This window comes from Nannobrachium achirus, assembly GCF_963921795.1.
Source record: "Nannobrachium achirus genome assembly, chromosome: 4".
NCBI classification, from domain to species: domain Eukaryota; kingdom Metazoa; phylum Chordata; class Actinopteri; order Myctophiformes; family Myctophidae; genus Nannobrachium; species Nannobrachium achirus.
This window is the reverse complement of record NC_137813.1, coordinates 14,544,692-14,616,780: the sequence shown is the minus strand read 5'-3', so window position 1 is coordinate 14,616,780 and position 72,089 is coordinate 14,544,692. Positions and strand designations below refer to the sequence as shown.

Below are 72,089 nucleotides of genomic sequence, written 5' to 3'. Positions count from 1 at the left end.
TTGAGCTTGAAGCCTCTCTCCAAAGCTTGGAGAATGAACTGATAACAGCCGTAACGGCTAAGATAGACGATGAGGAAATGAAACAGTTGTTTCTAGGTGCCCCACAATTGCACCATTTTTGCCCATATGGAGAAAGGAATTCAGATATGATGACTCTCTCCCACATCAACATATCGTCTGAAGAAAGACGAAATGGAGGCGGCCAGGGTTGGCTCTGGCACAGCGTTCCACACCAGGGACCGGACACAGACAGTTTCTCTCACAGAGACTTGAGAGGCGGGCTTCATTCTCACACACTGTCCTAATTCAACAGAACCCAGGTCATACGTTTATACCTGCTGTCTTAAGAGTCTAGCTAGCTCTTAACACAGCTGCGTTTTTAATGTTTAATGTTTTTAGTCTATTGTTTTTGTCGCTTTTTGTTACATGTTTTGAGGACATAGCAGCCGTTTGGCCACGGAGATTGCTTGTCTAAGGTTGGGTTTGTATCAGTACGAGACTTCAATATAGATTTCATTTTATGCTCTAGAACGGCTGTTTCAAGAAGTTCTTGAGAAGAAATCTTTTTATTTGGGGCCAGAACATATTTTGTTCTGAAGGAATGTCTCTTCGGCCAGTACGATAACCCAATACGGCTGATTAGAGCCACTTAATCACATAAGAAATAGCGTGGTTATTTTAATTAGGAGATTTCACTTTATGCTCTAGAACCGAACGTTCTGACGGAAATCTTCATGCTTTAAGCTTCGTTTTCGTCTTATCTTATTTTATTTTTAATTTCCGTCTCAGGCCACTCTGAGATGTTGAATACAGGAGCTTTTTATCTCAGTGCTCCCAAGAACATTTTTAAAGAAACATGACCATTCAAGCTAAAGAAGCCCCTGCTCCGAGAAGCAGTGTTTTTATCGTGTAAAACCTGGAACCACACGGATGAGATGTTACAATCTACTCTGGAACCAACAATACCTAAAACTTTTCCTGGAACATGTCAATGGATATGTGCGGAGCTGTGGAGAAATCGGACATTATTTGCCACTGGATGTTCGAACCTCATCAGGAAGGAACAGAGGACGCAAGCAATGTTTTCAAGATGCTGAAGGGCTTGACAGAGCCCCCCCCAGCCGAACCTGGCTGGCCTTTCACTCACAACGCGATGGGGCGCGTTGTGAGCTTGTCGATCTGCTACGTGACTTTCATGGATTACAATGTCCTGAAAAGAACAAACACTCTTGACCCTTGGGACGCCCCGAGATAATGGTACTATATATTTTGTTTACTTTTGACTAAGAACGACTTCTGGAAAGAAAAAAAAAAAAGAAAAATCAAGTTCTGACTGACAAACCTGTGTGTTAAATGTTTTTGATAATCTATCTCTGTCTAATCATCTCTAATCCAATTTTCCTCCCCTGGTTACATTTCGGTTTGTCTATTATGAAAGCAAGAAAATCAAACCAAGTATAAAGTGAGCGGTGCTACTTCTGTGTACAATATGGTACAATATGTGCTTGGCTTATGCTGCTTGCTTGCTGCTTGCCCGCGCTCGCTTGACCGATGCTTACATTTTGGTTTATTATTGTTTTATTTTGGAAAAAAACTATGAGGGGATTGCTGGAATTGTTTTTTATTTTCATTTTTCTTATTTTTACCTTGAGAGGCCACGAGCCGATTCAGTTTCTGTGTGACCTTGCTCTCTCTTTCTCTCTCAAAAATGGGTTTCATTCGCTCTTGTTCTGTATAATCTACTGTTTACATTCTAATACAGGGCTTGATAACAATGTGCTGGGGTTATATTTGAATCTGTCTTATTTGAATCTGTCTTGGGTTTTTCTCCCTCTGTTGGTGTTCTAACTCACTTGCCTGGTTTGCAAAACTAGGAATTATTTACACATATGACTGTCTCTCTCTCTCTCTCTCTAAAAAGGGATCTCATTCACTCTTGTTATGACTACACTCGTACTGATAACAACCAACGCTTGGGTTTATTTGAATGTTGCTATGTGATGCCCCTAACGTCTTAATAATTTTTTTTCCCATCAATGACAGGTGGGCTTTATTTTATTTTAGGGGACAGGACGGACTAATGACATGGCAGAACAGGTATAGTGGAACTAACTCCACTAACTCGCTACCAACTTAACTGACTGATTATCAGTGACTGACTGACTGACTGACTGTTTTATTTCAATTTTATTTTAACCAGTTTTCTCCTGTCCTCCTGTTTTGTCGTGAAAAACACTATTTCCTGTGTAACAACTGAACCTTGTTCTTTCAAACCACACCTTATGGACATGAACCAAAAACATTTACTTTTACCATTCTTAACACATAAACTGCAGTATGGGTTAAGGATGGAAGAGGCCTAGCCCTGCTTTACTCAACCTTTAATTTCTCATGTTGGTTTATTTTTGGTAATACTTTATCCTCTTTACTTGAGTAAAAGCAGGCTGAGACGGTTCCAAAAACAATTTAGATGGCTGGGCTCCATTCAAACCCGTTCAGTCAAATTCCACAATTATTACAACCCTACTGGGCTTATACGGGATTACACATTATGGAAAAAAAAAATGACATTATGATTATGTTATGTATTTTTATTATTATTATTTTACTTCTTTAAAGTCTCTCTCTCTGGGACACTTTCAGTAGAGAGCCTTTCAGCAGGCCTCGCTAACTATTGTTTTGGGAAAACCTTATCTTGTTATGATACACTTCCCCCCTCACAGGCCTGGAAGCTCACTAACTCTGACAGTGAGCAGAATCACTGTCCATCCACAAGGTTTACTGTACCTCTGGACCATCTGTTTCTCATTTAACCATATTGCCTCCAAACATCAACAAAACAATTTTTGTCACACCCAATATTTTTGGCTGTGGCAAACGGGAGGGAATGTGTTTGGAGATTTGGAGAATTAATATTTAGAATTAATATTTTTTCATTTAATTTTATTTCTTTCATATTTTCATTTTCTGAATTCATATTTCATTTTCTGATTTCATATTTTCATATTTCATTTTGTTTTCATTTCATCCCATTTAAATATATTTCACCTTATTGAAGTTGATTCCAATCCTCAACAGGGTTAATCTGTTTCCCCTAACAGAACAAACTGACACAACTTGTGTCCTCTTTTGGTGATGTATCTAAACATTTCAATTTAATTTCTATATATAAATACCTTATTGCCTTACATTATGGATTGATTTGTCCCTGTCTTTTCCCTTGTCTTACAGATAAAGATATTTTGAGATGATAATTGAGAATGAGTTGACAGACACATACTTCACTGCATGTCTGTCCAAAGTGGAAATGTCAAAAAGGATGATTGAAAAATCCATATGTATTTCGTGAGTATGAAACTGCATCACACACGTTTTCCCGCTGTAAAGTTTTCTTTAAGACCTTGACTCGGACAAAAGCCAGTAAGGAGGAATAGACAGTTGGCTTTAAGGCGGCTCCGGTTTGACACCTCACTATAAATGTCCCCAACCTGCAGGGACAATTAAGACCACTGATTACCTAAAGGTAACCTCGGAGGTGTACGAATTATGACCGCCAAACGGCTGATTTTCGGATGCTGTCTAAATACATTTTGAATGCTTTTGTCTTTAACCTAAATTATGGTAAAGAGTCAAGTTCGTCTTGTTTTGACTAAAATCGGCCCCAAATTGTAATAACCACCCGGGAGCGTGATGCTGATGTGTTTTTATCTTGCTTGACATGGATAATTTCCAATCAATCTTCGACACATTGAACCTTTGTAAAATACTTATATATAATAATTAATAATTAAGACAATAAAAATCTTTTACCTCTACTTAAAAAACAAAAACAAAGTTCAATTATGATATTCTGATTTAAATACCTTTGGAAATATACAGTTCTTTTGACTCTACTCTTCAAAAACTATCGAAATGTTTTTGACTTAAATTGTTCAATTATTATGTTCTGTTTCTAATACCTTAAAAAAAAAAGTTTAACCCATGTTTTCTTCCCTTGTTGTTTATGCTGCCTTGACATTTAACACTTCAAATGCTATCTCAGGAGGGAATTGATAGTACAATATGTTATTGTTGTTTAACATGGTATAGATATCATTCTCAGTGTTAAAAGTCAATGCCATGATGTTTTGATCTGATAACTAATGCACGAGACGAGAATCTGCCCCACTCCAGGGACAGAAAGATTGACCGGCGAAATGTCAAAGTGTCCCGGACACTGGATAATGAGAAACCAAAACATTCTACATCCTTGCTTCTGAGTTCACGAGACTCAGTCACAACACCATCTCATGATCCATTGTTATGTTTAATCGTCCAATCATAATGTGACTAATGTATTTTATGCTGTACACATTCAACTATATATGTGGAATCATTATGCTTTGTACTCAGAGAAACTATGGGTGAGAAAATGCTCTATACTGTACTTGTACAGTACTTTGAACTCTGACTAAACTTCAACACAAAAACGCATATTCTCCGGTGTGGTCTCATTCATTGTGTGGAGTATTTTATTATGATTGGGGAAAACTGTTTATCCATATGGAATATGATCCAAAATTCCATCAAGTACTTTCTACTATTGGTACTTTAAAGCCATACTGTGTAAGATGCCCAACTAGTGGTCATTAGCCCTATAGCAAACCGCGGTCGCGTCCGCGTCTTTCGGACGTTTTTCGTACCTTCAGACCCCCGCGTCTGCCTCCACCTCGCTGAGATCTATCTTTTAAGGGGTCCCTTGTTCCTGTGCGTTCAGTAATTCCAGAGATACGGACTCCTTCACCCTGCCTGGTAGGCGAAATTACCTAGAGAAGGGATGGTACAAACGGGCGACAACAAATATGGCTGCCATAGCGACCCCACTTCAAGATGCGCTGTGATTGGCCGGCAGTTGTATAACCCTCGCTGTGATTGGCCGGTAGTGTGATGACGCAATTTTGGCGCGAGATCCGGTCCACGGCAAGGATCTCAGTTTACATACAGAGAAGGCTTTACAGGCTGAAATTCACGGCGCGGATCTTCTAAAACTTTTGTGATTTAATAGTTAGGAGAATTTTAAGATTTGTTTTATAAAAAAAGTTACATAGTACAACTTTAAGTGCATTTTGATACCAATACTTTTGTACTTTTACTCAAGTACCTATTAATTCCAACCTTCTACTTGTGGCAGAGTATTTCTACATTGCAGTGTTGATACCTTTACACAAGTAAAGAATGTTTGTACTTTTTCCACAACTGTTAATTTAGAAAGGAATGTCTCCCTATACTGCGAACCGGATCCCACCGTTCATTTCAAAGAGCCGCTCAAAAGACTCGATTTGTTCACGAGCGTCCCACCTCTAACACAAACATACAGGGACGTGCTGGCCATTGGGAAAAGCGGGACAACTCCCAAACGGCCGGTTCATTCCCGGCCGGTCCAGGCCGGCCATTAGGAAAAAAATAAAAATAAAATGTCTGCCTTCGTTCCATTTTGGGGGCTGGGCGGCCAACAAAGTAAATCGTCACTGTCGGGCAGAAACCTCACATCTCCAAGTTTCAAATTTGTAATTTGTTTTGCAAAGCAAAGCCCTGCTTCATCACACAAGGCCGTCGCACAAAAGTAGTGAAAACAGCAGATCTACAAGCACACAACGCCTCGTGGCGCGAGGCGTTGTGTGCTTGTAGATCGGCTGTTTTCACTAGTTTAAATCATTTTTAAAATGATAAATACAAAACTAACGGTTTTGGACATACAAGGTTTCCACCTTGTCACTTGTCATGATCTGAAATGGCAAATCTTTGAGTAGCAGCAGCGCTATGGAGAGATCTCTCTCTATAGTGCGCAATGAGGGCCTCTCCAACTCTTTTTCCCAGGCTGAATCAGGGGCCCAGCACGTCCCTGCAAACATATATATAGCCTCGATTTTGTTCTGTTGACTCATGTTATGAGCTCCGCTTCGGCCTGTGTGTGGTTAGACAGGCTGGGCTGAGTGCTGCTATACGTATAAGCGGAACCTTTGCAGAACGGCTTAAACTGGTCAAACAAGGTTGCTCAGAGAGGCATTTCCATGACATAATTGCTGAGCACGGTGACACCATCAGTCATGTATGTCAAACGGCTGTCACGCTAAATATGAAGGATTGGCCCAAAAAATGTCTGACTGACACTGTGTTTAGCAGCCTATACTGTCGGCATCCTAGGATGTATTGATAACGATGAAGTGATGAAGTGATGAAAAAGTCTTTGAAGTTCTGGATTTGTAGTGTGCCCCCCATCCAGTTATTACGCACTGGCCCGGGGCGCAGTCCGAAGAAAGAGAGAGGAAAAAAAACAGGACAAGACAAAGAAGACTAGACTAGGACAACAAGTAATCAGTCACACTGTCAATCAGTCACAACATAGGGAGTAGAAACTAAACACACACATACACACGCGCGCACGCACACACACACACACACACACACACACACACACACATACGCACACGCACACTAACACAAACACAAACACCAGTAGACATTCAACACAAGATCAAAATGTCGTGAGCTTGTAGCGCTAATATTTCAACACGCATGATTATGAAACCAAATGGAGCCATAGGCCTACGGCGGTTTCATTTTACGCCCTCAAGAAGATTAATAGGGTCCATTTGGTTACCATCTCCATAAGCTGGGGAATGTGTGGAAAGGGAGAGGACGCGTCGTTCGCTTCACGCTGTTGGTTACAACAATATATTCATTATTTATTTATTTTGGTCGGCAAAGCCCATGCCTGCAAAGCCCAATGTCTGGCTGGTTGCCGTTAAAATGCTGGTTGATGCTATATGCCACATTATTATTCATATAGCCTAATGTCATCATACTCAAAGTCAGAGAGACATACATTCCTTGGGATTTTTTTTTCTTTTTTACTACGTCTTTTTTCTTGTTTTGTTTGGTGTTGTATGACCACAACTCATTAACACCACGCAATTTAGGCTATTGTTCAAAAAGGTATAGACCTATCATTCCCACAAAGGTATATCATTCCCACGTAATATTACAGTGCACACAGGATTATTTGGTCATCAAAATGCGCAGCATGGTTAGGCTATGTTCCCAAAATAACAGATCTGTTCTCTGTAGACGCAGCTATGGCACAGTGCATTGTGAGCTTGTATCTGCTTTTGGCTATCAACGAACGCGAAGATGGATAGGCCTATTACATGAAAAAGGTTCACGACTCAGCCTAATATATTAATAAATTAAAAGGGGTCTAAATCGACCTATACAAGTGCTACTCTGACAGTGTTGGTTGAAGGCGCTTAAGGTGGGACAGTCACAGACTGAGTTCAAGTTTAAACCTCTCTTTTTTTGTGCGGAGAAAGGCTCACTTTGATGTAATGGGCAATTTCCTATATTGAACATGCACACCTGCAAGCATTCTCAATGATGAGAAGAAGCTTGGCCACTTTTGAGAGCGGACCACCACCTGGAACTGATGCGCTAATTATTTATCTAGCCTAGTTTCGCGCAATGATGTAATGATTAATTTGAGCTCCATATAAGTGAGTTCCAACCTGCATCTTCGAGGTGGCTTTTGATGGCGTTTCACCTCGCTGAAAAACCTCCATGATTTTCACCTTCAACAGATTGGCAGCACTGCAGGACTCATTGCATATGCAAACAGAAGGTAATAAATGGATTTGGGAGCATTGTCTCATAAAAAACAATATATATTTTATAGTTGAAGGGCAAATAGACGTTATACACAGTAGTATGGTCGTCAATGTGCGCGCCCATGGCACCTTCCGCGACCCCACGTTGGGTCGGGACACATAGTTTGAGAACCGAGGCTGGAGCCTTGTTTCTTTATTCAATCAACTGCCAGAAAAAATAAAATAAAACTTTTTCCCCAATCAACTCTGGCCCGAGATCGCTAGGGGTGGTCATCCAGGATATCTGGCTCATTTGTAATGGTCTCAGATATTTCACTTGGCACAGCGGGATATACCGGGCCCGAATTCAAGACCGAGGATTACTGTCGTTTGAAATGAACACCGATAAACCCCCGGGCACGAGATCTGATCCGACCCAACATCGCGTTTCGTCTGTGGGGCCTTTAAGACTCCCTAAATCGGAAGATAAGCAACCGTCAGGTTGCATACATAAACTTTGGACGGCAATGGTATCCAATCAGGAGGGAATATGGCAAATGGGACAGATCCATGTTGATGACATGACTGTAGAGATACTGTGTACCGCTTTGTGTGATTTTAGGGCAAAATCTGTAGGAGCAGTGTAAAAAATGTGTTTTTAAAAAATCGGCCAGATGGTGGCGCTAGATGGGACAGATGCATTTTGATGACATGACTGTAGAGATACTGTGTACCGGTTTGCGTGATTTTAGGGCAAAATATGTAAGAGCAGTGTCCCAAAATGTGTTTTGAAAGAATCGGCCCCATGGTGGCACTAGAAGAGAGGTTTGGCAGCCAAGGAGTGTGTGTGCAAAGTTTGGCATGGATCGGGGCAAAGGTGGCGGAGATATGAGTAGGGGAAAAGTGTGACGTGGCGGATAGACTGACTGACAGGACAGACTGACTGACTGACAGCCGATGGAGGTTTTGTAACACAAACACAAAGCAAGTGGTGGGGGAGAAATCCATGCCTCAGCTTGTCAGAATATAATCTCATAATTATCTTAATTGGACCGTACTGACAAATTACTTCCTTTCTCAATAAACCCAATTGTGTAACATTGATTTATTTTAGATCCTATCGTTTCCTATCATAATGTAAACAGTAGTAGGCTTTGCGGCAGCCAATCGTAAACTCCATTATGCGCATCAATCTCGACATCCATTCCACTCCACTGACAACCACTTAAAAAGGTGTCAAACAAGTCCGTTTTGTGAAGGAATCAGGTTTTGTCAAGACAATGCAATGGTCACCTTGTTGGCTTGCGGTTGTGGATTGAATACCAGTCCTACCAGCTGTGTTCTTCCAACAAGAGAAATAAAGGCACCTTGCGAGAAGCTTTCCTATCTCTCTCTGTCACTTGTTCACACTCGTATCGTCAAGTCAGCAGCAACCCTCCTGCTCTCGTCCTGCTGAGGTTCTGCTCGCGGCCATCATGGACCGGTTGGAGCCCAAAGACAGGAAACGCTGTGCTTTCTTAATGGCGGTGGCGCTGATCTTCGACTTGGTCGGCTTCATCATTTTCCTGTTGGGGATCTTCGTGCCGTTCAGTTTCTGGGACTTCTTTGTGCTGTCGGGACCACTACTCATATTCCTCAGCCTATTTTTCTGGGTCTTCTGGTACATGGGGAGCCTCACCGTGCCTCTGGAGGAGCTGGCAATTTATTAGGACTAAGCAAAAAGCAAAGGCCCCCCAACACTATGGGTCACGTACTGGAGTGCCTCGCAGCAAGCAGGCCAACATCAGGAGGGTTTCGGCAGGACAGGAAGCTTGACCTTTTGCTTTCTTCATTTTATTGTGTGAGGGGGGATTTGAGGATTTATTTCCCCCTTATTACATCTTATAAAGCTGAGACCTCCCACACATGCACGTGGGCACACACTCTATGGACTCATAGTATATATAGCAAGCGATCTTGCAAGCTCACAAAAAACAACAACAATGTGAATACTGAAAGTTCTAACTAAAACATGAACAAGTAAACAACATGTCTGCATAGGACAGAAATGAGCAGGCTGTGAGCGCGTAGATCGGCTATTCTAACTAGTTTAAAAGAAACATCTAAGAAATGTTGAGTATTTTTGCCTATTTTTGGACATTACAATGACTGCCCTAAATTGGGATGGTTTCGTTGGACCACCCTCTGTGACCTTTGCCACAGGCTTGGAAACAGTGCTTTATTTGACTGAGAGATGGCAAACAGTGTATAGCAAACGGTCCGGCCAGCCAGGAATCGAACCGGGGGGCCTCGCTGGTCAGCCAGTAGAGCCCATGGGTGATACGTCTGTACGGGAGGGCGTCTATACCAACTGTACCAGAGAAGATATAGTGGCCAGGAGGATGAGACTAGCGGGATGCGGTCGCTGCCATCATCGACACAGAGGACTCCCCTGCCTAAGAGCTTGTGCTGCATGGGAACCATCGATCAAGAGGAGGACGTCCCACAACTACCTTGTCTTCAGGGGCTGTTTGAGATCAAATGAACCAAATATGACCTTAGAAATAAAGGTATGTTCGAAACAAAATGGGCAAGAACCAATACCAAAAAACATTGTATATCTGTTAAAGGGGAAAGTTTGTGGCAAGGATGTGAAAAGGAACTAAGGATGTGTACTTCAAAATATAGGGTTAAAAAAAGAATATATAAATATAAGACTATAAAGAATATATATATATATTTGCAGTAATATATTAGGTAAATAATGGAAGATAATATATTATTATTGGTGTTTTTGTGGCTGTATATATGTGTATATAATATGTACATATAAGTATACATTACTATTTTTGTAAAGTTAAAGATGTTCAGAGCTTAGTTTTTATTTTATTTTTTCTGTTTTTGTTTTCTTTAAGAGTTTACTTCCTCTGCGGTTATCCTACCTAGAGTGATTATGACAGGGTTAGGCAATATAAGCCATGGGCTTCAGCCTATACCTTTTTGGTAAAATTACGGGTAATTCATGTGAAAATGAAATGGATGTATTTTTTTCAAATATTGACCAAATAAACTACTACTACCTATGTGGATGTGCTAAAGCAGGGGTCTTCAATGTTTCTCAGACAGCAGAGAGAGAGAGAGAGAGAGATAGAGAGAGAGAGAGAGAGAGAGAGAGAGATCTGTGAGAGAGAGAAGCAGGGACCCTCCCCAACTACAATATTGCATAAAACTGTGTTGCAGATGCAACTTTTTCATAGATTTCATAGATGGCTGTGATAGACTTGTTTGACATACCGTACATTATCTTTTCTGTTACAGTAAACCCTCACTATTGTTTTTGGCACGTTCGCTCCGTACTTAGTCCGCTCTTTTCCCCTCTCCCCCTTAACTCTTATTTGAATGATAATGTAACATGAATATAAATCAAAGCGAAAATTAATGCCATGACATTTATGGCTTCTCTGATCTGGTAAAGTTGACACACACACACACACACACACACACACACACACACACACACACACACACACACACACACACACACACACACACACACACACACAAAGCAAGTGATGGGGGAGAAATCCATGCCTCAGCTTTTGATACCATCACCAATCCCTCATTAGTTTTCGCTGGGGATAATGTTTTATCATTGCTTCTGACCAGACTCAATTAAAATACTTACGTATATGCATTTCCTTTTGGGAATTAAAGACTGTTTGAGATGTGTTTTTGATAATATCACAGTTAACAATGCATGTTAACCACATATAATTGGCTTCCATATTTTGTGCAAATTCATGCAATGTGACGTATAAGTCAAAATAAATAGGGCTTAATTGGTTCAGAATATAATCTCATCATTTTCTAAATTGGACCATACTGACAAATAACCCTTATAATGACTTCCTTTCTCAATAAACCCAATTGTGTAGCCTTGGTTTATTTTAGATCCTATCGTTTCCTATCATAATGTAAACAGCGATTGTAAACTCCATTCTGCGCATCAATCTTGACATCCATTCCACACCGCTGACACAACCACATAAAAAGGTGTCGAACAAGTCAGCTTTGTGAAGGAATGAGGTTTTGTCAGCCAGACACCAAGAAGGCAAGGGTTGCCTCATGGCTTGAGGTTGTGGATTGAATACCAGTCCTACCAGCTGTGTTCTTCCAACAAGAGAAATGCTAGGCGTTGCTCTGCTGCTAAGTCCAAAAGAATGTTCCCCACTTCAAAGCCACCTTGCGAGAAGCTTCTCTCTCTCTCTCTCTCTCTCTCCCTCTGTGTCACTTGTTCACATTCGCATCGTCAAGTCAGCAGCAACCCTCCTGCTCTCGTCCTGCTGAGGTTCTGCTCGCGGCCATCATGAACCGTTTGGATCCCAAAGACAGGAAACGCTGCGCTTTCTTCATGGCGGTGGCGTTGATCTTCGACGTGGCCGGCCTCATCCTCTTCCTGTTGGGGATCTTAGTGCCGTTGAGTTTCTGGGACTTCTTCGTGCTGTCGGGACCGCTGCTCATATTCCTCAGCCTCATATTCTGGATCTTCTGGTACCTGGGGAGCCTCACCGTGCCTCTGGAGGAGCTGGGCTTGCTCTTGCCAAAGTGATCATTCTATTAGGACTATGCAAAGTAAAGGCCCCCCAACACTATGGGTCACGTACTGGAGTGCCTCACAGCAGGCCAACATCAGGAGGGTATCGGCAGGACAGAAAGGAGCTTGATGTGCTTTCTTCATTTTATTGGGGGAGGGGGGGTTTGAAACTTTATTCCCCCCCCCCCCCCCCCCCCCCTTATCACATCTGATAAAGCTGAGACCTCCCACACACTGTATGCACTCCTAGTATGATGTTTTATATCAAAAATAGCCGATCTTACAAGCGTACAAAAAAAACACGAATGCTAAAACATGGACAAGTAATGGGCAGGCTGTGAGCTTGTAGATCGGATATTTTAGATAGTTGTTTTTTTTTTTTTTAACTGAAACACAAGTTGAATATTTTTGGACAGTATAATGACATTTCGTTGGGATGATTCCGTTGGACCACCGCTAAACAGACTGGGCCTCTGTGACCTTTGCCACAGGTTGGGAAACAGTGCTTTGTTTGACGGAGAGACAGAAAACAGTGTAGCAAACCGTCCGACCAGCCAGGAATCCAACCGGGGGGCTCGCTGGTCAGCCAGTAGGGCGTCTATACCAACTGTACCAGAGAGGAAATAGTGTCCCAAGAGGATGAGACTAGCGGGATGCGGTCGCTGCCATCATCGACACAGAGGAGAGGACTCCCCTGCCTAAGAGCTTGTGCGGTGGGAACCATCGATGAAGAGGACGTCCCACACCTGCCTACATGGATGTGCTAAAGCAGGCGTCTTCAATGTTTTTCAGACAGCAGAGAGAGACAAAGAGAGTGAGAGAGATGAAGCAGGGACCCTCCCCAACTACATATTGCATAGAACTGTGTTGCAGATGCAACATTTTCATAGATTTCATAGATGGCTGTGATAGACTTGTTTGACATGTTTATCTTTTCTATTAATAATGTTGGATTCATGTTAATGTGTACTTTCAGGAAGTTAACCTTTTAAACCCTCACTATTTTTTGCCTCCGTACTTGGTCCGCTCTTTTCCCCTCCCGTCTACACACACTCCCCGAAAATAGCCGATAGACAGGCTCACACCGCCTCTGCCGTGGGAGGCGTTGTGCTTCGATCGCCCATGCCTGGACTTTCTTTTATATCTCAGATCATCTCTCTGACTGTCGTCCCACTGTGAGGTGGTAGACTGCATCATTCAATAATGAGACTGCATCTTTCAATAATGATGCATCCAGAGCACGTGCAGGTCCCCGAAAGCAGTGTTGTAGTGCTACATTTGGAAGTGTGGGCACTCCCCGCGCGTGCACGCACGTGCGTCCGTGCGCGTGCACATAACGTTTTCGCTGGCTTAAAACGGGTCTGCGCGGCAGCAGAAATAGCCTTAGACCAGTGGTTCTCAACCAATAATTTGATGACCGGATCATCAGCCAAACTTCCCATGCAAAGTAGCTCCACAACTGATATTTCCAATTAATTAATCCATTAATGGCGAGCCTATTTCAACCAATTGCTGGGTCAGAACAACCTGAAAATATAATATCAACTGACTTGACTTGAGAGAAGTGTGGGCACTCCGTACCCCCACGTTCCCCCCCCCCCCCCCCCCCCACTACATCCCTGCCCGAAAGGCACTATATTCTATAACAGTGATTCTCGACCTTTTGGGCCTGCAAATAATTGCCAGAACACAAGATTGTAATGATAATGTAACATGAATATAAATGAATGCCATGGCATTTTTATGGCTTCTCTGATCTGGTACAGTGGGTACACAATCGATTGACTGATCATTAAAATGCTCTGAAAATGCACAACGGCCCACCCATCTGACCACTAAGCCAAAGGCTGCCAAAGGTTGTGAACCGCTGTGCTAGAAAACTCAGTCGATGGGGGAAAAAAAGCAACTTTATTCCATGCATTTGATAGATGCTGCACCCACAAGTGATGATATGATGACATTGTTACGTAGATTGCAGCAGTGGCTGATTCATCAGTGCCACACTGGCTGCTGGGGTGCGGAAAGCATTCCTGTCTCCGAGCACTTTTTACAAGGATAAAGGGTTTAAAAGCTACAGTGTTCCATGTTTAATTTATTGCATTGGATCGTCTTTGTGTGAAAGGCCAATAAATATTCATCGTTCATCCTGTGCTTTGCCCAGAGGAGTGCGTTTATGGTGTCTAGAATGTTTAGTGACGAATTTGAATGCACTTGAAAAGTGGCTCGAGGGCCTCTTGTGAGCAGTGTTGATTTTGTCGACTAAAACTATGACGAAAGATTTTTGTCGACTGCGTTTTTTCACTGACGAAAACCAAATAAAAACTAAATAAAAACTAAGCTGTGATGACTAAAATTAAGTCTAAATATATTGACAATTTCGTCAAAAAGATAAAAACTAGACTAAAACGTTAGGGAGGGACTAGTGGAGAAGAGTCATTTTATGTTTGGTTGCTCTCAGGTGTTGCGTGCTGAAAATAGCCGATCTACAACGCGTCGCAGCGCGATCAGTCATTACGATGCCATCAAGGCCTGCCAAAATACATTTTAGTTGACTAAATCAACTGTAGATTTAGTCGCTCAAACTCAAAAACTTGACATGATATTTAGTCGACTAAAATTAGACTAAAACTAAAACTTTTCAGGTGACTAAATTATGACTAAAACTAAATGAGATTTTATTCAAAAGACTATGACTAAAACTAAATCAAAATGTGCTGTCAAAAACAACACTGCTTGTGAGATTGTCTCTTCCTGGGAACCGGCCAAACAGGCAGGCATGCAGGCGGTGTCCACTTTGCTAAGGGATATTTGAGTGAGATCCACCCACTCAAAGCAGTCGGTAAATAAACATCTCTCCCATTTTTACGCACAGAGAAAAAGAATAAACAATGACGGGCGGATTTCACACAGTGCCGTGCCAAACCAGTCTAGCCGGGGGCATATTTGCCCCACCAGAACACTGTCATCTTAGAGACACCCTTCGGATGAAGAGGCATTTTTTGGATGATTAGCTGTTTGGCCTCCAACAATGCCATGTGGCTTGGTTTCCTGTGCACAGTTAAAATTGTGTCCGGTGGAAAAGGTATTCACATGTTACTTAAGTATAAGCAATGTAGAAATACTCTGTTACAAGTAAAGGTCTGGCATTCAAAATTTACTTGAGTGAAATCAGCTTGTAGATCGGCTATTTTCAAATGTTTAATGTTTGTTTTGTAATAACAATCAAGCAGGGGCTGAAATTCTAAAAAGGCCTTTTGGTGGAAATATCAAAAATAGCAGTGTGTGATACCACACTGAACTAAGCATAATCAAGTCAATACTGGAGATGTGGCGTAACAGATTTCTACAGAGGCCAATTCTTTCAACATAAGATGCTGCATTCAAGTTCAGGAGAGTTTGGACAAGGTAATTCTCTTGGGAAAAAAATGGAAAGAGGGCATTTGCATTTCTTTCACCATACTAAAAATTGCATTCATGTTCTGGAGAGGGCACACTTTTTACAAATGGATAAAAGGGTCTGCCCTTTTATCCATTTGTAATGGATAAAGCCCCCTTTGATGTCTACAGTGTGTGTGCACATACCTGTTAGATGGTAAATAAGAGAAATAACTTAAAATTGTACGAATGGAACAGGGTTAACGTTAAAACCGGGGAAAGCATCAATGTGATTTAAGATTTCAGCTCAGAGTGCGTCACTTCGTGCCCTTCTTAACATTTTTGACAAATCGTAAAAGGCATTAGTAGAATCAGCCTTGATCGGGTCTCAATGGGCGATATTAGCACATATAGGATTTGACTGCATGTGTAATAGTGCAGGAGGGGTGGTGGATGAAGCTTACAGACTCCACACCCATGTCTTCAGTGCCTTAATCAGCACTCAGGGCAGCATTATGTCCCGCAGACGTTGCAGAGTGTTATTAATGTCCATCCATTTAGTTCCTGCCCCTGAGAGCGGAAATGGAGGAGGAGAGGCATAATGGAGAGAGAGAGAGAGCGAGAGAGAGAGAGAGAGAGACTGCGGTTAAGGACAGAAGTACTCGAATGTATTTTTTTTACACTTTCATGATGTCTCCACTACATCAAATATATATATATATATATATATATATATATATATATATATATATATATATATATATATATATATATATATATATATTAGTGCTGTCCGAGTTAACTAAATTAATCGCAATTAACTCACCGTTATGTTAATCGCGATTAATTATTTTAATCGCAATTAATCGCATATTTACAAACATTGGCTACAATATCGGCTATATTGCCTACAAGGTCCATCCCTGTTGATATAACAAAAAATACAAAGTATAATTAAAGCATAAAGGCCCATTCCCACTGGGCCAGATAACAGATATCTGGAGATATTTCTCCAGATATTTCTCCATGCAAAGTGGATGGTAGATACAGATAAAAAAATGTTTTGCCACAGATAAAAGTATCTGTGGCAAATATCTGTGGTAGATATTTTTTTCATCTGTAGCTACCATCCACTTTGAATTGAAAAATATCTGGAGAAATATCTCCAGATATCTGTTATCTGGCCCAGTGGGAATGGGCCTTAAAGGTGGACACAACAGTAATCATTTAGCAGATCCTTATACCCATCAGCTGCAGTCTATTTAATGCAATACCATTATGATTTATTCAGGTTTTTAATTGATTTTGAATAAAAGATTAACATACTTTCGCATAAATCCAGCAAATATTTCCACTCCCAAGTGGAAAAGGGCCACGAAAGACTTGAAAGATATCCCTCTAAGTTACATTGTGACCTGATAAAAGCTGATGACTTATTTGCGATTAATCGCGCGATTAACTACATAAATCATGCGATTAATCGCGATTAAAATATTTAATCGTTGGACACCACTAATATATATATATATATATGTATGTATGTATGTATGTATGTATGTATGTATGTATGTATATATATATATATATATATATATATATATATATATATATATATATATATATATATATAGTACAATATTTGATGTAGTGGAGTAGAAGCTATCGAGAAATTCATGAAAGTACCTCACAACTGTATATGCCTGCTCAAGAACAGAGTAAAATGTCCACCACTGATACTGTCTTCCCTGTTATGATGAAGGCCTCCAGTAGTCATGGAGGAGGTATTGGTCTCTATGAGATGCAGCTTAATCACGGCTGGGCTCATCATCGCTCAGCAACACCTCGCCGGCTCTCCTGAGAGGCTGCAGCTTGCTCTCTGAGAGGCCATGAGTGAAAGGTGCGGCCACGGAGCGCACAGAGTCGATATTCACAATTTAGGTGTTCCAGCGCAGTGGTTCTCAACCTCGGGGGCATAGTGGGGTCCCCTGTTCCCAGATGGCAGTGAACTGACAATTAAAGAACTTTTAAGGGCTTTTATAGTGCAAAAAGAAAAAAAGAAAAGAAAAAGAAAATATGCCATTACTGCATCAAAAGTAATCAACAAACAGCTATACAAACTGGTCAAACATTGGCCAATTTGTCAAAACAAATTGTGAAAAGAGCTGATCTGTGAGCTTGTAGATCTACTATTTTCACTAAATGTATCTGTGGAACCGAGTCAGACTAGCAGTCAACAGCAGTGAAAAAACAACAACAACAAAAAACTGAAGAATCAACTGGCACAGCGACTAAATAGGGGGGAGGAAAAAAGGGGGGAGGAAGAAAAACTAGAAAATAGGTTGTACATACAATTCAATGGAATACAAATACAATACAAAACCTATGGAATAAAGCTCAGTAGAATCATACGGTATATTTACAGAGAAAGGAGAGTTGGGGTTGTCAGAGGATTCTACTACCAAGGTGTTCAAGGAGTTCATTATATGTTCACTTGTAATAATGAGGTTCTGCTCTGGCATCCACGGACTGTGACGGACAGACGGACGGATGGACGGACGGACGGACAGACGGTGCAAAACATAGTCTCGGCCATGCCTTCGGTCTGGCGGGGACAGTTAGCATCACCAAAGGGTGAGAACAAGGGATAAACTAGCATAATAACATAAAGTGACAAGATATGAAGAGAGAGGAGTGCCAGGGACTGAGATGGAGTCTTAAAGGAGTAGTTCCCCCCCCCTCCTTTAAGAGGACTGCAGTGCATGCGAGCCTCGTCCTGTAACAGTATGGATCTACACTGTACATGATATCAGCTTGTAAATGTGATACGAATCCCAGATACCATATGTTGTTTTCTGGTGTCTGGGTGGGGCCCATTAGCTGCTCCACACAGTCCACAATGACCCCAGAGAGACTAGATGGCGACCGCGGTTTTCCCGGTGACCCTGAGTGCAATGGTGGGGGCGCAGGAGTGTGGGGAATTCTAGAACACAGTAACACATCACTGACTATTGCCGATGGAGAGGTTAGCATTATGCAGTATTGAGAGGCACTCTTGCCGATTTCGTAAGAGACTCGCCGCCAATTGCAAGATATTTAAATGTTATTGGGGCCATGATGATAACCCCTTCTACTACACATCACACTCATACACAGTAAAATAGGGCCACAGATGGAATCCTATAAAGATTTCAAAAAATATTTATATGAATATTTATATTCTTTTAAGCCTGGAACCAAGCCACGAGGCATAACAGATTTGATTCTGTGTAAAAAAAAACATTTCATTATAATTGTACTATATTTAATAAATACATTTGTTTTGCTGTTTTCAAATTGGTACACAACCACAAATATGCATGTCATATACTGTAGGTCTGTGGTTTTCAAACATCTTCATGTTTCATGTTTTTCTTTTTATAAATAGTTTTACCCTGAATATTGTAGTACTGTACTTACAAAATGTGTATTTCCAATTTTCAATACTTGATACGTTTATATGTAAAATAGGACATTCTGCATAACGAGTACTTTTACTTTTGAGAACCACTGATATAAGTAAATCCTTACCCTAATTACGTCCCAGTTGTGTTTGTGAAGACAGTGTGATTAGGCAGGTTTTATTTTAGGAAGTCAGCAACTTCTAAGAATACTTCAACTCAATCAGAAGAAGAATTAGGCCAGATAAATATAGCCACCATCTAAATGCTTCTATATTTTGGCTGTGGCAGTAACTACATTTACTTGAGTACTCTACCTAAGTAGATGTTTGGTGTATCTGTACTTTACCTGAGTATATATGTTTATTATTTTAGTATACACTTATTACTTTCGATCCATTTAATTTCAAAGACAAATATTGTTGTTTTGACTCCATTACATTTCTAGGATGGGAAAGGGCATTATGAATAAATAGACAATTTCAGAGTTTTTCAAGTTTTTTTTAATCTTATTTAAAAGAAATGGGGGTGGGTGGGGGGATCTTTCTATACAGTTATATCAAAAACAAAATGCACTTTGTAACATGTACATTAACTACATCTGAATTACTTATATATAACACTTCAGTATCTTTAAAAGCAAGTAGGCCTGTATTCCAGTAGGCCTATTTTAACTCCAGTGCAAATCTGACAGAGCAACTTGTAGTTGTAATATTTGAACAGGGGTATCTAAACGTTGACTGAATTGCTGAGGTTGGTCTATCTACTGTCCACACAGACAGATAACCAACCAGCATTTAAGCGCTATCCTATATGAAAGGTAATTTGGCTAAAATGTTTATTGCTAGTGATTGAGTGACTGATATGGAAAAGGTTTATAAAGGTGTATGTCTCCCTCCAGTGGTCAAGAGTAGCAACTAGTTGAAACAACTTCATTGGAACATGACAGTTTAAAAAAGGTGAGTGACATTCTTTGCCATACAAGTTCCACCACAGAATTTTCCAGAAAGGACAAACGAGAAGGAGAAGCAAAAGAAACAGACAAAAGGTGGTTAATGATACATAAGGTGCGTGGGTAAAATGCAGTGGGATGAGGCAGTTGGAATAGCAGCAGATCATGTACAGTAATAATAGATATGAACATGAGGTGCATGATTTGAGGAGAATAGCAATACAAATGAGTTTCACATTTGCCTATTATAGCGCCACCAGGAGGCTACAATAACCTACCTCACCTGGCAGAGACCTGTGCTTGGAAGAGCACTGCTTCTAGTTTGTATTATTTTACAGTTGAGAAACTACAAAAATAAAAACTACATCCAACTGTGGAAGCTATGGGAAGAAGGCTCTTCAGGATGCTCTCCAGTTCATTTTGACTGGTGGGAGTGTGAAAGGAGCCTCCCACATGTTTGGGGTGCCATGTAAAACATCAAGAAGGCACAGGGATACAAAGGTTCAGCAGCCAGGGCACCTGTGGGAGAAAGCCAGCTTTTTCGTCATAATCCGAAAGTGACCTTGCTGAACACATAGAGATGATGGAGATGGCACTTTATGGGTTGAATCCACAGAAAGCTGGCCTTTGATTTGGCAGAGAGAAGTGGACTAGACGGAGGATTAGTTTTATTAATTTATGTCCAGACACCCAAAACTTTCAGTGCGTGTCCCACAGGCACACGTGTGGAAACTGGCAAGGGCTGTGGAACAGGCCGAAGTTAATGGAGTGTTTTGCCGTATACGAGCAAGAGCTGAAGCGCTATGACCACTTTGGCCCAACTTCCATCTGAAATATGGATGAAACAGGAATCCAGAATGTGCGGAAACCTAGGCGCATGGTTGCAACCAAAGGAGCAAGACAGGTCGCACGAATGACCAGTGAGGAACGTGGCTTTAACGTCACAGTGGTGTGTGCCATGAGTGCTGTGGGCCAGCATGTGCCACCAGTGTTCGTGTTTCCTCGTCAGAGGATGAGCAACCTCCTGGGTCCAGTGGTGCAGTCTCTCCTTCTGGGTGGAGAGACTCAGAAGCATTTTTGTCGACTCTCTTCAACATTTTTGTGACAGTGTGGGATGCTCCGATAGGCCTCACATCATGATCCTAGATGGCCATCATTCCCACAAATCCCTCGACGCCGTCCGCCTAGCAAGGGAACGTGGTGTCATCCTCATCACGCTCCCACCTCACTCTCCCCAACGGATGCAGCCACTCGATCGCACATTCTTCAAATGTCTCAAGGCAGAGTACGATCGAGCGTGCGACAACTGTACTGTATGACGACGACCCACCCAGCGAAGAGGATCGATATCTACGCAATGGCTGGCCTATTTTCACAGGACTATAACAAGGCAGCCAATGTGGCCAAAGGAGTGGCGGGGTTCAGGATCTGTGGACTGTGGCCTTTTCACAAGGATGTGTTCCATGACAAGGACTTTGTGACAGCAGAAGTCACAGAGGAACCTGATCCTACAGATGTTGGTAAGACAATAGATTGTTTTCAGGGCAGGGAATGATGTGTTTTAATGCAGCAGATTGGAATATACAGTAGTCACAATTTGTGACGGTTGTTGTTGTTAATGTTTGTTTTCTTTTCCATGCAGACGCTCCACAGCCTCTACTGTACCTCTCTCCTCTGCTGTGAGGTCCAGCTCTCAGCGCCCTGCAGATGATATGCTGGCTCCAGATACGAATAAGTCACTTTCACTGGATGACAAAAGTAGCGTTCTCCCCATGTAGGCGTGTCTGTGTACCCTCTCATTCTCTCTCTCTCTCTCTCTCATTCTCTCTCAGACACACTACAACCTTCTACCTCTGCTCTGCCACCTCTGCAATCTTGCTGGAGTTGTGCCCAAGGCCAAAACTCCAGGAGCCAAGGCCTCGTAAAAGGAAGGCAGAGACTGCCACTGTCCTCACTGCCTCTCCTTTTAAAAGCGTGTTGGAGGAAAGGGTCAAAGAGAAAATGGCACTCGCAATTTCACAAATTGCAAATGTTATAGTTGGTCATAAAATAGACATTATCCATTCCCCCACTATACTGTATAGCAGGGAATAACCCTTTGTGTTCCCCCCCCCAAATAAAGTTGTTTTATTCTTAGTTCTCTCTTGCCCCCATGTAAAGCATCTTTGGGTACTCAGAAAAGCACTGTATAAATTCAAGATATTATTAACATCCCTTAAAATGTGGATCAAGTTTTTCTACTTTGTACATTTTCTTTAGCTAGGCCTATCATTTGTTGATGATATTGTATTTTGGTGTTTTTGGATGCTATTTTGATGCATGCATAGGACCACAATGGAAACAAGTCCACAGGACCTTTCCTTTTAACTCAAATATTTGACTGCATTTCGTGCTGTTTGCATTTCTGACTGATAAAGTATTAAAGCAATCACCCGCACGTGCACCCGCGCGCGCGCACACACACACACACACACACACACACACACACACACACACACACACACACACACACACACACACACACACACACTAACTGTTTCCTGTGTAAATAAGCTGAAAAGCTTACTAGGATCTCCTTTTTGACCTTGTAAGCTACCAGTGAACAACTGTAGCCTACTTCATTGAAACTGTACCTTTATATGCAAACTTCTAATGAAGTCTTCAATCAATCAATCAATCAATCAATCAATCACACTCACACCACACGCACGCACACACACACACACACACACACACACACCACACACACTCGCGCGCGCGCGCTCTGCTGTTTACAAACAAGTGGCCCCCAGCGGGAGCCGGGGTCATTCAACCCCGTTCAACCCACGGTGACGTCATCGTCTGCGGTAGGTAGGGCTACAAATCCAGCCGACCCACTACTACTACTTATCAACTCCTACTTCAAGTTTGGCCTAGCCTACTCTAGAAAACACACCAATAATTCAAACAGCATCCAACAAAATAAGCGAACATTTGTCCCCCTTTTTTTTTTTTTTTTTTTTACATTAAAATTCAGAAAATCGACAATAATAGTGTCTTCTATGCAAAGTTTACTGTGAAGTTAGTATCTTCATACTGCAAAAGAAGGTTCAAAGACCCGACATGGAGTTCGTAGTGGACGAGTCACAGGGAACGTATGCTTTGATTCGACCACCAACAAGATGTTATTGTTATTATCGTGTTATTGTAAATAATAATACATACCCGTCGATTATATCACAACAGTAAAATATTGTTTTGGATATGAGATCAGTCTCGTCCTCCTGCGGGTCTTCTTTGCTCTGGGTGTTTAACAGCCGGGGGATAGACAGACACACACGTGTAGTCTCATTCCATTCCAGTAATGTGGAAAAAAGAGCCATGTCTTTGCGTCTCACCAGGTCACCACCACCAACTACACTGACTGGCCAACCGACCTTGATGAGTCAAGTCTTATTTTTTGTCATATTTATTTATTCTTCATTAAAAAAAAGCAGATTTAGAACCTCACAACCAGATCCAGTGACCAATCACAAACGTGACGCGTTGTGAGCTTGTAAATCCGCGAGTTACTACAGTACTCCATTCACTGCTCATTGCTCAGATCCGGTCTAGAGCCCGCCCTACTGTATCTGTGTCATTTTATGTGCACGCACTCGTATAATGCACACACAAAATGCTATTTCCGTATCCGCTCTCGACCGGATACGAAAAACTTCTTGGGGATTATAACCATAGACTGTAAAAAGGTATAACTTGGTTATTATTACCCTAACTCTATGCTTATAAAAAGTCCCTTTTTTGTATTACTTTGTTTTACACCATACGAAGATTTGACTCAAATGTAAATAAAGTTCATTATAAAAATGTAAATTGTTATAAAAAGGGGGAGGGGGAATCATTAATACGATTGGCCGGTTCGTCGTCTCACTCACTTCTCACTGGCCGTCGCACTGTCCGCGCCCGCCCCTCGCGGCGCCTGAGTGGACGGTAGGTGCGTCATGTTAGGTTGTTCCGTAGCGTGTGGTATGGTAGGTTGTGCCGTGAGTGTGTAGGTCAGAGGCGTCAATTGGGTATGGCAAGCAAGCAATGGGAGCTGCCATACCTTGGCTACAGGGGGAAACGAATAAAATGTACTGTAATCGTGCCTGTTGCTAAGGTATGGCAACATGACTGGTGTCTTGCACGCGCGCGAGACACCAGTCATGTTGCCATACCTTAGCCTTTTCTGAACTGACGCCGCTGGTGTCTGTGTGTGTGTGCGTGCCCGACCCGTGCTGTCCGTGTGTGTGTGGCCTCGCCGCTCCGCGCACCACCACCACGCACGCACGTTCCTTTCCTTCCGCCGCCCCCCCGCCGGAACCACCGCCGCACCGCACGAGCTTGTTTTGAAATGTTACGGATGCCTTTCATTTAAAACACACATAAACCAAACAACCTCCTGACGGTTGAAGAACGGAACCACCGCACGGGCCGGGACGGTGTCAGGACGGGACGGGGACAGGGGACCGCAGGGGGACCACCACGGCACACGCACCACAGCCAGCAGCTTTCATATTTTTCTATTTATTTACTGCACCACCCCCCTCCTCCACCCTCCACCACCACCACCACTACACACCCCCACAACAACACACACACACAACCATTCGTTGTTTCATTGAATTAGAAGCTCCGTAACGTTAAAAGAGAAGAGGAGGGACTGAGAAGAGGGGAGAAAAACAAACATGGCAGCCGCGGCGGTGGTGGTGAGCAGCGGCGGCTCCGTGGTGAAGGCGGTGGGCGGCTCGGCGTCCACCGGCGGCGGCCTCATCATGTCGTCCTCCGGTGCCGGTGGTGGCGGTCCGCCGGTGGCCCGGCTCGAGGGCCGCGAGTTCGATTACACGATGAGGAAGCGCTCGGTGACCGTGGGCCGCAACTCGTCGCAGGGCTCCGTGGACGTCAGCATGGGCCACTCGAGCTTCATCTCCCGGCGGCATCTGGAGGTGTTCGCCGCCGGGGGAGAGGGAGGGAGGACCGGCGGCGGAGGGACCACCGGAGGGGAGTTCTACCTGCGCTGTCTGGGGAAGAATGGGGTGTTCGTGGACGGCGTGTTCCTGCGGCGGGGGGCGCCGCCGCTGCAGCTCCCCAGAGTGTGAGTTGATCATATTATATTTGTATTATTATGATTGTGTTATTATTATTGTGAAGATTATTGCTAATCAGAGGTGGAAAAAGTACTCACATGTTGTACATGTAAAAATATCAATACTGCACTGACTGTATTCCGTTACAAGTAAAAGTCCAGAATTCAAAATGTACTTGAGTAAAAGTATGAAAGTATTGACATCAAAAATGTATCTAAAGTACCGAAAGTAAAAGTATGAAATGTTTGAAAATAGCAGATCTACAAGCTCACAACACGTCGCATCGCGAAGCTTGTAGATCTGCTATTTTCAAACAGCCTAGGTATGAAATGGGGCTAAAGTGGATCAATGTATGTTTTATAATACAATCATTTATGTCTGCAAAGTAACTAGTAACTCAAGCTTTCAAATAATTGTAGTGAAGTAAAAGTACAATATTTGCCTCTGAGATGTAGTGGAGTAGAAGTAAAATTACTATTAAGTACAAATACCTCAAAACTACTTAAGTTCAGTACTTAAGTAAAAGTACTTAGTTACTTTACACCTCTGGTTTTATTATCGTGATTGTGATGGTTAGGGTTAGGGACAGGGTTAATGCTAAATGATTATTGTTGTTGTTGTTAGAGCTACACTACAACATTGACAACATGTGGGGTTGCTAAATGGTTGCTAATGCTAACCGACCGACATTGTTTTGAATCTGCACTGCTAGGTGGAGCAGAGCACGTGTTTTTTTTTCTCTCTGCCTCTCTCTCTCCTTGCCTCAGCCCAGCAGGACACAGTGTTCACAGTCACATTTTCTGTGTTAATTCAACTCGGCTGGTGTAACAAATAGAACCAAATGAACCCTATGGTGTCCCCATGGTTCCATGTGTTAACCGTCCTCACCTGGGGTACTACAGACCTAAATTGACGCAAAAAGGGAGCATTTGGTTCCACAATCTTCCATTTGTAGCCTCCACTCCCCCCTAGGCCCCTAGTCTTTGCTCCATTTTCGTTCTGAAAATAAAATGGTCTATCGGGCTATAAATGATTGCTCAATGGCAGTCATCATTCATATGAGATGCTACCCCCATACAACGCTTGTTTTAAGTGTCACCGTATAACTTAACATTACATTGGATATTATGTGGCCTAGTAAGCTAATAATGTTAGCCAGATCAGACAGAGGTTTGTTCACTGTGTTGAATCAATTGAAACGATAAAATACAAATGTAATGGGGGCAATGGTTTCTGCTTGTGTATTCAGGTGGGGTTGTGTTGTGTGTGCTGCTGTGAAGAGAGAGACTTCCTAAATGTAAACAAACCAAATGTCCCCGCCCTGAACCTGCATGCAGCAGGGGGCAGGACACGACTGGGCCTCTGCTCTGCCTAGCCCTAGACCTTTTTTAGAGGTGATCCTTAAACAGGACGTTTCATTGAACAGCAGTGTGTCTTTTAAAATGCATGGATTAAAGTTCTCAGTCGCCATGGACTGATTTCAGTCATTTGGATTCCATAGAAGTCAGCTTGTCTTGTGTGAAACCATGTTGTGCACAGAAAATGGCAGACCTACTAAGCTACACGTTTGTAGATTGGCTATTTTTGTTTGCTAGTTATTTTAAGATTAAATAGTATTTAAATGGTCAAACTAGCAATAGTATATGCTTAGGAGCATCTTCCTTAAACATGTGTGGCCTCAAATCTGTGATTTCTTCAACTTGTTGGCTGTATGTTGAACAGCAGCAACATAGGTTTAGAAAGTTAATACCTAAATTATAAACATCATCATTAAACTTTCAGTGATGAGATTTTATTTTAGTTTTATTCCATGTAAAGGTATAGTTGTAAGATGAGAGTAGTAGTAGGCTATATTTGTCTAATAATGGATAATGTTAGATTACAATATTTAGGGTGTGCATGGCCAGACCAGTGTTGGCTTGACCGTAGCCTTTACAATGTGCAGAATGTTGTGAAAAGCCTTAACATTTTCTGCTCCTAGCAATACTGAGGAGAATGCTGTTGGCAAACAAGTTAGTGCATGTTGTTAACAACAAACATACCCCCGATTGATACTTTTACCAGGACACTTCTGGTCTACGTCTCTACCAGAGAAATGTATGCAACTAAGCCATGACAACATCATGTGTCTGTCTGTTAGCCACACATTGCAACGATAGATTTTAATATGTTGAATCTAGGGTTGCAATACCACCCATTGGCAGGAAAACTATATATGTAGGTTTACTAGGTTATAGTGTCATAGAAGAGGTTGGCATTTTAAATAAACTGTTTTCTAGTGAATATCCTAGATATGTAGCCGTATGGAGATCTCAAATATTATATCTCAAATGATTGTTTTTCAGCTCCTGTATCCTACTGAACCAGTATGTATGTGATATGATTACTATCATTGTTATATGGCCTGGCTAAGGTTAAACCCTTTGTTATACATTAACAAATACTGTACATACCGAGAAGAATGCCAGTTTGCTTGCTAACTTACTTACTCTCTTCATTAGCGCTGCACACACTGTTGATTGCTTAGCCTATGTACTATAAATGAGCTGGGGAAATCTCGCTCTTTCGATGTGTCACTCACCCACGTCACGGTTACTGAGGTTTGGGTTAGGTTTAGGCATAGAGGTTAACATTCACCAGCGTCGGCAGGTTAGCATTTCACCAGGTTAACAATCGCCCACATCGAAAGAATGGACCGTCGAACAGATGCTATGTCGCAATATCGACACACACCCAAATGAGCTATCATTATCATGTCTGATAAATTACACAATAGCAGATGCATGCACTTGCACCATCTATTATCTAGCCTTTGAGTCTGTATTTGATACTTGTATCGAAACAACTTTGATCTCAAAACCTGCTGAACATTGCTGTGCTGCTGCTCAAATGCCCCAGTTCCCATTGAAAGGATCACCATAGTGGTTTCAGGTTTACGCTATTGATCAGGCCGTCTGCCGCTAAAGAGCTTTTAATCAACGGAACTCCTAATGTACTTACGTTTACTCCCACTAGGAACATGGCGGCCACAGCCCTCTTTAAAGGTGCTGTAAGTGATATTGCTTTGTTTAAAAAAAACTGTTTATTTTTTATGTTTCGATAAAAATTGTAGCTCTATATTCTGATTCTTTGCTGTAGTGTACAGTGTTTGTTCAGTCTCTCCAGCTCTTTAGTAAAGAAAAAATACATTTTCAGGTCAGTCAATTGTGCCTTTTATTGGCTACATAGTGTTCCACTTCCAATGTTCCCTTTTTTTTTAACTTTTATCCTGTATCCTGCGTCTCCTGATTGAATGTAATTGGTGTCCTGTCCTGAAAATGTTTTTTTTTCTGTTAGGTCAAGAGTTTACAGTTACAGTTTACAGTTTAGGCATTTAGCAGACACTTTTAATCTAAAGCGACTTACAATAAGCAGGTAATACACATCACTATAATAAGCAAGATAATATGTCAGTACATTAACACTATAACAAATGCATAGGAATATCAATCTAGAAAAACAATAACATAGGTAGAACACGCACCTAATCAGTAAAAAAAAAACTTCTAAAACCTAAAAATGCTATCTAGCTTCATGTATGGTTTATTCAATGTTATATGAGATACTTAAATGGTTTCCTGTGGAAATAAGCTTAGTCTTTTCATGGATCTCCTTTTAGTAGACCTTGTACCAGTGAACTGTACCGTCATGAAACTGTACCTTTTCCTATGCAAACTTCTAATAAAGTCTTCAATCAATCAATGGTCATTGAAGGAAGGGGGAGTGTTACAGTAGTGCTACGGGTTTAGGTGGAGTCTGAAGAGGCGAGAAGCTAGGGAGTGAGTCTAGTTCTAAGTGCGACAGGGACTTTATTCCACAGTTTGGGGGCCAGGAGGGCAAATTGTCTGGGACAAGTGATGTTTTGTCCTGGGGTTTTTAGCGATGGTTCTGTCAGCATCCCTGTGTTGGCTGATCTGAGTGAACTGGTGGGGTTGTAGGGGTTGATCAGGTTTTGTAGGTATATAGGAGCCATACCTTTGCTGCTTTGAAGGTCAGCAAGAGACGGGGAGACTCTTGTTACTGAACATTAACACTTAACATTAACAATTAACTCTATAGCAGAGGGGTAGGCAACCTTAGGCACGGGTGCCAACATTGGCACAGGGGAGGGTGATCACTGGCACACTGGCAGAGAGGATTTTTATTTTAAAATCAAATTGTTTTAAACGTGGTCAATTAAATTAAGAACATAATTCTATGTTCATTAAAACTCAGAACTTTGACTGGGGAGGGAGTCTGGGAGATAGGTGAGTTATTGAGTCGTTATAACAATGTCCTCTTGACAATCAAAATATGTCAGAATCTTTGATGGGGTGTCATTAAAAGGTATGTTGTTGACACAAGGCACATGACTATCTAGAAAATGAAAAACTTGGCACTTCATTTCAAAAAGGTTGCTGACCCCTCCCCTGCCCTATAGCAATGATTGCTATTGGAATACAGATCTATTTAACACAAATGTAACCCCCAAAAATATCACTTTAACCATCCCCTTTAACATCTTGGCCATGCTCCTTAAAATCAGTTCATAGTCATGCTACGTTACAGGAATCTATTGTGACTAGCCGGTGCAGTCATATACTGTAAGCAAAGAAGAAGGCTACCAGGAAGACTTCTGACAGCATGGGGGTGTCGGCTGAGCTCTGACTGGCAGTGTTGCCAGGTTTTGAGAGGGAAATAAGCATGATCCGGCTCTTTGAAATCAAGCCCAAAAGAAGCAACTATAAGGCTACATGAGCCATCGGCTATTTGAAATTGGCAGATCTTAACAGGCTCACAACGTGTGCCGTCGCTAGCCTGGGGCCAGCCTAGATACTAATGCACCTAGCTAACTAACTGCAGTATCTATCAGTATCATCCCTGCCTTGTTTTAACATGGCTGGGATGTCTAGCTCAGCTAGGCTATGCCGTCGCCACACACGTTGTCAGCTTGTAGATGAGGATGTCATATGTCCATGTGTGAACCAGACCTATGGTATGAATGGAATGGACATGCTAATAAAAACAGAGTAAATACTTCCTACGGTTAATATGAGCGTTAAAAACGATATACTGTATATATTTTACATACTTTTATTAGCGCACACATTCAATACATTCCATAGGGCTGGACCACACATGGGCAAATTACAAACTATTTCTCAAACAAATACAAATATTTATTAGTTATACATTACACAGAAGGCCCCAAATTAGCAACCACACCTAAGAAACAAGCCCCAAAAAGTGCAACCCGCAACTATGAATATTTTCAGGCGACTTTACAGATGGCCCACAAGTTGCTTAGAACAAGGAGACATGGCAACGCTGAGCTCTGGCCCAGGGGACTGGCTGGTAGTGTTCCAGGGATTCCACTATGGTGATGTAAACACAGATTGGAACAGCCACCCAACCCCCACGTCTCCCTGCCCCTCCCCCCTCTGTTTTCCCAGCCCTCTCCCACACCTCCCACAGGAGTTCTTCCAAGTTGTTATCATGGCTGTGCCTGTGACTCCTTTTGTTTATTTACATTCTGCCCCCAAAAAAGAAAGAAGCTGCTTAAGCATCTAATATACTTTGGCGTTTGACAAATGGCGATCTTACAAGCTCACAATGTGAGCACACTGAGCTTGTAGACTGGCTATGTTTGAACATTTAAAATTTAAATACAAATTAAGAATATGCACAGAATAGGGACGATCAGGGTAAACATGTTTATCCATAATATATAGTATAAATCTTCGCAGTTTGCAGTGTTATCCATCTCGTATCTTAATGCATTTAACAAGCGTTGGCTTGCTTGCACACCTCCTGATAGCATAGCAAGTGTGTATTTGTGTTCCTAAAGTTAGGGCCTCTCATTGAGTGGGGAAAGAAGAAAACAATTGGCAGTGTGCCTCTTTGAATGTATAGAGGCTATGGGAAAAGAGAACTCTATATACCAGTGTTTCTCAACCCTTTTCACATCAAGTGTCCATTATTTATTCTGCATTTCAGCCGAGGACCACCATTTGATGAGATTTAGCCTCTCGGACCCAAAACGTTGAACATTGTGTTGTCGTTGGATAAGAATTTGTCCATGCTGTTAGGGCTGTCACGATATGACATTTTACATGACGATTAATTGTCACTCAAATAATTGGCAATTAACGATTTAATTGTGTTTTTGTCGTTGACAATTACATTTCTGTTTGGCTTGTAGGCTTTGAAGTTGCACATGGCAGATATGACACTGACACATAAGCTAAATATACAATGAAATTACTGACATATTTGACAACTTTATACTTAAAAAAGAACATTGACACTATTTCTGACGCTTTTCAACATTCACGATTATGACTATTATGACAAAATAATTGCGATAATGTCAAATAATCACGATTAGACGATTATGTAATAATTGTGACAGCCCTATCGTTGGATAAGAATTTGTCCATGCTGTATTGAAGTGGTAGAGATAACAAGCAAATGTTGATCAAAATAAACACACTATACTTAGTAAGCCTCCTTACCAAAAATAGTATCTCGTGACCCTTTGTGAGCTTGTATGTAGATCGACTATTTTTGGTGAATGAATGTCCCCCTCAGAATTGGGATGCCGGGGTTCAAGTGCTTCAATGACAATCATAAAGTTATTTCCAATCTGTCGTAATGGAAACTTATTTTTCTTTCATGTATCATCGTCCTTGATGATTGGTTGACAACAACCAATCAATATTTCACAAGATTTCTTTAACTAATATATATATATATATATATATATATATATATATATATATATATATATATATATATATATATATATATATATATGTTTTCCTTATGACCTACTGTCTCTTCAGGGTTTCCTGCAGGAAAAAGTCTTGACCAGGGGGGGGATCTCATGGCGCGTGCGCTGACATTTTTTGATAATGAATTAATTAATTCGAGTAATTAATTCACTTAATTTTTAATACACATGAATGTGCCCATGATGACGGAAAACACAACTAAATTAATTCCCTTATTTTAGACTAATTCTTATTTTTGCCCTCAACATAAAAGGAGAGGTTGACTCTTGTCTCTTGGCCAGGGGCTACAGATTTTAGGCCAGGGGGCCCCCCTGGCCAACAAAGTGCGGCAGGAAACCCTTAGGGGGAAAGATTTCACATATTATTTACGTACTGTAATATGACATAAATGTAAGGTGCTATAAAGTAATTTAGGGGTGCCGTGGATTTTCATCCACGGCACCCCGTTATTTACAGGGGTGACCTGACCACACTGACAGAATCTCTTTTATGCCCATATATGGAGATCCCTGATGTCATCAATATTATGCCCATATCTAACAGGACCTCATATGGGAATGCCCATTTATGGAGGCCACATCGGCCACATACCGCACTAACAGAATCCATATATGGCCATGACAGATGGCCAAGACAGACCATATCTGTGTGGCTGGTTCTACATACAGGGTTCTCCATGTATGGGCAATGGGCATACAAGGGATTGTATGTATGATGTCAGATGTATCCATATATCTCCATATACAGTAAATGGATCTCCATATATGGGTACCAGGGGTCTCCATATATGGGTAACTGGTGTGACGGCCCTGCCCCTCTCTGCAGGCTAGCCGGCAGCTTAGAGCAGAGTGGAGCAGGCCGTCAGGCTGATTCCCTACACCTGAGTTGGGTGTGGTCAGGGAGGGTATATAAAGAGCCCTCCTTCCCCCTGGCATTTAGATCTCTGTACTCCTCTGAAGCAGGTTGATTCTTACACTTTTTATACAACACGCACACAGCACACTCCACACATCCATACACTGCAGACATGACTGATTACTGACTTGTTCACACCTCACACCAGTTAGTTTTGGATTTTAGCCACTATTTATTTAACATAGAGTAATAAATATAAATTTGAAATGTTGACTTGTGTGTGTGGACTCCCTCTTTTGTTATGAACCACCCTTGTTCATGACAAAATGGGGGCTCGTCAAACCGTTCAGTTTTGTTGGAAATTTGAAATTTAGTTTTTCAGTAGTTGTGTAATTTGTTTGGTATTTGTTTTGGGGAGTCTTCACACAAGTTTGTTTTTTTTTGAAACAGGAATTGGGAGCATTGTGCCTCAGAGCAGTTTGTGCAGACCTTCAGGTAGGTGTTGGGATTGTTAATACAGGGGAGTAGTAGGTTTTTTGTGGAGCAAATCCCAAAGTGGCCGGTGCCTGTAGGGTGCCGGTTATTTTGCTATGTTTGTTATTTTCCCTTAGTGGAGATTTTGTTAGCGACAGATCTTGGGTTTCACAATACGTGATGTAGGGGACCATTCCCCATGCCCGGGTGTCGACCGTAGGGTAAGGTAGGTAGGTAACAATATGAGATATACAGGGTGGGATTTGTTCCAATTTTGTTAAGGTAAAAAAGCTGCTCCTTGTATTTTACAGCCCCAACACTTGCGGTTGGCTAGTTTTGTATTGTGCAAAATTTAGTTCAGTAGTGAATTTTCTTAAATCTTTAAGTGAGTTACTTAGTAAATATAGTTTGGTCGGTGTATGTATTTTGATCTGTTAAAGCCATGGCCCAGTGAGCCAAGGTGCAGAATTCCGGCTTGGGAACGGGTGACAAGTGGCCCAGACGTTACTTTTCTGTTTGTATGCGTTGTGGGTTGTCACTTTTCTGTTGTGTTACCTTGGGTTAATAGGAACACTGTTTGGTTTGGTGCCTCCTTTGGTCTTGTCCTGTGAGGGCAAGGAGGACTTGTGTATCCCTGCCTGACTGGAAGTCAAAAATAATGGCTTAGATGGGGGGATAGTTCATTTGGTTCCATAGTTTGGTTAGGTTGTTCATTCAAAATTTCATTTGGGTTCCTGGAGACCGTTGTAATTCTGCATACGTGTACATCATGGCTTGTAAATCATCAATTCGGGTTTGCCTTCAATTTGTCTCTGCACTTGAGACAATCTGTAGTGCTTGGCTTGTATGGTCCCTTGTTTGGCATGGGAGTTGGCCTGTGCTTTGGGATTATTTGAAAGCATACACTGGCTGCCTGGAAAGTTGACACATGGTAGTTGGGTTAACAATTCTGGTATCATTTGAGGTTTATTTGACTAGTATAAGCTGCACAGATGAAATTGTCCAAGTTTAAGAGTTCTGTCAGTGGAGAACTGTGTACCAATTAAGGACCAGTGTCTAGTCATGGCACAGTGTGTGATTTGAGTAATGTGCTAAGAAGCGGTTACGCCAGCCGAACATTATTCTGTGGTTGAGATGTTATCAGATGGTTATGTCATGGAAAGTATTTGCATCAACTCAGGTACTGGCCACTCCCAGTTTGGAGCAGTCCTTTTGAAGAGGAGGAGTCTTCTTCGGGTGGAAGAGGTTTCAAATATGGGGGCTGGTGCTGTCTTTGTCCAGGCAGGTGGTATGGTGAGTGTGGTGACAATCTTTCATGAATATTCATTACTTAACCATTTTATTCAACAAGGTTTGGCGCTATTGGCTTGGCAACACTGGTTACGTGAATTATTGGTTACTCCACTGCTTTTACACAGATCTGATATTTGTAGATTTTAAATTTGATGTTTTGCAGCCCTATTATGGATAAAGGCTATTTGTTTACTGCTGTCCTAACTGATTCTCTTTCTCTTCTCCATTATAGACTGTCCTGTCTTCGGCTCTCTTAAAGTGCTCCTGTGCACAAGGTTGCTGAGGCTGGAGGCAGGATGGTGTGGCAAAGTGGGGCTAGTAGTATTGTAGGTATAGTATACAGGGACAATTTTGTATTTGGAAATTGAACATTTTGGGGACTTTTGGCCCTTGGTCTTATAGTAAAATGGTCAACGTGGCTGTTTGACTTTGTTAGAAAAGTGTTTGGTAAATTGTTTGATATTGGTTGGTTGCTAATTGTTTTTTGTGCTTTCAGATAATGGGTTGGAACCCCATTTCTTTATGGGAGGGGGTGTGACGGCCCTGCCCCTCTCTGCAGGCTAGCCGGCAGCTTAGAGCAGAGTGGAGCAGGCCGTCAGGCTGATTCCCTACACCTGAGTTGGGTGTGGTCAGGGAGGGTATATAAAGAGCCCTCCTTCCCCCTGGCATTTAGATCTCTGTACTCCTCTGAAGCAGGTTGATTCTTACACTTTTTATACAACACGCACACAGCACACTCCACACATCCATACACTGCAGACATGACTGATTACTGACTTGTTCACACCTCACACCAGTTAGTTTTGGATTTTAGCCACTATTTATTTAACATAGAGTAATAAATATAAATTTGAAATGTTGACTTGTGTGTGTGGACTCCCTCTTTTGTTATGAACCACCCTTGTTCATGACACTGGTCCGATTTACATCACTGGCCAGATGGCCAAGACATGGCACAACCTCGACATTTAGGGCGAGGTCGCCCTGAGGCGCCTTACTAGTATATTAACACATCGATTTGTTCTTAAAAGCCCTTTATGTGGGTTGTGTTTGTTGTTTAGCTCCAGTGTGCCGTATCCCCTTTACCTCAGGTGGTCAGCGAGGGTGGGTCACTGGGGTGATCTCTCTCTTCACCATACAGTTTGTGTCTTGACATAACTGAGCCCCCCCAAAGGCAAGAAATGCAAACACCCCTAGTCTTAAGGCACGTGTTGGGGCCCACACACAATCTGAACTAGGGCGTCAGCAGCTATCCATTATCTTCTATCAATCACACCGTATTCTGTTCTATCAGTTACTTGTTTCGAATAAAAAATAAGCTTTTTATTTTATGCTTTTCGAGCTGTTCTTCCACTGCTGTGAAGCCAACATTGTGCTGCCTTTTTACAATCACACATGACATCTCTTATTACCACCCTTTAGCTCCTTTTACACAGAAACCGTTGTTGGGGGGTTGAAAACGCAAAAGAAAAGTGAAACCCACCTCCCTGAGTGGAAATCCTTTGAAAACACTTCACCTCGCGTTTCTGTGTTGACACTAAAAACTGGGTAAAAACTCCTACTCGGATCCGGTTCAGCTTTTGCCAAAGATGGCCTAGTGGGTGCCAGGCGAGAGTGTTGGCAAACGGCAAGGAGCACAGTGTACCTTTTTTAAATGGATTGCTTTAGCGTCACTAAATTACTGGTAAAGCCATAACTTGTGTGAATTCATCTGCATTGATTCAGCCAACAACGGCAGGGTGATGGCAAAGAGGGCAGGAAGTGATAAAACAGAACTGACAGCCTTTGAAATCTTGTAGAATAACCACTTTCAACCAGGCTTTCTTATTTTGAGGGATTTTGTTATAATTGAAAGTATAAATAATTGGTTAAGTGCTTACTCCTAATTTTAGAAGCATGTTTTACCGGGCACGTCCTGATAAGGCAAACGCCGATAAGGCAAACTAATGTACTAAACCTCCTTTTGTTATGGTGAAATGTGAGCTCACCTGCATCGCGTTTCATGATCCCATTCATGCGTTTATCGTGCGCTTGTCCAGGCCTTACGGCCTGGGCACAAATATAACGATTGCATTCACCACGGCTTCGTAACTCGCACGGCGCTCCGCCCGCCGCGCGGCCCTGGCCCGCTCTTCGCGGGCATTCGCGAAGAGCAGGACCAAGGTCCGCTGGCCTCCGCGCCGCTAGCAATGTCGTGGACAATAACTGTGATATATAACTATTGTATTGCTCAAAATTCTTTATTCATCACTACGGTAGGAGACCCGGGCGCCGCTTGCAATGTGATTAGTTTGCCTTATCAGCGTTTGCCTTATCGGCGTTTGCCTTAGCAGGATTTCCCCTGTTTTACCACCTTCTGTTTCCCCCCCCCCCCCTGCACTAGTGTGTCACACATACGCGTCAGAACAGAAGCATCAGCGTTCCGTTCACGTCCATTCAATGGGAGCGAAGGGGCCGGACTTCCAGCTGAGTTCAACATTGGTGAACTTCAGGCATCAACCAATAGCTAAGAAGTGTGTGGTTGAACCACTTTGGCAGGCATTTCGCTTATAGTTTTCTTTCAATGATGAGCTGAACACTGCAATCAAAGTCAAATTAAATGCACACCACTAGACAGCCGGCACGGGCACTGCCCACAATCTGCAAAACAGTATGAGTAACTGTGCATGCATTCAAAACTTTGGCATGCAGTGTCTATTCTGCTTCTGATGTGTCTGTGTGGCCATATTCTAATGTTAAATATGTGTTGGTTGAAAACATCCGGTTTAATTGGTGATTTTCTTTGATTGTTTTGAAAAAATAAAAATTTAAATGTTGTCAATAAATAGTGCATTTACAGTATATAGCGCCTTTATCTAAGGCACTTTTCATTTACAATGATTGTTCATTATTACATTCACCCATTCACACACACATTCACACACAGATGGCGGAGGAAACCATGCAAGGCACCAACCTGCTAATCGGGAGCAAAAACGAACTGAGCCCAGGATCGAACTGGGAACCTTTCGGTTCTCAAGCCGCTCTACCTCCTGAGCCACTGCCGCTACCAATAGACAACATAGGTAAACAATAGAGATAAACAGGCACTTGCAGATTGCCTGGAGAGCGACTAGTACACACTACTTTCTTCTTAATTTTCCTGCACCAGTCTGTCTTTTTCTTTCACTCTCTCTCTGAGTGGCAAAGCTAATTTGAGGTATCAGGGACATAGTTCTCTCAGCTCATGCCAACTCCGTTAGGGCTTGGCAATGAAAGTGCTTCGGCTGGCACTCTTTATAAGCAAAGCGAAATCAGGGCATTGGCAAAACAATCTGGGCCTTCTCTGTCTCTCTGGGGTTTGAGGCGGCCTGATCTTAAGACATGTAGAATCGTTCGATCTATCCAGTGGTCTTTTGTGAAACGTGCGGGCGTGCAGATTGCCTGCCCTCATTCTTGGCCTGGTTTCCGTTTACACATACGGTGGTACATTTTACTCTACTAGGACAAATAGCAGAAAATGGGGAGATCTACAAGCTTTTACAAGAAAATCTCTAGAAGATAATGCCAGCAATCACGGAACTGTCATTTAAGGCACTTTTATTTAATCTATGAGTTGGCATGGCAGGCCGCAGAGCAAACCGCACAAGAAATCTAAAAGCTCACAATGTGTTGAATCGTGAAGGATTCAAATCCAAGCTCAATTCACGTCGAGCTGGCAGATCTACTGTTTTTGGATACTTTTGTGTGGCGCTGTAGTATGATCAAGTAGGTCATTCATTTACAGGTGGGGAAAAAACCCCACAAAAAGTTAAAATATCAGAGGCTTCTGCCCAGCTGCAGTGCTATAATGACATGCCCATTAGGGCTGTCACAATATGACATTTTACATGACGATTAATTGTCACTCAAATAATTGGCGATTAACGATTTAATTGTGTTTTTGTCGTTGATAATTACATTTCTGTTTGGCTTTTAGGCTTTGAAGTTGTACATGGTAGATATGACACATAACCTAAATATACAAAGAAATTACTGACATATTTGACAACTTACTACTTAAAAAATAACTTTGATAGTGGAAATAGCCGATCTACAAGCTCACAACGCGTCGCGATGCGACGCGTTGTGAGCTTGTAGATCTTCTATTTCCACTATTTCGGAAATTTTTCAACATTCACGATTATGACGATTATGACAAGATAATTGCGATAATGTCAAATAATCACGATTAGACGATTATGTAATAATTGTGACAGCCCTACATGCCCATAATAGAGATGCCTGGTTTGAAAGAGGCTAAAATGGAAGACTCTCCTCTATCTTGGTTGGAAACAAAACAAGTGCAGAGAGAAGAGCTCTCCTCCAGCCCCAGGCAGGCACGCTGGTGTTTACATGCAGCCTGCTGAGGGTGAGCGTGTGCTGCTCGCAGCAGCATGTGTTTGTGTTTACCACACAGCCTAAATTTAGCCAGATAGATCCCTCCAGCGAGGCTCTTTGTTCCCCCCTAGAGGTGACCAGACCACGCTGCGCTCCACTCTGCCATCAGCCCAGCAGCAGCATTGATGTTGGACAGTAGGTCTGTCACGACAATTATGACATTACATGACGACAGGGGCGTCACAAGGGGTAGGAAAGTGGGACTGAGTTACTAGGGCCCAAGGTGGTGGAGGGGCCTTAATTATTTTGTACTTTTTAGCTATTGAAAAATAGCAGATCTACAAGCTCACAGCGCGGCATCGAGTGCCACGCTGCGAGCTTGTAGATCTGCTATTTTTCGTGAAAATGTGTGCACATCTTTGAATATATGTATTTTTTAAGCGAACATTTGTAACTCAAATTTTGCTTCTGGGGGGGGTCCCTGGCTGGAACTCAATATTTTGAGATGGGGTTCTGTGGCCAAATACATACCATTTTGGGGGTCCTTCACATGAAAAGGTTTGAGCTCCACTGACATAGAAACATAGGTTTTTCAAAAAAGATTTTCATGATTTTTCAAAAATAGCAGATCTACAAGCTCACAGCGCGGCACTCGGTGCCGCGATGTGAGCTTGTATATCTGCTATTTTTCAATAGTTAAAGCACAGGGGCCCCGCAGTGAATCCTTGTACCCAGGGCCCAGAATTTGGTGCGACACCCCTGCATGACGATTAATTGTCATAATTGACACGATTAACGATTTAATCGTGTATTTGCCGTTGACATTTACGTTTCTGTTTGGCTTGTTGTAGGCTTTGAAGTTGCACATGGCAGATATGACACACATGGCAGATATGACACATAACCTAAATATACAAAGAAATGACTGAGACATTTCACAACTTTATACTTAAAAAAAGAACATTGATGCGAGCTTTTTCCACTATTTTTGAAAATGTTGATGAATTTTTAATGAACATTTTTCAACATGGAAACGATTATGACGATTATGACAATAATTGCTACCTGAGCACAACCGGACATAAAACGACTTGTCTTTTAGTTCTACTGCTTCTCTTCTCCACTAGTCCCTCTGACATTTAAGTCTAGTTTTGGTCATCATAGCTTAGTTGTCTCCACCAGCCGAAGGCTGAGGGAGAGTATGTTTTCACCTCCGTCCGTGTGTCCGTCCGTGCGTCCGTCCGTGCGTCCGTGCGTCCTCGCAGTTTGTGAGCACCTAATCTCAGTCGCCGTTGGCCCGGACGCTGCCAAAGTGAGCACACACACTCCCTGGATGCCAATCTAGAACCTCTGCCCTAAATTTTTCAAATGGGCCTTTTCTAGCGCCACCTAGTGGCCGATGTTCGCAAAACACATTTTGGTGCACTACTCTTACAGATTTTGGCCAAAAATCCTACAAATCGGTAGGCAGTATCTCCACAGTCATGTGATCGACACGGATCTGTCCGATTTTGCATATTCCATCCTGATTGGCTAAGATTGGCTTCCAAAGTTTGTAGGATTGAGCCGTTTGGTACAAAATGCCTCAAATCCCAAACGCAAAGTGCAATCATCATGAAATCGCGCACACACGTTCCCACTAGGTCGAAGAAGAAATGCCACTTGAAATTTTTGAAATCAGCCTCATGGTGGCGCTATAACAGGCCGATTTGTGTGGCCTGGTGGAGACCTGTGCTCGGAAGAGCTTCTTCTAGTTTTTATTTCGTTTTTGTCAGTGAAAAGAGTTGGTCGACAAACATTTTTCGTCATAGTTTAGACAAAAACTGCTGCTTGCTTGCGTAGATCAGCACTTGTCAGTCCAAACTGTGTGTGTGTGTGTGTGTGATGTAAGAAATAGTGAAAAAAATAGCCGATCTACAAGCTTGCAACACGTTTCACAACAATGTGTTGTAATCTTGTAGATTGGTCATCATTATTAAATACAGATTACGTGGTCGCGTGTTTTAGTATGTTTGGGTTGGGCAACATGTAATATAGATGTTGTGGTATTATGAGAGATTATATTGTCTGCTATTTGGATATTGTATTATCTCTTGTGAAATCGCGAAAATAAAGATCTACAAGTTCACAACATGACATGTTGTGAGATTGCACATCACTATTTTCTGAACATTTTACAGAATTTAAAAAGAACATTTATATATTCATCACATTATCGATGCTGAGGACGGTATTTATTTAGTCACAAATATTGTGACATTTAATTATTATATATATTTCTTTGTCTTTATCGTGACGTCCACTAATGCCCACTCTTTTTTGCAATCAGTGGCAAATACAATGATTCTGGATGGTTTAAACGGTATTGAAGGTATATACAGCATTTGCCCTACAGTATATAGGTTTGTGCCTTTTTTGTGCGGTAAAGTCAGTTTTAATCTTCACGTCTTGCAGCTTAGTTTTAATCTTCACGTCCTACAGCTTGATTTCATCATATTTCATGAAATGAATCAATATTGCAGTTTACACAACGGGGAAGAGTAGGGCCGGTTTGGTCGATCCTGTTTAAATGCTACAAGGTGTTTTTGTTCCTCCTACCCCAGATCTAGTCAAGAACTGCTCGACTTAACCCATTTAGGTCTAGAATTATTGACTGCTTTAACCAGTGAAAAATAGTAGATATACAAGCTCACAGCGCGGCACCGAGTGCCGCGCTGCGAGCTTGTAGATCTGCTATTTTTGAAAAAGTCGTGAAAATGTGTGCACATCTTTGAATATATGTATTTTCAAAGCAAACGTTTGTTAACTCAAATTTTGCTTCTGGGGGGTCCCTGGAACGAAATATTTTGAGATGGGGGTCCGTGGGCCAAATAAATATAATTTTGGGGGTCCTTCACATGAAAAGGTTTGAACCACTGACATAGTAGTCTCTCAAAAACAGACTAACTGAGCTGAGCTCCAGTTAAGTGAAAAGGACCTTTTCTTTGAAGAAGATGGCTGGCCAGATCGCTGACAATAGAAACATAGGTCTTTCAAAAAAACCTTAGAAGGATTCAAAAGACACTTATAGAATCGGGCCAAAATTCTAATTTTCACGATTGTTCAAAAATAGCAGATCTACAAGCTCACAGCGCGGCACTCGGTGCCGCGCTGTGAGCTTGTATATCTGCTATTTTTCAATAGTTAAAGCATAAAATAATGATACACAAAATGTGTACCCGTTCTAAATGGGTTAATTTTAACGGTGGTGTTGTTGTCTCTCCTTTGTGCCCAGGTGCACGTTCAGGTTCCCCAGCACCAACATCAAGATCACGTTCACGGCCCTGTCCAGCGGCAAGAAGGCCAAGCGAGAGGCTCCAGAGTCGCCGGTGAAGCACGTCGTCCAGCCCCAGATCTCCCCCCTCACCATCAACATTCCAGACAACATCGCTCACCTCATGAGCCCCTTGCCCTCGCCCACTGGAACCATCAGGTAAGCTACAGCAAGGGTTTTCAAAGTGGGTGACGGACGGGGCACCCTGGGGCAGCAGTCCAGGGGTGCCGCGAGTTCATTTGATAATATTTTGAATACTTGAAAAAATATTGTTTAGTATAATTTTAAACTTAGTACAAAGTTCTTACTAGTGTTGCCCGATCCCGATCACGTGATCGGATCGGCCGCCGATATGGCCGTTTTTATAAGATCGGAGATCGGGGGAAAAAAATCGAAAAAAAAAAAAAGTTTTTTTTTTTTTTTTTTTTCAAAAAAATATTTTCTGGAAGTACTGAAAGTTACAGGTAAGGTGAATGCGATATGAAATGTAAGCTTACCATAATCACAGTAATCCTTAATCATTTTCAATCATATTCAAGGGCTTTTGGAGAAATGAGACAGACAGCACTGCAGAGGGAAGGTGATTGTGTCAGACTCTGTGTACAGCTGGCAGCTGATGCCAATAAGTAGTAATTGGCCCCTTGCTAATGGATCAAAGGAAGGCAATTATGTCTCTCTGCACTGTCAACTAGCTCAGTGGTTCTCAACCTGTGGGTCGGGACCCCCAGGGGGGTCCTCAAATTATTTTGGGGGGGTCCCCAGATGATTAACTTAATGTGCAACATTGTTTTCTCTCTCAACAGTAAACAAATCAACATAAAGTTTAAGTGTATAGAGGGTATCTGCACATTTCGAAAGTGAAAAATTAAGGACTTTTTAATACCTCTAAAATGACAAATTAAACATTGGCCAAATTGTCAAATATTAAAGCCAGAAATTGTGAAAATAGCCGATCTACATGCTCACAACTCCTCGCGTTGTGAGGCGTTGCGAGCATGTAGATCTGCTATTTTCACAATAGAACCGTGTTATACAAAATATACTTCCTCAACTCTTCAGGGTCGGGGGTCCCCAGTTAAAATATGATTATTTTGGGGGTCACGGCCTGAAAAGGTTGAGAACCAAGTGATAGAATGAATAGAATTTTTTTTTCTTCTTAATGCCTTGCCAAAAGATCGGATCGGGAAAGATCGGGATCGAATCGGAAGCAATAATATTTGATCGGTATCGGATCGGGAGCAAAAAAACCCTGATCGGGGCATCCCTAGTTCTTACCATAATGGCTATTATCTCAACGCCTTCCTCGCAACATAATCACTAAAATATCGTCGCTGTTGGGCAGAAACCTTGTATCTCCAAGTTTCAAATTTGTGCGTCTTTTGGTAAAGCAAAGCCCTGCTTCATCATACAAGACCGCACAAAACTAGTGAAAACAGCCGATCTACAAGTACACAGCTCGCATCGCGAGGCGTTGTGTGCTTATAAATATAAGGTGCTGGTGCTGGTGCTGCTATAAATATAAGGTGCTGGGAGTGAAAATTATAATGTAGGGGTGCCTCGGATTAAAAAATATATTTATGGGGTGCCCTGAGACAAAAAAGTTTGGGAACCCCTGAACTACAGATCAATCTAAAAAAAATTGAATATTGTGTAAAAAATGCCATGAAGGAGGCGTTCAGACCAAAACATTTCCCCCCCTAAATGTGCCCTTTTCATACATTTTGCTACCTGGTTTGGTGGATTTCATTCATTGTTGCCCCTCTTCTGAGATCTCCTGACCCCTCCCCACAGCTAAAATGGAGCTGTGCGCTTCTCCCAAAAGCGCTTATTTTGGCTGCTCCAAAGTTAATTTCTTTAATGAATCGTGTATTTATAGTTCCAAGAGACTCACAGATGTGCTGTTAGTCCGATCTACATGCTCACAACGCCTCGCGTTGCGAGGGGTTGTGAGCATGTAGATCGGCTATTTTCACAATAGAGCCATGTTCTACAAAATGTAATGCCTCAACTCTTAGTGCTTGTCAGTGTTGGTGGGTCCCACCCACTCCCCAGTTAAAATATGATTACTTTGGGGGGGTCGCGGCCTGAAAAGGTTGAGAACCACTGCTAGAGGTGAAAAATTGGACAGTCATCCTTTTTACGTCGTAACACATATACTCTTGAAATGTCCCGATGTCTCCTCTGGGATATATTGGCTCTGGTAGTCTGCCAAAGTGGCCGCCTGAGGAGCCAAAACATAGCACTATTTGGCCGAGGGCTGCTATGAAACGTTCCATTCTTGTCTTGGGTCATCCTCAACCACTTAACCCTGGCATCACTATTTTTGGCATCACTATTTTTGGCAAGTGCATTGCAGGCCAAAACATTTAAAAAATGAAAATGGCATATTTAAAGGCTCACTGCGTGCCACTGTGCGACGCATCGTGAGCTTGTAGATCTGCTCTTTTCCCTGTGAGGTGCCGTTGTGCGACAAAGTCGAGGTGATCGCTCTAAGTGGTTAATGTTGATGTTTTAATTTTCTATAAAGACATAGCATGTATCCCTAATCTGTGCTCAAAGGCAAAACTGGCCCACGTGGCCTAAGTCCAGATTCACAGTGGCATTCATCTGATGTGTTGGTTGCCTTGCGATGCAGTGTTGAACTTGTAGATCTGCTATTTTCTATTACTTTTTCTATTGCAATTGTCAAATGACAAAGTATTTTTTTTTTTAAACACGCAGTGGCAGTTTTCAATATGTCTGTGTTTAAAAAGTCCATTCCCAGCTCTAACAAAGGCTATGGTGTTGGACAGTGGTTCTCAAAGTGGGTTCCAGGGACTCTGTGGTTTCCTTTAGAGGGGTCTAAATTGACCCATACAAGTCTGTAACTCTGACAGTGTACAAATGGAACCAACTAAACCCTGACGGCTGACGCGTTCATTTGGGTCCATTTTGTACACTGTCAAGAGGTAAGGGGAGACCTTGATATATGAAAGTTTGAGAAACACTGGTATAGGAGATTGCCCTGGCACGGCAGCTAAAGGTGACCTTGAGATACGCGCTGACCTTGATTGCGCTGACCCTGTTGGGGATCAGCCCCACCCACAGCTTAGGCTTTAGTTTAGCGAGAGAGAGAGGGAGAGGGAGAGAGATGGAGAGAGAGGCGTTTCTGTTGTAGATCCTCTCAACCTTATAACCTGGACCAGATGGTTAATTATTCCACACACACAGTCCTGTGGGTAGCGTGTTTCTATTGGTCCACTTTAATGTGACAGACAGGTGACTGTAATATACTTTGTTGAGCGGAGCCCCCCAGGGTTCTATACTACAGATCAATCTCAGGAAATTAGAATATTTTGTAAAAGTCAATATTCTTGAAACTCTCATATATTCTAGATACATTGCACATTCACTGAATTATTCCAAACCTTTTTTGTTACAATTTTGAATCTTTATGGCATACAGCTCATGAATATCAAAACTCCATATTTCAAAATATTACATTATTACACAAAAGACCACTCAAAACAAGGATTTATAATGGAGAAATGTCAACCTTCTGAAGTCACAGTAGCTTGAAGTCCAGTGGGAAGTTTCCGAAGTCAGTTATGATTTGGGGTGCATATGGCATATATATTCAAATTTTCTAAGATTGATCTGTACTTTTTTCTTGATTGTGGTCCCAGAGATAAAAGATTATAATAATATATATATCAAATGGGGGTCCGTGGCTAAATGCAAATCAAACTGAGATTCCTTGAATTGTAAAAGGTTGAAAATCACTGAACCAAACTAGACAGGAACCTCAATCTCCTCTGTGAATTTCGGAGAGTGTCCGTTTGGATCCAATTTGTTACAACAGACCCGTAAAGGGTCCATTTGGACCCCCAGACGCGACGTGGCATTGAGAACCAAATGATTTAGGAGTGAAGTTGGACCCACTTCTTGCAGCTAACTTGCCGTGATGTTATGTTTCCCTCCACAGTGCTGCTAACTCCTGCCCCTCCAGTCCGCGAGGCGCCGGCCTGTCCGGGTACCGGATGGGCGGTCGCATGGTGAGCTCTGCCGAGCTGCAGCTCATCAACGACAACTCCCAGCCCGACAACGACAAAGACGCCTCCGGAGGCGACAGTCCTAAGGTGAGGCAGGCTCCAAGCTCCTGGGCAGAGCGCTTTCCAACTGGGGCTATGGAGCAATTAACCCAAAATATATTCAGTATATTCCATAAATTCCTGAAAATATTTTTCCTGTCCTGGAAAAGTTTTGGAATTGATCAAGGGTCCTCCTGGAAGGTAAAAGAATAGCTGGGCATTGTTTTGGTTATTGATTTTGTTACCTCATTTACTGCCACCATAAATCGACTTTGAGGGTTCCCTGCCACGTTTTCTTACCTTTTGACGTGGGCACGTGTGTCCATCATGCACGATCTGCATGCACCCCATGGTCCATTCAAGGCGTGCATGCTTTATTTTTGCTACACTGCCTGTTTTTGGGCATTGCACATAGGAGTAAGAGACTCGTTATTGCGCTGAATGATTGTTATATATTCCTGGAAATTGGGTTAAATATTCTGGAAAAGTTTTGGAAATTCATTGGTAATAATGTGTGGGAACCCTGTATATCGAAACTCTCGATTAACCCACTGAGACCGGATTCTACAAATATCTGATTCAACAGTTTTCAGTAAAGCTGATGTTGCTTTATCAGTGGTTCTCAAACCTTTTTGTGTCATCCAACAACCCCACCATCTTGCATGGTTTCCACCGCCATCGGTGGGTGAATGTAACGCACATTGTATAGCACTTTGGATAAAGGTGCTATATATATACACAGTAAATGCACCATTCACGTTAAGGCATAACGTAGGCCTTTATAAGTGGTTGACCAACAAACAATTTCCTCCCTTTTCACAAACACAATCTGGTAACAATTGTGGAAAGTTGAACATGCGGGTCACATGTGCCAGCTATTTTAACAGCAATGCCGGGAATAATAAGAAAATAAATATCCAGAACTGTGCATCCATAACATCCGTGAAGGGAGCACGTTTACGTAAACATCAGTTCATGTAGATTAGAACACGGCCCACTCAGTTTAGCTGCCGGTTTGATCACAGGCCATTGAAGGCGTCCGTTGAATGCAACCACTTAAAAACACACATTGTGTTTTATTTATTGGGTATTCAGAAGTGAGGGCAGAGGGTACATGGATTAATGCATGGATTAATGCATTAAAAAATTGCAGATATACAACCGAGTGCCGCGCTGCAAGCCTGTAGAATCTTTTGTAGAACTTTTTGCAATCTTTGAATATATATACAGTATATGTATTCTATTATTTTTCAAAGCAAACTTTTGTAACTCAAATATCTGCTTCTGTGGGTCCCTGGAACAACATATTTTGAGATTTGATTTAGAAGAAGGATTTAGAAGACATTTATAGAATCTGGTCAAAATATTCAAAGACTATTCAGACTATATAGCAGATCTATAAGCTCGCAGTGCGACACTCTGTGCCACGCTGCGAGCATTGTAGATCTGCAATTCTTTTTATAGCTTAAACATAAAATAACGGTTAAAGCGGTTCAAGTCTAATGCGACACAGGCGCGTTCCAGGTCTTCATTTAGCAATATTACACAAGCGGGTGTGCATTATCCTGGTTATTTGAGAGGGTGTGCATTATCATGGTTATTTGAGAGGGTGTGCATTATCATGGTTATTTGAGAGGGTGTGCATTATCATGGTTATTTGAGAGGGTGTGCATTATCATGGTTATTTGAGAGGGTGTGCATTATCATGGTTATTTGTACGCCAGCCTTGCTGCAGAAACGAGCCGGAGGCTCATAATGTTCTCTGTTTTAGTGGTCAATATTTTATGTAAATTGGTGTTTCTCAAAGGGCCCTTGGGGTGTCCCAACGAGTCCCCAGCATAATTTTTTTAACATAGCATTAGCTTCACAAAAAAAATGACACCACTTTATCCAAAAATTATGGAAGTCTTGAAAATGATTGGATTCTTTTTTAACTCATTGAATGCCCATTGAAGGCCATCTTGAAAACAAGATGGCCGCCAAGTACCAGGATGCCACGTTCCTAGATTTCTAGTGCACGGATCAATTTTTAGTGCACGGATCGTGCACGCCCATGCACCATATATGCACCATATGTGTAGTACTTTTTAACGGCTTTCAAACAAAACAATCCGCTTGGAAATCCGTTCAGGCAATCATGAGATAGAAGCCTTTAAAGTCAGACAAAACAGCCATTTTTGCCATTTTGAAAGATGTGTTTGTTATGGGGCTAACCATGCAATTTCGCGATTGCGATCATGCCTAATACATTTTAGGCATTTTTAGAAATTTTTTTATAAAAAAAAATTTTGGAATTTTTTTTTTTTTTTTTTTTTTTTTCAAAATGGCTTCCAACTCGGGAAACTCGGGCTGTGGCAGCCTTTGACTACTGTAATAACTCGGGAAACTCGTGCCTTGGCAGTCAATGAGTTAATAATGATTCATTTATCTTTTCCCCACACAAATCTTCTCTTCTGGGGGTCCCTGGCACAAACATATTTCGGGGGTCCCTAATAGGGCATTCACTGATTTTTAGTATTCAAATTATTCAACGCCACAGTATTTGAATAGTCGAATATTCGACAGGACTGGCCAAACTGTCAAATGTTAAGTAAGCAAGAGGCGAACATTGTGAAAATAGTCGAGGCGTTGTGAGCATGTAGATCTGCTATTTTCACAATATTTATCTGTGGAACCGAGTCACATTAAATGTAATGCCTACAATTCCAAGTGCTTGTCAGGGTGGGGGTCCCCAGTTCAAATATGTTTATTTTGGGGGTCATGGCCTAAAAAGGTTTAGGCCTTTTTTACCCCTAGTATAGAGCATTAACAAATTCATCCACCAGGGGCATTGACAACTCATTCTTATGACTTCCTATCTAGCCAAGCTTTATAAACTATATATTTTTTAAAGAGAAAACAATAAAAAAAATAAAAATAAAGCGAATATTCCACTTAGTTGAATAGTGACTTTGATATTCGAATATTTGAATATTTGGTGAATGCCCTAGTCCCTAACATGTAAAAGTTTGAGAACCGCTGATTGTAAAGCCCTTTGAAAAACGGCCCACTGTTGAAACTGTGCCGCTAATAAAATTCAACTTGCCTTGCCTCCCCAGGACGACTCCAAGCCTCCGTACTCCTATGCACAGCTCATAGTCCAGGCCATCACCCTGGCCCAGGACAAGCAGCTCACACTGAACGGGATCTACACTCACATCACAAAGAACTACCCTTACTACAGGACCGCAGACAAGGGCTGGCAGGTGAGTTCTCCTGCCTTCGGAGCAGTGTTAATTTCGTCGACTAATGCTATGACGGCATTTTTTCGACTGCCCTTTTTCACTGACGAAAATGAAATACCGGTAAAAACTAAACTATGATGAATAAAACTAAGACTAAAATATATTGACGATTTCATCAACAAATACAAATTAGACTAAAACGTTAGGTAGGGACTAGTGCAGAAGAGATGCAGTAGAACTAACTAAACAGTTATTTTATGTTTAGTTGGGGTTGCGCTCTGAAAATAGCAGATCTAAAAGCTAGTTCACCCTCAAAATGACTTTTTTTCTATCAATTACTCACCCCCTGGAGATTTGAGTTCAATATAATTATTTTTATTTTGTAGCATTTCTAAGCCAATAATTTGAGGAGACTATTTGTAGGCCCATTGATTCCGGTTGGAGACCCAAATGCATCAATGGGGGTACATTTATTATAATCTAATTATTGGCTTAGGAATGCAACAATAACTAAAAAAATATTATTGAACTAACGTCTCCATGGGGTGAGCAATCGATAGGAAAAAAGTCATTTTGGGGGTGAACTACTACGTTAATGTATGAAAATAATGTCATGGTATTATTATTATTATATATATATTTTTTTCTTTAAAACCTTGAAAAAATACTTTTTCATTGTGAGAGGCTGTTAAATTATTTTTTCTCCTCTATAAATATAGCTATTTGTATTTGTCTGTGACATGTACTGATATGTGTTAATATTCTATACTCGTGTTGATGAAATGAATACATAGGACCACAATGGAAACAAATGCCAAGGGTTAATTATGTTATCCTTTTAGCCTAAATGTTATACTGTACCTCCGTGCTGTTCAAATCTTTTCACTGATAAAGTATTCAATCAATCAATAAAAAAACTAAACATGAATAGGAATTTAAAGTATACCATGTTAGTTCCATTGATCCAAGCATAGGCAATTTTAAGGGGTGTCTATGGGTGCACTTGTGTCTGTTATTTAGCTCTGACCTCGAATTTGGTGGTGAACAACTCCTAAAGCCCTCTCTCTTAAATGTATTTTACACACATTAAGTTTACACACATTAAGTTGTTGCAAAAATAAGTAAATAAATCATATAGATATATGCTCATGGTGTCTAGAAAAAGCACAGTTTATATTGTGTTACAATTAGGTAAAAAATAAACCTTCCAAACCCATTAAAACAACAGGATAAACCGTACAAAATCCAAAAATGTTTGCACGCGCGCAAGTGTGCATGCGTGAGGAATGCAGTCTTGCACCCGCTGCTAGAAGAGGCTAGAATCGCCTATGGATCCAAGTCATAACACAGTGCTCTGAAAAGGCAAAACCGCTGCACCACTTTCAATGACGATATTATGTCAGTGCAGTCCTGCAACAGATGACATGACACCGTTACACAGGAAACCTAGGCGCGCACACACACACCGCCGTTGTGGAAATACCTCCGAAACCTCATTGCATAGTTGACATCGCTGTGAGAGCACTTTTACTAGAAGCCACACACGCGGTCTGCTCGCTGACATCAAGGTACGCAAACGTCGACAGAAGTTTCAACATGCCCTGTTGTTTCCAAGTTCCGAATACCAGCTGTGACATGTTCAACGCCCGCAGTGCGTCATGTTAGCCAGACCTGACATTTTGTGAATGGATGCACTTAACCTACCAACTCCTTTCTTTTTTTTAATATACTGTATATTCTCTTCTCAGCTGCAAGATTTGTACTGTAAAGCCTGATATACTTCAGTGTACAACTTCAATCTCTCTACTTCAATGCTATTTGTTTGGCGAGTGGCACTGGTGCGCAACTTAAGTGTGAAGGGCCATTCACAACAAGCTGAATAACTACAAGTAACACGCGAGAAGCAATCGTCAAGTCGCAAACAACAGAGCATCTAAACACACAGTCAGACACACACACACACACACACAGCCCCATGTGAGAGTGAGAGGATCGCCACAGCTGACAGAGCTCAGGCAATCAGCTACGGCACGTTTGTAGAGCTCGGGCAATCTGCGACGCATTAAACGGCGTGTTTGTAGTTATCAGTATAGTTATATAGTGCTTGGAGTGAACGGCCCCTAAACCAGGATAAACTCTGTCATGGCTGCTGTGCATAGAGCAGGGATTCCCAAACTCTTTTGTCTCGGGGCACCCCATAAATATTTTAAAACAGCAGATCTACAAGCACACAACGCCTCGCATCGCGAGGCGTTGTGTGCTTGTAGATCGGCTGTTTTCACTAGTTTTGTGCGACAGAGGTTTCTGCCTGACAGCAATGATATTTTAGTGATTATGTTGCGAGGATAACATTGAGATAATAGCAATTTTGGTTAGAACTGACTGAAAATAACTTTGTACTTCAAGTTTAAAATTATACTAAAAAGTGTCCAAATAAATTCCAAATATTATCAAATGATCGTGGCACCCCTGGACTGCCGTCGCGGCACCCCAGGGTGCCCCGTCACCCACTTTGAAAACCCCTGGCATAGAGAACCTAGTTTATGAATGAAATGATCTAAACCAAGCTTCCTTTTCTCTTGTGTGGACAGAACTCGATCCGCCACAACCTGTCGCTGAACCGCTACTTCATCAAAGTGGCCCGGTCGCAGGAGGAGCCGGGCAAGGGCTCCTTCTGGAGGATAGACCCCTCCTCGGAGAGCAAGCTCATCGAGCAGGCCTTCAGGAAACGAAGGCCCCGGGGCGTCCCGTGCTTCAGGACCCCCCACGGACCCCTCTCCTCCAGGTCAGTACACAGTATCTCTATAGCAGGGGTCTTCAACGTTTTCAGGCCAAGGGCCCCTTAGCTGAGAGAAAGATGAAGCAGGGACCCCCACAACCTGTTCATAGATTCCATATAGTTTCATTGTTTGACAGCACAATCATCAGTGTATTTTGGATTCATGTCAATTTGTGTTTTCAGATATTTAACCACTTGAACTGTCAATACTTAATAAACTTGACCTTTCACTCTGTACTTAGTCTGCTCTTTGTCCCCTCTACACCAAACCTCTTTGCAGAAAATAGCTTATCTACAAGCTCACAACGCCTCGTGAGCTTGTAGATCTGCTATTTTTGGCTAAAGTTCTCTGAATATGGACGCTATGGTTCAAGTGGTTAATATAAAAAAGGAGAAAAAAAATCTATCACACAAAGATTTGGAGGACCCCCTGTAGTAACTCTGAGGACCCCCTACGGGTCCCGGACCCCCTGTTGAAGACCCCTGCTCTATAGTCATGTGATCAAGACGGATCTGTCAGATATTTCATATTCCACCCTAATTGGCCAACATTGGCTTCCAAAGTTTGCAGAATTGGTCCGTTTTGAACAAAATTCCTCAAGTCATGAACGCAGGGTGTAATTTCCGTGACATTTTGCACACAAATTCGCTCTAGGTCGAGGAACAATATGCCATCCTTTTCACTTTGCATGTTATAGCGCTATCAGCAGGTCGACAACACAAATGTTTCGAACGAAATGCCCCAAATCATGAAAGCAGTCAGATTACAGTGAAAGGCAGAAGAACACATGGCACCCTTTTTCACATTGGACTATTATAGCGCCACCAGGAGGCCACAATAACATACCTGACCTGGCGGAGACCTGTGCTCAGAAGAGCACTGCTTCTAGTTATTATTGTTATATTTCTTTAATAATTGTTTAAACTCATAGTCTGATTAACAGACTGTATTATACTTCATTGTACAATGGTAAAATTATCTAAACAAATAGCCCAATGTTAAGCCCTTGTTTGTACCCTGAAAATGCAAGCTACATGTGAACAAACAACATCCACGTTGAAGCCATAGCAATGAAAAAAAAAAAGAAAAAAAAAATCATTGCTGAAATCATAGCAATAAACAAAAGAAACCGTGCTGTTGTCTGACATTCCAGGGCTGCATGTGTGAACTTTAATCAGAGAGGCTGCAAGTACCAGTCATCAGTCTTTCTGGTAATGTGTTTTCTTTCCACTTCCTTGTGGTTTCCTAGAAGTCTGTGTATCAGTGACGGGTTCAGAGCAGCCAAGGGTTTCGTTCATGTTTAAAAGCCAAGCCAACCCCATTAAAAAAATGAAAGTGAAAACATAGCTGGGCTTTGTATGCACAACACAAAGCCTTGTTTTGTTCCCCCACTTGTTTTTATGTTAACCACTTAAACTATAGGGCAGGGGTCTTCAGTGTTGTTGTTTTTTTCAGACCAAGGACCCTGTGTGTGTGAAGCAGGGCCCCCGACTACATATTGTGTTGGCAGATCAAGCTTTTTCATAGATTCCATAGACTTGTTTTGACCGTACTGTCATCAGTGTATGTTGGATTTTCAGACCTTTAAGCACTTAAACCGTCAATACATAAGGGGAACACACACTGGACGCGGAAGCGGCACGGAAGCGGCGCTGCGAAACATACGGCCCCATTATTTTCAATGAACTAACCCACACCGGCGGCATCAGACGCGCGCAGCCGTGGGTCTGCCGCCTCGCCTGCCGCGCCGATACGCCACTGTTCTATTTTTCCAGCGTTGCTGCGCGGTGAACATTTTCTCCCATGGTTCTCCCCACCGGGGGAAATGGATGTGCTGTGTGGCAGCGCGCCGCATCCAGTTTGGTTTACCGTGCGGCACTTCACGTGCGTCGATACCGCGTCCAGTGTGTGCTCCCCTTTAGAAAACTTGACCTTTCACTCACTCTGTACTTGGACTAGGGATGCTAGGGATCAAGTGGTTAATGTAAATAAGGGTCCCCCTGTAGTAGCTCTGAGGACCCCCTAGGGGACCTTTATAGGGTATGTACTTTATATTCGGCTTACTGTGGTCCCCCAGGGCTATACACTAGGTCGGCTGCTATTTCCCTTTTAGTTAAGTCACTTTAGAAATGCTTATATTGCAGCTGTCTTCTGTGATCCAAGTCTGCAGTTAAGATAAGGTTGTGGTAAGGCTGTGACTATAACTAAACCACTTCCTAAGCCACAGTGAGGGCATCAACACATCGGGGGAAATGAACTCAAGACCATTTGAAAAGTCAGTGGAAACAGAGACAGACATGTACTCATCACAAGAGCTCAGAAAACTGTGACGTATAAAACTGCACAAGGGATTCTCCCATACCATTTTATTCCGACCGAGAACGATTACTCAATTTTGAGTACTCGCCGATACCAAGTACAGACACGAGTACTTTTTGTTTTTATTGTGTAACCCCTTATTATACCGCAATTTTGGTGCAATGAGGGGTAATTTTGGTGTCGCGCTGTGAGCTTGTATATCTGTTATTTTTCACTGGTTAAAGCATTCAATAATTCTAGGCCTAACATGGAAGTGTTTGTGTGGTGTGACCCCGCTTAGGAGCGCCCCGGCCTCTCCCAATCACTCCGGGGTCCTGTCCGCCCACTCCAGTGGGGTCCAGACCCCCGACAGCCTGTCGCGAGAGGGCTCCCCGGTCCCCTTGGAGATGGACACCTCCCCGGTGGCCGCTGCCCCTCCCCCACCACCACCACCCCCCTCCGTGGTGACGGTGCAGCCCAAACTAGCGGTCATCCAGGAGGCACGTTTTGTACAGAGCACGACAGGTAAGAAAAAACACACTACAACAGGGGTTCCCAATTAGTTTTCCCCAAGGGCCAAATTATATCTAGGGTACCAAGCCGAGGGCCACAACATTGCAGGGAGCGACGGTGCCGTTCCTGCGGCGCTACTCCAGCGACAGTTCAGATATCGTCGTTGTCGGGGGGGAAAATCTTGTATGTCCAAAACCGTTTGTTTGCATTTATCATTTAAAAAATTATTTAAACTAGTGAAAACAGCCGATCTACAAGCACACAAATGCGTTGTGTGCTTGTAGATCTTCTGTTTTCACTACTTTTGTGTGACGGCCTTGTATGATTTGGGAAAGAGCATACAAATTTGGAGATACGAGATTTCCACCCGACAATGACGATATATTAGTGTTGTTGCTGCTCTTATACCACCATTATTACTGGGGTTGGTGTGGGCCGGACAGTAGCCCCCCGCGGGCCGCCTATTGGGGAACCCTGCACTACAACCAGCCTGGTTCCAGCCCATAGACCCGCCCACTCTCAGAGTGTACTGTTTCTCTGGTCTGAAATTGTGATCATAATAAGCGCTTTCTCCCGTCCGAAATGATGGCTCCTCCAATGAGCGCAGGGGGGTGGGGGTGGGTTTAACGAATAACCAATCCGTGCCGCCGCGGCCCATTTTTCAAGTGACGTCATCATCAGTGCGTCATCGTCAGAAGATTAGGTGCTTTGCTCAGTGCTGCCGCTGATCTGTAGTGATTGGTTTAGGGAAAGTTAAAGTCCCTCCCCTCCAGAAATCGCTCAAACAGGGCACAATGTCAGACTAAAGCTTCAGCTGAGTCTGAAATCAGGCTACGCTATAATACCACAGCGCTTGTATACCTCCTGGAAGTTTACGTAGTCTAGATATGTAGATATGCTATTTTCAAACATTTCGTAGTTTAACCTTTTGGTGCTTTAAGTATATTCTGATGCCAATACTTGTTAGGACTTTTACTTCTAACAGAGTATTCCTACATTTCAGTATTTATACTTTTACTTAGTGAATCCAGAGCCTTGGATGGGGAGTTCTGCCAATGCGGGGTCAGAAACGGCGCCGGTCACGTGGTTCATGTAACTCGAAATGTCACTTTACCCCTCATAGACTCCAATGCATTCTGTAAACCATTCACCAATAGATGTGTATGTTGAAGACCTGGCCCCATGAAGTGAACGGGAGAGGCGCGACTCTCTCTAATACAGGGGTCTTCAACGTTTTCAGGCCAAGGACCCCTTAGTTGAGAGAGAGAGACGAAGCAGGGACCCCCAACCTGTTCATAGATTCCATATAGTTTAATTGTCTGACGGCACAATCGTCAGTGTATTTTGGATTCATGTCAATTTGTGTTTTCACATATTTAACCACTTGAACCGTCAATACTTATAAAACTTGACATTTCACTCTGTACTTAGTCTGCTCTTATCTCAACTACATCAAAGCTCTTTGCCAAAAATAGCCAATCTACAAGCTCGCAACGCCTCGCAGCGGTGCGAGCTTGTAGATTGGCTATTTTTGGCTAAAGCTCTCAGAATATGGACACTAGGGTTCAAATGCTTAATGTATAAAAAAGGAGGGAAAAAAAGCTTTTATCACACAAAGATTTGGAGGACCCCCTGTAGTAACTCTGAGGACCCCCTAGGGGTTCCGGACCCCCTGTTGAAGACCCCTGCTCTAATACATGGCTCTGAGTAAAACGGTGTGGTCTCATGGTCCCCCCTCCCCCACCAGGCTCGTCCGTCAGCAGCCAGCCGGTCCTCATAGCGGTGCAGCGGCAGCTACCTCAGAGCATCAAGCCGGTGACGTACGCCATGGCCTCCCCGCTCTCCTCCTCCACCACCAGCAGCAGCTCCACCTCCCAGCCGGCCGCCATGCAGGCCCTCCACGTACTCCAGCAGATCCCGGCCGGGGCCGCCGTCACTGTCAAGAGCGAGCCGCAGGAAAACGGAGAGCGTGCTGCCGTCAAAACAGGTGAGGAAGACGTGCTCCATGCTCTTCTTTTATGGAGCTCTAAATTAACCCATTTAGGCCTAGAATTATCGAATGCTTTAACCAGTGAAAAATAGCAGATCTACAAGCTCGGTGCCGCGCTGCGAGCTTGTAGATCTGCTATTTTTGAAAAAGTCGTGAAAATGTGTGCAAATCTTTGAATATATGTATTTTCAAAGCGGACGTTTGTAACTAAAATTTTGCTTCTGGGTGGTCCCTGGAACTAAATATTTTGAGATGGGGGTCCGTGACCAAATAAATATCATTTTGGGGGTCCTTCACATGAAAAGGTTTGAGAACCACTGACATAGTAGTCTCTCAAGAACAGACTGAGCTCCAGTTAAGTGAAAAGGACCTTTTCTTTGACGATGGCTATAGCCAGATTGCTGACATAGAAGCATTGGTTTTTCAAAAAACCTTAGATGGATTCAAAAGACACTTATAGAATCGGGTCAAAATTCAAAATTTCACGATTTAAAAAAAATAGCAGATCTACAAGCTCACAGCGCGGCACTCGGTGCCGCGCTGTGAGCTTGTATATCTGCTATTTTTCAATAATCAAAGCATAAAATAATGATACACAATAATGTGTACCCGTTCTAAATGGGTTAACCCTTACAAGTCTGTAACTTTGACAGTGTGCAAATGGGACCAAATGGACCCTTGTACACTGACCACACCGTTTTACTAAGTAAATGTTAAGGAGAGACCTTCACATTTCAAAGTTTGAGAACCACTGCTCCACACCACGGGACATGAACTGTCGTTCCTCCGTCTCTCTCTACAATTTACAATTTAGGCATTTAGCAGATGCTCTTAAGTGCTAAGGGCTTAGCTGGAGTCTGAAGAGGTGAGTCCTCAGTCTACGGCGGAATCTCGGGAGTGAGTCTGTTGTTGCGACAGGGAGTTTATTCCACCCATTCTCTCTCTCTCTCCTCCAGTGAAAGTGGAGGCGGTTGCGGTGCCAACCTCCAGCCCCCACCACCACAACGTCTCTGTGCTGGGCGGCTCCAGCCGGATCATTCAGAGCAGCCAGGCTGGGGGCCTGCAGACCTTCACCATCATACAGCAGCAGGCCCCTCCCCCTCCGCTGGGCCAGCACCAGCTGCCCATCAAGGCCATCACACAGAACGGCACCAACGGAACCCACTGCCTCACCACTGCCATCCAGCAGCAGCAGGGCCCCGGGCCGGCCGCTTCAGGTGAGAATGTGTGGAAACAGCTGCTTCTCCAAGCTGGAGCCGGGTCCCAAAAGTAGTTTTTGATTAGATTAGATTAGATGTCTTTATTAAGGGAAAATCGTTTTTGCTCAGGCCAATGCATACATTCAAGACGAGACAAAAGACAATACATATACTATACAAATAATAGTTAACATAGCATCATCATTTTAGATTTTATTTTTTCATTTATAAGTTGGATAGTGGAAAAAAATAGCAGCTCTCAGCTATATATACAAGCTCACAGCATGTCACTTTGTGCCACGCAAAGCCTTTTCAAATGGGGTCTGTGGACAAATTCAATCATTTTGGGGGTCCTTGACTAATCAACTCTTTTTGCATTGGTGCCATGTACTTGATTTTTTCCCTCTTTACCTCTGGGACCCCAATCTACATTATAAAATTGTTAGTGTTAATGACAACCAAATGGACCCGTAAGGTCTTGCACATTCGTAGGAATCGAAAGTATCGAATTGGCCTGTGTCCTCCGGTGAGCGATGCTGTGGTATGACAGTATAATGGGCTTGAACTCAAAATATCCCACTGGCAGAATAACTTTATCTCTCACTGACTTTCAATCTCCATCTTGCTCAACTAATGCTGCCCTCTGGTGGTGCGTGCTGTGCACTACAACAACAATACTCTGTGTGTTTCATGAATCTAATATTGGCCCAATAGTCTCACGTAGCCAGACAACTATTCAACAATATCTCAACGCTATATAGAGTCTGAAACTACAGCCCCTGAAAGGAAGCTGTCATCTGTGAATCACTTCCGTTCACGGAAATCCATTTTAAAGATTATCTTTCAAATATATCTTGAATTTAAATTTCTGTTAGCAGCAAGCTATATATCATCACAAATTTGATTTACAGTTAAAAGAGTAGTTCACCCCCAAAATGACTATTTTTCTCGCCATGGAGACTAGAGTTCAATAATATTTATTTTGTTTTTTGTCACATTCCTAAGACAAAAATGTGATGACAATAAATGTACCCCCATTCGTTCCGGATGGGGACCATTTTCGAAACGGGTCCCCATCCGGAATCAATGGGGGTAAATTTACTCGAATCAATTTTTGTCTTAGGAATGTGACAAAAACCCAAAAAATATTATTGAACTCTACTCTCCATGGCGTGACTAATCAATAGAAAAAAAGTCATTTCGGGGGTGAACTACTCCTTTAAGACACATTTACGCAACAGCAAAGACAAAGGGGGGGGGGTTGCCTTTTCCCCAACTCCTCCTGTATCCAGTAGCTAAAGAGTGCAGGGTCGCGCCCCAAAAATAGCTGCTCTGCAGGTGCTGCGACGCGTTGTAAGCTTGTAGATCCGCTATTTACTTGCGCAAGTACTGCGTTCGGCTGCGTATGTAGGTAGGTAGGTAGGTATGTAGGTAGGTAGCTGTTTGTGTGTTTAATCCCGTAGCCCAATGAGGGACCAGCATTCCTGGTGATGCCAGTAGTGATGCCAGTGGTGAGCGCACCTCATGGCGCGCTCTGTTGGCGCACAAGTAGGCCATACATGGCACCTCGACAGAGTGCTGTGCAGTTCTATTTTTAAGCCATTCATAACGGGTACACATTATTGTGTATCATTATTTTAGGCTTTAACTATTGAAAAATAGCAGATGTACAAGCTCACAGCGCGGCACCGAGTGCCGCACTGCGAGCTTGTAGATCTGCTATTTTTGAAAAATTGGGAAAATTTGAATTTTGACCCGATGCTATAAGTGTCTTTTGAATCCTTCTAAGGTTTTTTGAAAAACCTATGTTTCTATGTCAGCAATCTGGCCAGCCATCGTCAAAGAAAAGGTCCTTTTCACTTAAATGGAGCTCAGTTAGTCGGTTCTTGAGAGACTACTAATGTCAGTGGTTCTCAAACCTTTTCATGTCAAGGACCCCCAAAATGATATTTATTTGGCCACGGACCCCCATCTCAAAATATTTCGTTCCAGGGACCACCCCAGAAGCAAAATTTGAGTTACAAACGTTCGCTTTAAAAATACATATATTCAAAGATTTGCACACATTTTCACAACTTTTTCAAAAATAGCAGATCTACAAGCTCGCAGCATGGCACTCGGTGCCGCGCTGTGAGCTTGTATATCTGCTATTTTTCAACAGTTAAAGCGTTCAATAATTCTAGGCCTAAAAGGGTTCATTTGTGACATTTTAGGTATTTCAGCCCCTGAACATTCTCTTCGCGTCCCTGCTAACGTGACAATAACCTCCCTCCTCTCTCCCTCTGTCTCTCTTTCTCTCTCGTGTTACGCGTTTAGCCACCGCCGCCGTGGCGAGCCCCCTCCACCTGTTGGCGGCCCACGCCTCTGCGTCGGCCTCCCTCCCCACCAAGCGTCAGAACGGGGACCAGCAGCAGGCGTCCTCCGACGCCAAGCGCATCAAGGTGGAGGAAGAGGAGGTGCATCCTCCGGGCCCCGGCGCCGCCGCTGCAGCAGCAGCGCACCCCTCAGACTCGGCGGCGGCGGCGGCGGCAGCTACCGACCAGGGCGACCACAACCTCAACTAGTCGCCTCCCACTTCTCTCACAAATACACACACACACAACACCACCCTCTCTCTCTCTCTCTCTCTCTCTCTCTCTCTCTCTCTCTCTCTCTCTCTCTCTCTCTCATCCTAATTCCTACTAATAATGTAATAAAGGTTTTATAGAGACGCTGTTATTACATTATTATTAATTTAACCCTGAAAAGGGTACACATCTAACCAAATGGACTCCATTTGGTTGCATGTGTACCCTTTCAGAGTTACAAATGGATAAAACAAACTACGACTCAAAATGCTCTCTCTCTCTCTCTCTCTCTCTCTCTCTCTCTCTCTCTCTCTGTCCTTTCATATCGTTTAAATCAGTGGTTTTCATAGTTTCTTTTAATTCTGAGGACCCCCGTTTTGGTACTCATTACGCCACGGACCCCCACCCCACCCCAACTCTTGAGAGTGTACTCATGGAACCAAATGGACACTTTTCTGAGTTGAAACACCTGTAATGGTCTCATGTCACTTCCCAACTATCAATCATTTAGCTGGGGGACCCCCCCCCCCCCCCCCCCCCCCTCAAGGACCCCTGTCCCTTGTTTGACAACCACTAGTTTAAATGTTTTATTTTTTATTTTTTGGTTCTCCTTCTACCATGTTTGACTCCCAAGGTGCCAAACGGAGAGGAACGGTTGGTATTGTTGTTTCCTTCAGTTCGGGGTCATCTGTTCCAGAGCGTTGGAAGGAAACGGGACAAAAAAGTAAAAAAAAAAAAAAGAAAAGCAGTGGTCTTCAACAGGGGGTCCGGGACCCCTAGGGGGTCCTCAGAGTTGCTACAGGGAGTCCTCCAAATCTTTGTGTGATAGAAACTTTTGTTTCTCCTTTTTAATATTAACCACATCATGAACCATAGCGTCCATGTTCTGAGAACTTTAGCCAAAAATAGCAGGTCTACAAGTTCACAACGCCTCGCGCTGCGAGGCGCTGTGAGCTTGTAGATCGGCTATTTTTGGCAAAGAGGTTTGGTGTAGAGGGGGAAAAAGAGCAGACTAAGTACAGCGTGAAAGCTCAGGTTTCTATTCAGTTCAAGTGGTTAAATATCTGAAAACACAGATTGACATGAATCCAAAATACACTGATGATTGTGCTGTCAAACCATGAAACTATATGGAGTCTCTGCAAAGGTTGTGGGGGTCCCTGCTTCAGCTCCCTATCCCAACTAAGGGGTCCTTGGCCCGAAAACGTTGAAGACCCCTGAAATAAAGACAGACTTAACTAAACAAAACGGACTGCCCCCATCAGAGCGCAGCAAAAGGAAGCAGGCTGTCATTGGACAATGAAGGGGGAACAAAGTCGAAATCGGACAAAAGGAATAAACTTTTAAAAAAAAAAGAAAAAAGGTTTGCACCCCCGATGCCCCCCCTTTCCTACCTTGCCCCGTGGAGACATTAAGCCAATGAAAATAAGGACGCAAGACCAACAGGACGACATTTCAGCCAATGAGAACAAGGACGCAAGACCACAGGAAGCCTTAACAACGATGAAACCTTACGTTCCGATTTATGTGACGACGTACGGGCAGTTTCGCGCGGCGGACATAGCCGGTATATACGTTTATATATATCGTCTGTCGGGTGGAAAACCTCATACGGTACTGTTTGTCCAAAAAAAAGAAAACGATTACTTTGCAGGATTCAAACAAAAAAGTAGCAAGATCCACAAGTTCAAAAAGCATCGTCTTCCTGACGTGTTTCAAGCTTGCAGATTTGCTACTTTTGATGCTTTTGTGTGACTGTAGTGTGATCAAGTAGGGCGTTCATTTACGAAAAGAAAGAACACGGAAAGTTAGAACATGGAGATGAACGGTTTCTGCCCGACAAAAACAATATATATATCTATATATTCTATGTTTGTCCAAGCGACACTGTCATGTGACAACGTATATAAACCGGGTATTAAAAGAGCTTTGGCCTTTGAACCTCAAGATCTGGATCTGAAGTGGGGAGTGTTGTTCGGATCCGGTGCGGTTCCGGGTCTGTTCCGGTTCATTTGGGTTTGCGTGGGCCGGCCCCCCGGGGGTGGAGGGTGCGTGTGCAAGCGTCAAACTCCCTGCCGGAGGCCACACCTCTTCTGTCTCCTCTAAAAGGGCTGTCCATAGTTACTCTTCTCCGACCACCGAACTTTTCGTCGGAAAGGGTCCGGTTCAACTGCAAAATGACGTCACTCGCAACCTCTGAAAAGCATTACCCCCGAATTAAAGGTTCAGAAAGTTGCACGTCTGAAAGTTTGAACTCTCCGCCGAATAGTTTGGTGGTCGGAGACTTTATGGACAGGCCTTAATACCTCAGTGCAGATTTGGCGGACGGCCAATGTGGGACGAGCATTGGCTTTTCAAACGTGACGAGATAACCAAATTAACCACTTTAACCCTAGCCTCCCTGTTTTTGGGCATATGTTTATTGTTATTATTATTATTATTTTATTGTTATTTTTATTTGTTTTTTTGTTTTTCAAAGAATTTTAGGAATAATTAAAAAATAGCGCGTCTACAAGCTTGAAGATCAGCTGTGTTTAAGAAAAAAAGAAACAACTTTTTATGTTTGAGGGAAAAATGTTTCATGTGATCATTTATTTTATTTTATGATTTTTTTTTTTCTTTTTTAATGTTTTTATCTTTATGGCTTAAGTTGTTAAAAACACAACACTGTTGAGGAAGAGCCTGGTGGGGGTGGTGGGGGTCACTTCAGAGCCAATATTCCTGAACCTTTTTCGGCAGCTAAGCCTTTTTTACATAAATACTGACCTTCCGTTTCCATCACAGCTGTGTGTAGAAATGCAGTACGTCGTTGTTCATGAAACGTGGGAGCATTGGAGTTTTATGTTTTTTTTATTTTTATTTTTTTTCCTTCCTTTGGATGTAAAGTTTTCACTTTATAGCACAAATAATAATTTAATTATGAAAGGAAGCATAAAAGAACGTTGAGGTTGATGACATTTCAAAAATGACTTGAGTAAAGTTTAGAATTCTCACCTTTTGTTTGTTGTTTTTCTTTTTTTTCTTTTACGTGGACTTCCTTTCCGTTTGGTGAAACCCAACCAAGTATAGTTTCTTTAACAGAACTCTGTGAATGGACATTCTTTCCCCTCCTCGTCGAACCCATGTTCTGTCATATCCATATGAACTTGCTTAGTTATTATACTTACATATTTTAATACTCGCACAGATAACCAATATGCTATAAACCTATGAATCTCTCCGTGTGTAGTTTCAGAAGACCTTTGACCTTGCATGTATCCAGACCAGAAGAAATCCTTAAACCCAGTCGATAACTGTAAACTGAACAGAGGAAAAGAAACAAGAAAAAAAGACATGTTTTATATGAAAGAAAAAACTAAAACTAAAAAAACAGACCTGCACTTGATTAAATGTTATTTTGTACCCTCTCTACTTTTTTTCCCCTACTTCCAGACTCCCTTATGTCCCTGGTTCACCTTGGCTGTGTTGACTTTGTGCTGTTGACAGACCCTTTTTGCTTAATTATTTGACTCTGTTCTGGCAACCTGACACGTCTTGTTTGTTTTTGGATTGTACACGTTCCAAAAGAAAATTTGATTGATGTACGTTCAGTGGAGAAATGCCCCCCCCCCCATCCCACACACATACACACTTTTCATTTTTTTTAAATAAATTAATTTAAAGTTTTTAGCCTGTACCTTCAGTTTTGTTTTATCCTAGTTGAGGTCTGGTTTGACAACGGTAGAACGGCCGCCTGAGGTGGTCCATTAAGCCCGATACTAGGGACTTTGAGCAAGGGCAGCTATGGCAGTCCGCTGCGGTAACCGGACATGGATCAGTGCTCTATAGATAAACCTGCCTGCCGTCGCAGCCGTTCCTACTACTGCAGAAGCTACCTTTCCACGCAGCGTCTACAACGTCTGCTGCATAGACACGTCACCATGGGAGCCAAAGCGTTCAGTAAAATGGGCGGAAGCCGTCTGTGACTGCTGTTTGCTTAGCGATTTTGACAGCTACGGCGATAACGTCATAGCAGCTGTACTTCCGCCCGACGGAGCCGTCCTGAAAACTGTGCTTGCTTAACACTTTCCCAGCCTGGCCAGAATGGCTTGTCTGTGGATTAGCCGGAAATTTCTAATATTGTATTATGATCTGAGACATAATATTATGTTTATAAACATGAGCCCCGGAAGCGATCAAAAGCACTTCCGGTTCATGCACAGAGAAGAATCATGCTGCTTAGATCGGTGGTGAGACAGAGAACGGCTAGCTATCTTTTTTTTTTTTTTATATATCATCACTTATTTCATTTTTAATGATCTAGTCCGGAAAATTACGGTCGGCTAATTCGAGTACAGATGATGTCCGGTATATTACGGTTTTAATATGGGCATCTCCATACTGCTGTAAAAGAGTTAAAGTCCCTATTGTCTCAGTCAGGTGGAAAATGTCAAAAACTGCCACTTTTCAGGATTCAAAGTAGCAGGTCTACAAGCAGCTCGAATCGTTTTGAGGCACATTTTGAGCTCGCATATCTGCTACTCGTGTGACACTGTAGTGAGATCAAGGAGGACGCTAAGAAAAAAAAAAACTTCCGCCCGACAACAGCCATATATACTTTGTTGCACAAAACTAGACGATCTATAAGCTCATAAGCGTTGTGACTGAGCCTAGTAGATCAGCTGTTTTGGGTCCACAACACTGCCATACAATGCATTATGAATTAGGTCTGTGGGTTGGGACCCCCAGAGGGGTCCCCAAATTATTTTGGGGGGGTCCCCAGAAAATCAACTTGATGTGCAACATTGTTTTCTCACTCGACCGTAAACAAACCAACATAAGGTTTAAGTCTATAGAGGGTATCTGCACATTTCCAAAGTGACAATTTAAGGACACTTTTAATACCTCTAAAATGACAAATTAAACATGGCCAAATTGTCAAATATTAGAGGCAGAAATTGTGAAAATGGCAGATCAGCTATTTTCACAATAAAACCTTGTTATACAAAATGTAATGCATCAACTCTTCGTCGGGGTGGGGGGGTCCCCAGTTAAAATATGATTATTTTGGGGGTCGCGGCCTGAAAAGGTTGAGAACCACTGAATTAAGTGTTAGGGTTACAAGTGTGTCCAGCTTGGTGCTGGTTTCTGCACCACGTCAAGCATCATGAAATCTTTTTTATTTGACGATTAATTGTCTCACCAAATAATTGCGGTCAACGATTTAATTGTGTTTGTGACATTGGAACATTTGGAACGTATGAATAAAGACAAATACATTCTGTTTGCTTTTTTAGGCTTCGTAAGCACATTGCACAGGTCAGATATGACAAAATGACTTAAAGAAACAACAGACAATGTTAGTCAAATTATGAATGGAAATAGCCATTATGTGTAGTTTTGATATTTGTGGCAGAGAGGGAGATACAAGAATTTAGTAATGTTATTTTTGGTGGTCGCGGCCTGAAAAGTTTGAGAACCATTGGCCTGCTGTAAGATAATCCCCTGTCTGCACCAAGTTAAAGCACTGAATGAACAGTTTAATTTTCAAGCACTTTTTTTTAAACAACTGTCCAAAAGTAAGTGAGAGAGCATTTTAAAATCGAATTGATGTCAGAAATGTCATACTTCTCCACAGGAGGGCAGTGTAGGACTGTTTATTGTGCTGTTATGACAGAGCAGAGTTAATTTAAGATAGGATGACTTCACCCGCCACTTCTCACAAATATAGTAGATCTACAAGCTCACAATGCTTGTTTTAGCTTGTAGATATGTTTCTCTGTGCGACACAAACACCTTGATTTGACTGAAGCTATAAATCCTCTTGAGTCCCCTATAATAGGGTTGTGAGGGGATTGATTGATTGTAGACTATTAGAAGTTTGCATAGGAAAAGGTACAGTTTTATGAGAGTACAGTTCACTGGTACAAGGAATAAGAAAATAAATAAAAGATATTTATAGTGGAAAAGAGGAGGTAAGTAGCCTATAAGGCTTTCGGCAGGGAGTTCCACATGGTAGGCTATAGCAGGAGAACGAATTAGATCCTTTTTTAGAGCCTTTTTTAGAGTTTTGCTCGAAAAAAAAAATCCCTGGCCCAAAAAATCGCCCGCAAAACTATGGTTTAGTGATGAGTCATCACTTTTCACAGTTTTGTGCAAAACGGATGCTTGCAATGGATTCAGAATCATGAAAAAACCCTAGTTTGACCATGCTACTTGAAGCATATTTATTTTGGTGTGTTTTATCCTGTATAGTTAAGTTAATGGGACCCCAACGTCACAGATTCTCCTAGGGAAACTCATTTTAGTCTTTGTGGTATGTGTTACTAGACATCTTTACAAACACATTGGTGAAGAAAATCTTTGGTAAGGAATTTATTCCAGGACTTTTTAAGATTCCCTTCTTCTACTAAGATGCAACCCATCAAGGTTCATGTATCAGCTCTTGCTACAGTACATCATCATGCAGCACATTTTAACAGGAAATAATTAAGTTGTAGCTTTTTATGGACTATTGATATAAAAATACTAGTGCTGTCCAACAATTAAATATTTTAATCACGATTAATTGCAAATAATTCATCCTTTTTATCTGTTCACAATGGACGACTACCGGCTCCGCCCCCTCCAAAAGCTGCCTCCGCCACTATCACAGCGCGCCGCTATTGGCTTCATTCACTTCAATGGGAAATACGGCGGATTGTACACACATTTTACACATTAAATATTAATTCAGTTTTGGACCCAGAGCTTCGAAATCTCTTCCAATCCATCAACAAGGCCTGGATCTGCATTGGAAAAAATATTTAGACCTTTACACTTTTAAAACAATACGACATAGGAATAGGCTATATAAGGTCGCAGCAGAGGAATAAGGAACATGTCCATGGTTGCTGGACCACAGAAAGCCGTTTCAAACCAATTTAAATATGAATGGACTGTATTGGCCTAAACGACAATAACCCATGACTACAAACACCTTATTTGTTATGTTAAATAGCAACTGATATGTAATGTACGTCTGTGAATGTCTGAATGAACAGGGGTAGCGACGCGAAGTGTTGTATTTCAACTCTGCTTTCGACTGCAGGCTGTGGGTAGGGGCGTCACAAGGGGGGGAAAAGTGGGACTGACTTACCAGGGCCCACGGTGGAAGGGCCTTAATTATTTTAGACTTTATCGATTGAAAAATAGCAGATATACAAGCTCATAGCGCGGCACTGAGTGCCACGCTGCGAGCTTGTAGATTTGCTATTTTTGAAATCCCACGATGAAGAACATTCATGTGGGCCCACAGCGAATCCTTGTACCCAGGGCCCAGAATTTGATGCGACACCCTCTCCCTCTGCGGCTCGGCAGCTAAACTTGTCAGGAATCGCGAACATTTCACGCCAGAGATATCAAATGTTATAGATAAGATTTATAAGCAATCGGCATGATAAGAAACATGTAGCCTACATTTGAAGCAGTTTATTCTGGTTGGTTGTTTGTGTAATGGAGAGTAATAGCCTCTAAACTAATCAGTGAAAAGTGAAAACGGCTCTGTATAGGTCCAGCAGACAGGCGATTTCCTCATTCTGCTGTTGTGTACTTATATATTCCTTTTTCGTATTGTTTTAAAAGTTTAAAGGTCTATATATTTTTCCAATGCATATCCAGGCCTTTGTTGACGGATTGGACGAGATTTCGAAGCTCTGGGTCCAAAACGGAATTAATATTTAATGTGTAAAATCCGCTGTATATCCATTCAAGTGAATGGTGCGGCTGTGATTCTCGTCGGAGGTCTCGGCGGAGAGGTGGGGGCGGAGCTCCCGGTAGTCATGAATTTACCTTGGAGAGATAATGTTCAAGTCTGGTATAGGCCTACTCCTATTAACATGGGAGTGGAAACATGCTGCTTTAAGCAAAAGTATGTTAATCTTTTATTGTAAATCAATAAATCATAATGGTACTGCATCAAACAGGTTGCAGCAGATGCGTATAGTGCTGTAGTAGTGTCCAATTTTAAAATATCCACAATTTTCCCCGGGAGTTTACTGGAGACTATCAGGACCAAACTTCCGGGTTTAACAGCAGACACAAGCTCACGTCGCGCCGCAGATGCAACCATAGAGTTGGATGCAACCCGTTGTGAGCTTGTAAATCGGCGGCGGAAGATCGATGCAGACGTTTGCGCAATGCACTATGGGGCGTAGGAAAATCGTGGATAGTTTGTTGATTACTATTGACACAATGATAAAACATTTTAAAGATATTAATAAAATAATTAAAAGTCAATAAATTGTCACTTTAGAAATGTGAAGATACCCTGTATACAGTACACTTATGATATGATATGATATAGTACTTTATTGTCAGTTCACACTGAAATTTGTCTTGCGACACATAGTATGTCAGTCAGTGTGATAAGTGGGACAGGTGTGTGCAATGGCAGTCCCACAGTAATCAGTGGGACTGGTACCTGGTGTGTGCAATGGCACCACCCTTTTCAAAAAGGCATATTAGGTGTTTGGACAAGCAGAGTGAGACTGCGTTGTCTAGGTTGCCTGCTTCATGCTGCTGGCGGTGTAGGAAAAATCTGCTTCTCATTTAAAGCTTTTCAGTTGCTCATGAGACGTAAGGGAGCCACACTTTTGTTTCTCATGTGTGCTTCATTAGAAGATCAGATATTGCTCTCCTTGAAGCTCCTTGTAGATCCTAAAGGTGCTTTAGGATCTTTAAGGAGCTTCTCATTTGGAGCCATGTTTGAGAAGAATTTGAGTATCTTATTCTGAGATTACAGGGAGTGAGAGACGAGATGTAGGGGAGCACTCTCTATTGACTCATTAGTGTATCCTATATTACTCTCATATTGAGCCAAATATGAGAAATAATTGAGTAGCTTTATTTGAGATGATAGGAGCAATAAATGAGACATAGGTGAGAGCTCTCTGATGGCTCATTTAAGTCTCTTAACTGTGACCCAAGATTCTTACTTTGAGCCATTAATGAGCAATAATTGAGATTTAATTACCCAGAACCTTTTTTTCTCACTTGGAGCTGTAAATGAGATACAGTATACATGCAGATATTTTGATATAAAAACAATACAATAATTTCCTTCAATAAAACTTTATTTAATTTCCTTCAATAAAACTTTATTTTCTGTAAGGTGGCTGAAGATGAAGTGCTTTTAACAGTAGTCTTTTAAAAGACTACTTTGGAAAAGGTTTGGGTTGTGTATTTACCTTGCCATGATGTAACTCTAAGGTGGCCAAGAAAACAATACATTTTAGTTATACAACAACCCAAACTACGACCAAAGTGGTCTTTTATTCCAAATAAAATAAAAACAAACATCACAGTTCCTCCCCTTACTACTCATGAATGCAGTGCCAAACAAGAAAGTGACCCTAATCAAATCAATGTGACCAAAACAGTCACTGCTACTTAAGTCAAATACATGCAAAAAAAAACACATGCAATAATACTTAACTAATTAAATGCGCACAGCTTAAAAGTTCACTTAAGAGTGCAAAGTGCCCATTGGTCAGTGCAAAAAGCAGAAGTGACATGTACTCCCAGCAAAACCGGACAGGAACAAACAGTCAGTGATAACTATTCCAGTTATAAGTTACAGTTGTCCTTACCAAACGACCGTTGTGTTTCATTGTATAATGTGAGGACAACATTCACGAAGGACTGCCAGTCTCTCATGTCTCCGTCCTGGGTAGATGAATCTATCTGTTCCTCTGTCTCTTACTCCAGTATCCGAGGATCTCGGGTGGGAGTTCTTAAAGATTGTATTAAGTTTCCTGCACCCTGGCCAATAAACCCTTTTGTAAATCCCGCCCCATTCTGCCCTGTTACTATGATGGGACATTAACCCTGGGCAGATTGTTTTTATAGTGGAAGTGGATGGGATTTTTTTTTCCCTTCATAGCCTCATTACAGCTATATAAAGTACCAAAGGAAAAACACCTAGGTGATATTAATAAAAAGGGAAGACAAAGGTACAGTAGTTACATTGCAAAACAGGGGGTTTACCCGAAAATATATGTTTTAATGTGTTTAATCCCAGTGGGACAGAATCCTCTTTGCAGATTCTTTTATAGTGGAAGTGGATGGGATTTTTTTCCCTTCATAGCCTCATTACAGCTATATAAAGTACCACAAAAAACACATCTACGTGATATTAATAAAAAGGGAAGAAAAAGGTACAGTAATTACATAGCAAAACAGTAGTTTTCCCCCGAAAAATAAATGTTTTAATTAGTTTAATCCTCTGGATCAGAGATAGAAAGAGAAGCGCATTGCATCTTGGGTACTAGGAAGAGGACAGAGAGAATGTTTCTCCTCACATAATAGGCTGGCTTTTCGTAATTCTGCCCATTTAAATTATATGTACCCAATCGTGACTCTTAGACCATTGATAAGGTACATGTGAACTAGTTTGTTGAAGCTTATTCGTTATGATGAGCGAGATCGCTTGACGCTTGCCGTCGCTATCACCGTACCGGCCGATCTCCGTGTCGCGCACTGCGGACAGTTTTTGAAAGCCTGAAGCAACATTCTCCACTGCACAAACTCCACCCCCGATAGCAAAAAGTGAATGTTTTTTTCTGGTTGGCCAGTCAGGGAGTCTCAGGGACCAATCAGAAGGCTGACAAACGGTCTATTCCTCCACCCCTGCAAGGAGAACCCAACAACGGTGTCCGCCTTCCTCACCAGTCTGTTGAGGTTGAAGGTGTCACCCGCTCAGTTGTTCCTCCCCAGCACGTTATTCCAAAGAAAACTGCTCCACTTGCCATACCAGATTGGTAGAACATCTGTAGCATCCTGTTGCACACGCCAAACGATCCCGTCTTCTCAGGAAGAGCAGGCTGTTCTTACCCTTCCTGTGAATCGCCTCTGCGTTGTGCGACCAGTGTTTCCACGGACACCGCCTTCCATCCAGCTTCGGTGCCATACCGTAAGACATAGTCTGCAGACAGGGAAGATGAAATTAGCTATATAAGCACAGTCAACATGTTTTCCCCACGCCAGTGATGTCGTTCGAACCTTCTCTCAGTCAGTGGGGGAAAATAAAAGATACAATGTTACATTAAACCCTGAGACACAATCTCTTCCATTGAAATAACCAAAGAGTTAATGATCGTTTCGGCCTACACCTGCCACTGTTCAGCGACTGTTGCAGCGCAGCTATCTACAAGACTCTTATTAAGAAGGACCCAGAAGGGGCACTGTTTGATGTAAAGTCATCAACAAAACTTCCAGCTAAACCTTCAGTTTTAGAGGGGCTTTCAACAGGATAATCACAAGG

The 72,089-nt window shown here is 42.3% G+C and overlaps 1 protein-coding gene across 1 annotated transcript; it reads left to right on the top strand.

The window, feature by feature from the left end:
• Positions 1-24,378: 24,378 nt before the first annotated feature.
• foxk2b (forkhead box K2b) lies at positions 24,379-61,046 on the top strand. The gene is made up of 9 exons (XM_080723638.1): positions 24,379-25,069; positions 42,129-42,326; positions 46,132-46,285; positions 49,336-49,482; positions 52,053-52,246; positions 54,841-55,064; positions 56,800-57,039; positions 57,999-58,259; positions 60,558-61,046. The coding sequence occupies exons 1-9, from the start codon at positions 24,663-24,665 to the stop codon at positions 60,803-60,805; spliced, it is 2,073 nt and encodes a 690-aa protein (XP_080579764.1). The 5' UTR covers positions 24,379-24,662; the 3' UTR covers positions 60,806-61,046.
• The last annotated feature ends 11,043 nt before the right edge of the window (positions 61,047-72,089 follow it).

What these genes read in the sequence shown, in the direction of transcription:
- foxk2b (XM_080723638.1), top strand. Translation starts at nt 24,663, where the DNA reads ATGGCAGCCGCGGCGGTGGTGGTGAGCAGCGGCGGCTCCGTGGTGAAG. An exon ending in TCGCCCACTGGAACCATCAG is followed by an intron (nt 42,327 to 46,131) that starts GTAAGCTACAGC and finishes TTCCCTCCACAG; the next exon opens with TGCTGCTAACTCCTGCCCCT. An exon ending in GCGTGCTGCCGTCAAAACAG is followed by an intron (nt 57,040 to 57,998) that starts GTGAGGAAGACG and finishes TCTCTCCTCCAG; the next exon opens with TGAAAGTGGAGGCGGTTGCG.